Source organism: Pseudonaja textilis, chromosome 2 (assembly GCF_049901715.1).
Source record: "Pseudonaja textilis isolate UNSWEBS1 chromosome 2, rPseTex1.2, whole genome shotgun sequence".
NCBI lineage: Eukaryota > Metazoa > Chordata > Lepidosauria > Squamata > Elapidae > Pseudonaja > Pseudonaja textilis.
In genome coordinates, this window is record NC_141991.1 from 13,365,261 (window position 1) to 13,426,208 (window position 60,948).

At 43.9% G+C, this 60,948-nt stretch overlaps 3 protein-coding genes across 4 annotated transcripts in view; 1 reads left to right on the forward strand and 2 right to left on the reverse strand.

The window, feature by feature from the left end:
* NOTCH4 (notch receptor 4) overlaps window positions 1-14,812 on the forward strand; it is a 27,829-nt gene extending 13,017 nt beyond the window's left edge. Inside the window, exons 9-15 of the mRNA XM_087928497.1 lie at window positions 1,999-2,221; window positions 5,373-5,463; window positions 5,552-5,681; window positions 9,166-9,407; window positions 10,445-10,592; window positions 11,904-12,001; window positions 13,718-14,812. Of these exons, the coding sequence (XP_087784623.1) occupies window positions 1,999-2,221; window positions 5,373-5,463; window positions 5,552-5,681; window positions 9,166-9,407; window positions 10,445-10,592; window positions 11,904-12,001; window positions 13,718-14,065 (1,280 nt within the window). The 3' untranslated portion in view covers window positions 14,066-14,812. The remainder of the gene's footprint in view (window positions 1-1,998; window positions 2,222-5,372; window positions 5,464-5,551; window positions 5,682-9,165; window positions 9,408-10,444; window positions 10,593-11,903; window positions 12,002-13,717) is intronic.
* Window positions 14,813-15,935: 1,123 nt separating this feature from the next.
* LOC113450084 (vesicle-trafficking protein SEC22b-B-like) lies at window positions 15,936-24,781 on the reverse strand. Its single transcript, XM_026721228.2, has 5 exons — window positions 24,534-24,781; window positions 22,220-22,329; window positions 20,675-20,835; window positions 18,461-18,607; window positions 15,936-17,072 (listed from the first exon to the last, which is right to left on the reverse strand). The coding sequence occupies exons 1-5, from the start codon at window positions 24,606-24,608 to the stop codon at window positions 16,915-16,917; spliced, it is 651 nt and encodes a 216-aa protein (XP_026577013.1). The 5' UTR covers window positions 24,609-24,781; the 3' UTR covers window positions 15,936-16,914.
* A 7,316-nt stretch (window positions 24,782-32,097) lies between these two features.
* On the reverse strand, window positions 32,098-60,588 carry GPSM3 (G protein signaling modulator 3). 2 transcript variants are annotated; one of them, XM_087928551.1, is made up of 5 exons: window positions 60,400-60,588; window positions 52,410-52,566; window positions 47,180-47,327; window positions 41,191-41,366; window positions 32,098-34,435 (listed from the first exon to the last, which is right to left on the reverse strand). In XM_087928551.1, exons 2-5 carry the CDS (start codon window positions 52,506-52,508, stop codon window positions 34,256-34,258), a joined length of 603 nt encoding a protein of 200 aa, XP_087784677.1. In that variant the 5' UTR covers window positions 52,509-52,566; window positions 60,400-60,588; the 3' UTR covers window positions 32,098-34,255. The 2 variants fall into 2 exon arrangements, with proteins under 2 accessions (XP_087784677.1, XP_026577014.1); XM_026721229.2 differs by having other exon boundaries at window positions 52,410-52,574.
* Between the last annotated feature and the right edge of the window lie 360 nt (window positions 60,589-60,948).

Below are 60,948 nucleotides of genomic sequence, written 5' to 3' on the forward strand. Positions count from 1 at the left end.
ATGAAGGGAGAGAGAGAGAGGCAGAGAGACAGAGAGGGAGGGGGATAGAGAGAGACAGAGACAGAGAGGGAGAAAGGGGGAGAGAGAGACAGAGACAGAGAGTGAGGGGGAGAGAGAGACAGAGAGGGAGGGGGAGAGAGAGACAGAGATAGAGATGAAGGGAGAGAGAGAGAGACAGAGAGGGAGAAAGGAGAGAGAGACAGAGACAGAGAGTGAGGGGGAGAGAGAGAGACAGAGAGGGAGGGGGAGAGAGAGACAGAGAGGGAGGAGGAGAGAGAGACAGAGATGAAGGGGAAGAGAGAGAGACAGAGACAGAGAGGGAGAAAGGGGGAGAGAGAGACAGAGAGAGACAGAGACAGAGATGAAGGGGGAGAGAGAGAGGCAGAGAGACAGAGAGGGAGGGGGATAGAGAGAGACAGAGACAGAGAGGGAGAAAGGGGGAGAGAGAGACAGAGAGAGAGAGACAGAGACAAAGACAGAGACAGAAAGAGAAGGTGTGGCATCCTCCCCAACACACACGGTGTCTCCTGCGCATTCCTCTCGCACCCTTGTGTACAAGTAGTTCTCGACAGGAGCACAGTTTGAGCCCCAAATTTCTGTTGTTCAGCGAGACATCTGTTAAGTGAATTTTGCCCCATTTTGTGGCCCTTCTTGCCACAGTTGTTAACTGAATCACTGCAGTCGTTAAGTTAGTAACATAGCTGTTAAATGAATCTGACTTTGCTCATCAAGAGGTCGCCGAAGGGGAATCACATGACCCTTGTACATTGCAACCACCATAAATATGAGTCGGTTGCCAAGCATCAAGCCTTCCCTCCTTCTGAGGTGGATGAAACCCAGATTGTTGGGGCCAATAGGTTCTATAAACCGCTTAGAGAGGGCTGTAAAGCACCGTGAAGCAGTATACAAGTCTAAATGCTGAAGGCTATTGCTATCTGAATTTTGATCTCGTGGCCGTGGGGATACTACAGTGGGTTTGAACTCACGGTCTTCTGCCTTTCTAGCGTCTGGCGTCTTAACCACTAGACAAAAGGGTTAGCCACCACTTTGGCTGACCTGTTTTACGACTGTAATGTCTTACGACCATAACAGTTGTATTGTAATTGCAAGCTGAGGACTATCTGTCCGTGTTGTTTCACTGTGGGTGGAAATTCAACGAGGTTATTTCATAGGAAATTCTCAGCCCGTCCCTCAATCCCAAATTCTTGGCTTTAGAAGGAGAAGCTTTGATCATTGAACTAGTGTGAAACGGATGTAAGGTCTGTAGTGTAGATCAGCAGCCCCCAACCTTTGGGGCACCAGGGACCAGTTCTGTGGAGAGATGCTTTTCCCTGGACCGGAGGGGGCCTGGTCAGGGGGTGGCCTTCAAAAAATTTAGCAAGGGGTTCTCTGCCCAGTTGCTGGATGGGCGTGGCCATGGTGGGCATATGGCCTAGTCGGCCTCCTACACCATGGCGGTGTGTGTGTGGTTTTGCACTCTCCAGACTCCAGAGGGTTTCCTTGAGCCTCTGGGAGAGCAAAAATGGCCTCCCTGGGCTCCGGAGGCTCTCTGGAAGCCAGAAACAGGCCCATTTTCGGCCTTGCCCAACTTCCAGGAGGCCTGTTTTTTGCCCTCCCTGAGCCTCTGTGCACTTACCTGCACTTACCTGCATCCAAAACAGGCCATGGAGGGACTCCTGGGAGGGACAGGGTGGGGTGGGCGGGGCCAGCCAGGACTGGGATTTGGGTGTTCTCTGAAGTGCACAGAATCTTAGCCCGAGGACCTCTCAAACCCTACGAACCCCCAGCAGCCCACCCTTGCGCCTGGTTTTGTGTATGGCCTGCATCCTGCAAATGTGTCTTTGCTTGTTTGTGTGGCCCAGTTGCTGGCCTGCCACGGACCGGTGCTGGTCCACAGACTGGGGACTGGGGAGCCCTGATGTAGATGGGTTTAAAAATGGAGGCGACAGGGAAGAGAATGAGATGGATATTTGACCGTCTTCTTTTTCCCTCAACCAGATTCCCAGCCCTCCGTCTCCCATTTCTCTGGGCCCCTCATTTATTGCGTGGGTGTTGGGGCACTCGTGCTAGCTCTGGTGATCTTTATCGGGGTGTGGAGAATCCGTCGACCTCAACATCGGGAGCATGGCTCGCTTTGGCTCCCGCCAGGATTTGCACCCCGCCAAGGCAAGAAGCGTCGCTGTCGGAGAGATCCTGTGGGTGAAGATGCGATCAGACTGAAGTGAGTATTATTGAGAAGTGGATCAGGGTTTTTTGCTTTGAATGGAGCATAGGTAAGTCCTTAGGTTACAACAGCAATTGGGCCCAGAGTAGCCATTGCTAAGTTACACAGTCGTAAAGCATGACATCTCATGACTGCATCGATTAGGAAAAGAAACTCTGGCAGTCCCAGTTGCTGCCGTTAAGGTTGTTAAGCAAGGATATTATGTGACTGTGACTTCCAATTTCCTGTCAGCTTCCCCATTGACTTTGCTTGTTGGAAGCCAGCAGAGAATGTTGGAAATCGTAGTAATACGACCACAACTCATTGCAATGGTTGTAATTGCGAGCAGGATTCCAAGTGTCTTAATCAACAATCATATGACCAGGGGGATGCTACAATAGCTGGAATTCTGAGGACCCTTTGTTTGGCACCATCACAACTTTTAACAGTTGTGAATGAGTGGTCATAATACGAGATCCATGCAGATAATTAAAGTTTCCCTCCAAGTTTGGGTGAGTTTAGAGTTATGTAAAGGTAGTAGTGTCCATAAAGGTATGTGGGAATGATCTTAGAATAACAGACGAAGTAGCAATAGGAATAGCACTTAGACTTATATACCGCTTCACAGTGCTTTTAAGCAGTTTACAGAGTCAGCATATTGCTACCACAATCTGGGTCCTCATTTTACCGATCTTGGAAGGATGGTGGGCTGAGTCAACCTTGAGCCTGGTGAGATTCAAACTGCCAAATTGCAAGTAGCCAGCAGTCAGCAGAAGTAGCCTGCAGTACTGCATTCTAGCCACTGCGCCACCACAGCAGTGGTGCTTCCTAGGGCAGAGACCTCCAAACTTGGCAACTTTAAAACTTGTGGATCAACTCCCAGAATTCCTCAGCCAGAGGAATTCTGGGAGTTTTTGACGACAAGTCTTAAACGTTGCCAAGGTTGGACACCCCTGGCACAGAGAACAATCAAAGAAGACAGACAACAATCAAATCCTGACAATAGCATAGTCTGCAGCTGCATAGTGGGTGGAACAAGAGGTTCAGAAGAGATCCTCCTGAGCTTCTCAGGCTATAAATGAAACAGTAGGAGAATCATAACTTTCAGGCTTGCAAGATTCTATGAAGGAAGCTTTTACAATAAAGTATAAATTAGCTCATCTGATAGGTTTCCTGTTTGGCCTTACCTAGAAATGTAGCTATATTGTGAGGACAGCAGAGAAGATGATAGGAAGCGCTTTTCCTGTCATTCAGGAAACTGCTTATATAAGCGCTATGTGCTTAGAGCTCAAAGCATTGTTGTTAGAGACCCCGCACACCCACTTTACGGTCTGTTTCTGTTGGTCCCATCTGGGAGGAGGTTTCAAAGTATTTCTAGCAAGACTTCCAGATTCTGTAACAGCTTTGTTCCCTATGCCATCCGCCTGGTAAACTTGCAAGATTTGTTTATCTCGCCATGTACATCTATACATTCAAACTAGACCGTGTTGTTACTCCATGTCCTATAATATATGTGGATATATGCATAATTTTGTATTTATATTTATTTATTTATTTATTTAGTCATGTTTATGTAGTGTATATTAGAGGTGGAGACCCTTTGAGAGTTGAATACAATTTTTTTTTATGCAGATTAGTGTATATAATGACAAAGTTATTCTAAATTCTAAGTCTGTCTAATCCCGCGTGGATTTTTTAAAAAATTGCCACAGATCTGCAAATTTCTTTTTGATCTTCCATTCAAGTAATAACTTTTTTTTTTTTTTTTGCAAATCAAATATAAATACATTTACTTCCAATGTTTCTACTTAGCTGAGCAGCCTCCTAAATGGAGGGGGAAAAATGGTTTTTTTTTTCATTTAAAATTAGCCAAATTTGCAGTCTGACTCGCAAATCACAGCCATCCACATGGTTGGACTATTAAGTCCTATAGTAAGCTTGGTCAATATCATCAGGAAAGCATATTTCTGGGGAAGGCAGAACCCAAACCGTTTATATAATAGTGGCAAAACTAAAAATACAATTAATGACTTAATGTTTCTGGTATTTAAAGAAGAAAGTAATTTTTTTTCCTGGGAGGAAGGAAATAGACACCTCATTTCAAATATTTTTTTTAAAAAAACTCATGGGCTTGATGAAGTCTCTCATGCAAGCTTTGTTTACAAGTTTGTATATCTACTTTTTTTGATTCAGATCTGAGCAGCTTCCGCTTAAAAAGTCTCCAGTAACTGTCACAGAAAGGATTTCTAGCATTTGAAGCTGATGCCAGTCAAAGAGAATACTGATTCGGATGAACAAACTGGTTTGGCCCAGATTAAGGTGGCTTCAAATCTTCTAATCCAGGGATCTTCAAACTCGACTTGTGGACTTCAACTCCCAGAATTCCTCCTCCAGTCACGTTAGCTCAGGAATTCTGGGAGCTGAAGTCCACAAGTCTTAAATTAGCCAAGTTTAATATCCTTCTTCTAATCCAATGTCTCTCAACCTTGGCTACTTTAAGACATGTGGACTTCAACTCCCAGAATTCCCCAGCCAGCATGCTGAGTTGAAGAATGGTCCCATTCCATGGATGAAAGCTGACTGAAATATTAGAATTTTTCTTCCAACATTCCACATTGCATCTGCAGATCGCAACCAAATTTAGAGGTCTGTGGAAATCACAGGATGTGGAGAACATTTTTTTGCTTTTGGGGGGATCTATCCATCAGCTTCTGTTGCTCAATTGTCTCCAAGGAAAGCCCGAAACTCTTCCTCCATAACTGCTAAAGAGAAAGTAAGAAAAAGAATATATTCTAAGTCTAACTAAAATGGCTACCGATAGGTCAATTTCGGGCTTGACAGGCTGCCCTTCCTCATTTGAAAAGAAACCCCTGCAATGACATAAAATACACAAAGATTGAAATTAGGTTAAACACAGTCACACAATACACATCTTAACCTCCTCTGCCACCCACAGAATTTGGTTTCGGCTTGTGTGGATATTTTTCATGGAATTTCCCCACCAATTGATCAGCATGTACTTTCCAGCTATTTACCTAAGTCGCTTGTGAAATTGGATAGCCTTTCCAATAAATTAAATATTGTAATGCTCTGTTCTCTGAGAACCATGCTGGCCTTCATAAAACAACCATCTTTCTTCTCACTTTCTCCTGCTCTCCTTACGACATAGGCCAACAAAACTCAGTACTGAGTTTGCAGAAGATCATGATATCTTCTCCAGCCCCCATTTTGATGGGCCTTTGAACTCCAAAGATATACAGGTATTTATGCTGGATGAGGAGGTTGTGGGAAACGTCCATTCCACAGATATTTTTTGGGATTCTCTTTACAATCATCCCTTCTGTGCAGGAGGATCTCGATTCCGTCCCTATCTCAGATCAAGACCGCGTGAGACCGAAGACACAGATGTTGGGGAACGTCACAGTCCCAAGACTGGGGAAGGATACCAGGCCAAAAGCAGCCAGAAATCAAGAGCCAGGTACAAGAAGAAAGCCAATTAATAACGGAGAATATTTGTAGCTCGAGGTTGACACGAGAGGGCCTTGGTGCTCTCTGAGCTTGCTTGTTTTCTTGCAGACGTTTCATTGACCAAACTAGGGAACATCATCAGGGCTAGTAAGGAGTGGGGTTTGCTCTCAGTTTATATTCTAGTGTCTTGTCCTGTCAGTGTTGGTGGGAGTGCTGTTGGAGGCTCTTTGGGTTGGGCTGTTTGCTGTTAGCTTGTTTGCCAGTTCAGCAATCCAAGAAGTAAACAATACCGCAATCAAGGAGTTGAAGTTCCACAAATCTCAAGATTGTCAAGGTTGAGACATTGTCAAGGAGAGAAACAACCTGGAAGTAAGGAGAAACTTCCTAAGAGTGAGGTGAATTAACCAGTGAAATAGTTTGCTTCCAGAAGTTTTGGATGCTTAATCATCACTGGAGGTTTTTTTTTTAAAAAAGGACTGGACAACCACACGAGTCTGAAATGGTATGGGGCCCCCTCGCTTGAGCAGGAGGTTGGACTAGAAACCCCCAATGTCCCTTCCAGCTCTATTCTGATTGGTTGATTGGTTGATTGACACTGCTCTAACCCCTTTGTGATCCAACCTATTGGGTAAACCCAGGGAATTCAGGAACCAAAGGATGAATTGGGCAACCTGAGCGAATATGCCGCAGGCCAAATGTTGTGGCAGCTTTTGCTGATGACGATATAACAAGTCAGCATTTCAGCTATGATTTTATATATCTGACAAAGCCAGCTACATTTGTCATTGTCCTGCTTCCCCCTCCAAAAACCCAAATCGTTATTTATGTTTGAATTATTTTCTTTGTATTTACAATGCAGTATACCAAAGGGGATAAGATCTATAAAACAGGATCACTTTGTTCAATTAGATGAGATCAGATCATATTGTACTTGCTGAGGGGGTGTTGGGTTTGTTTCTTTGTGAGTGTTTAGGAGGGGTGGATCTCAAACTCCATTTTGTTGTTTTTTTTGTGGCTGCTGGCAAAGCTCAGGAAATTGGCAACCGCTGCATTGCATAGTTTCCAAGAACAAATTACGAAGCGTGTGTACTTCAAATAGCCAGACTAACAAATTATTTTGTTCACACCTAAGACTAAGTAATAATACGATTAGATTTTGACTTAGACCCACATGGGAAACAAACCATTGTGGTTTGTAATTTAGGAATAACACGGAAACACCTTGTTAAGGATACAGGTAGTCCTTGATTTACAGCCACAGAATATCTATTGCTGAACAAGGTGTTTGTTAAATCAATCACGGTCAATTTTGTGACATTTTTTGCCTGTTCTTGTTAAAGAAATCACTGAGGTTGTTAAGTGACTCAAGCAGCCATTAAACGAATCTGGTTTCTCCTCATTGATTTTGTTTGTTGGGGAGCCTGTTTTGCCCTATTTCTGCAGTGACTATATGTTGTTGGGGAAAAAAACATAAATTAATAACAAACCATGAACAAACTTGAAAAATGGAAATCCGCAAATCTGAAACAGGTTCATGAGGATCAAATTTTTTAAAAAATAAATGTATATTTATGTATAAAGCAAAATTATAAACACAAAAATTAAATGTATGTATTTAATTTTTGTGTTTATAATTTTGCTTTGAAAAGAAAAAATTAAGACCAAAACCAAGAAGTTACTGCAGAATAAATTGACAATTTTTCACACCTATGACTGTCGCCGCATCCCATGCTCACGTGATCCAAATTCAAACGCCTGGCAACTGGCTCATATTTATGACACAGTCGCAGCGTCCTGAGGTCACGGGAATATTTTTTGCAAACTGCTGACAAGCAAAGTCAATGGGGAAGCCAGATTCACTTAAACAACTGGGTTACTAACTTAACGACGGCGCTGATTCACTGAACAGCCGTGGCAAGAAATGTAAAATGGGGCAAAACTCAACTTAACTAACATTTTATTTTGGAATGAAAACTTTGGGCTCAAATATGGTTCATACGTCGAGAGACAATTCTTGGGAAAGGGAATGTATGAGAAAGAAAAGAATAACATAAGAGGTAGCAGAGGAAAAAGCAGATATCTATTGTTCCCTATAACAATAGAATCAAATTCCTGATTTGGTCTACTTCAAGGGATTGAGATCACATCAGATTAGATCAACAGAATAGAATAACAGAGTTGTAAGGGACCTTGGAGGTCTTCAGGTCCAACCCTCTGCTTAGGCAGGAAACCCTACACCATTACTGTTCTGACCCAACCGGGTTCCAAGAGAGCAAACACAGACAAAGGCAGCTGCCCCCACTTGTTAAGGTTTAATCACGAATTCTGTTCCTTCACAGATAAAAGGCTGCTTCCAACTAATTAGCTCCGACAAGAAAGAGCCTTGCCAAGTTGTTTGTCAAGGCTGCCAAAAGCCCAGAGATAAGAACTAATTTACAAGATTTTCCAAACATGAACTATGATGCCCACGAGGCTGAGCTTCAGAGCTTCTTTGCCTTCTGCAAAGAACGTTTTTTCAAACCTGGCTTTTATCCTCTTGAGGGAGGGGCCATTACCTTGCAGCCTTACTCCCGAGTCGCCTGTGCTGCTGTAACTGCTCTCTCCTACGATCAATCCTGTGTGCACATGCACTTGTCACAGGCTCCTCAGGAACCTCCTCATCGCTGCTGCCAGCCCCCACAATCTCTGAAGGCAGAAGTCCACTCCCTAATGGTCCTGGCCCCTCATCTGAGTCCTCGCTCTCCTCCACCGTCCATACCTGCTGCTGGCTAACCACAACAATTTCAGACAAATGGTTGTCCAATTTCTTCTTAAAAACTTCCAGTGTTGGAGCATCCACAACCTCTGGAGGCAAATTGTTCCAATGATTAATCGTTCTCACTGTCTGGAAATTTCTCCTTAGTTCCAAGGCTGCTTCTCTCCTCGATTAGTTTCCACCAGTTGCTTCTTATCCTGCCCTGAGGTGCTTTGTAGAATAGCTTGACTCCCTCTTCTTTGTGGCAGCCCCTCAGATATTGGAACACTGCTATTGTGTCTCCCCGTGTCTTTCCTTTCATCAGACTAGACATACCCAGTTCCAGCAACTGTTTTTTATATATTTTAGCCTCCAGTCCCCTAATCATCTTTGTTGCTCTTCTCTGCACTCTTTCTGGAGTCTCAACATCTTTTTTGCATCGTGGCGACCACGACTTGATGCAGCATTCCAAGTGTGGTCTTATCAAAGCGTTATAAAGCTTTGCTAACACTTTATGCGATCTTGATTCTATCCCTCTGTTAATGCAGCCTGGAACTGTGTGGGCTTTTTTGGCAGCTGCAGCACACAACTTTTTAAGCGATTGTCCACTAGGACTCCAAGATCCCCCTCACAGTTCTCACTACTGAGGGATCAGAATCAGAATGCTGTCCATCCCAAATCATTCAAAGATTGCCAACCGAGCGGAAATAGGCCAATCCTATCTTCATGTATGCTTCATGTATGCTTTTTATGCTTCCAGTTTGTGGTCTGACTCCACCAATGTCCTTGGCTTGTTCTTCCGGGTTGAAGGTGGAGAGTTCTTGGACAGACAAGCAAATGGAGAACTTCGGAGAAACCCCTCTCCACTTAGCAGCTCGATACTCTCGCGCAGATGCTGCCCGCAGACTCCTGACAGCTGAAGCCGATGTTAATGCCCGGGACCAATGGGGACGAACTCCCTTGCACAGTGCCATAGCAGCTGATGCTCTGGGGGTATTCCAGGTCAGAAAAAGAAAAATTAGGATGAATGTAATATGCAATAGAAAGAAACTTGGTCAGGCTTTCCAGAGTCTGTTGTTATATATACAGGCAGTCCTTGTATAGCCCTAGTTATATATACAGGTAGTCGTTAAATCAGTGATTTAACGACTGATTGAAGTTAGAGTAGAACCCCCAAAGTGGGGGGAACAAGGTCATAAGTACCCCCTAAAGGTAGCTCTGAAGGCTGGACTATTCCTCTCTTGAGCACATGACCACATCTCAGTTGCCTGGCAACTGTCTTGCTTTTACTCGACTGTGATTTACAATGTTTTTGTCAAAAACTGGCATTTACTTCCAGTTTTATGGCCAAAACACCTCACAGTGACCTACGGGTTCTGTCAAGACTGACTCGTACTTTCACCTACATTTTTGATCCACTCACAGTGTGACAGTAACGTGTGTGTGTGTGTGTCAGTGTGTGTAATGCAGGGCGGTCAAACTCGATTTCATTGAGGGCCACACTAGGGTTGTGTTTGATCTCCGGGGGGGCCAGATGTGCGTGACCGGGGTGGGCATAGTCACTTGTATCAGGGGGCACCTGTGGTGGCCTGGGTGGGGCTGGGGGATCCTCCTACAGCTCTCTGAGAGAGAAAATGGAGTCAGGGAGGGCAATGCATAAAGAAAATGGAGGCAGGGAGGGCAGTGCGCAGAGAAAATGGAGGCAGGGAGGGCAGTGCGCAGAGAAAATGGAGCCAGGGAGGACAGTGCGCAGAGAAAATGGAGGTTACAAAGTTGGGCATAATTCATTTAACAACCGTCTGACTTAACAGTGGAAATTCTGCCCTCCACCCCGCCAATTGAGGTCGTAAGTGAAGGACTACCTGTCAATTGATTTGCCACGTAGAATAAATGCCAAAGCAAATAATTTGCTGCAAAATTTCACTGAGAGATTAGTTTGCCGTGCGGCAAGGCCGTTTAGCATTAAAGTTCATCTCCCAAACTTTGTATGTTTGCTCTTTGCTCCTGCATCTCCCTGATGGCGAAATGGCCTCCATCAGATCCTTCTCCGTCAGAGACAGACAGACCTGGATGCTTTGGCAGATGATGGCACCACCCCTCTCATTCTCGCCACACGGCTCGGGGTCGAAAATATGGTGGAAGAACTGGTGGCCAACCATGCGGACATCCATGCCATAGATAAGAGAGGTGAGGTTCACAGGGGGCCTCCAAGATGCTGGCTGAGTTATAAGCCGAGGCAGCGTTAGTGACAAGTCCTCCAGGGAACTGTGGTGGAAAAGACCAAAGGATTGCAATTCTGACTGGAAAAGAGAAATAAACTTGGAAGAAGTACCAGAGAATGATCCGATTGAGGATCTGATCCAGGGGTCCCAAACCCTTGGGCTTCATGCCGGGGGTGGGATTCAAACATTTTAACAACCAGTTCTGTGGGCGTGGCTAAGTCGTTGGGTGGGCGTGGCTTCTATTTATTTTATTTTATTTTGCAGCACCCCTCCCCTTTATTTTTTTGCCTCCTGGGCCTCAGGTAAGCCTCCGGGGGGGGGCGTTTTGGCTCCCAGAAGGCTTCCCTGGGGCCCAGGAAGGCAAAAGATGGAGCGTAGGGAGGGGGGGCGCAGCTTCCCCCACTCACACACCCCTTTTTGCCTCCTGGTCGTCAGGGAAGCTTCCTGGGCGAAGCAGTAAGACAGCTAGGTGGGTCCCGGAACAGCTGATCATCAGAACAGCTGATCATCGGAACAGCTGATCATCAGAACAGCTGATCATCGGAATAGCTGATTGTTGGGAGAGGGGAAAAAGAAATACTTTAAGGATTGATTGGGCAGGGGAGAATGCAGTCAGCGATGTTGTGCATGCGCAATAAAAACTGACTGGGCAGGGAGAGGCGGGCAGAGAGGGGCGGGGCCAGCCAGGGGCACAATTAGCTGGGACTCAGGAGGCACAGAATAGATGGGGGTGGGGCCAGTCAGAGGTGGTATTGGCCGGTTCTCCAAACTACTCAAAATTTCCACTCCTGGTTCTCCAGAACTGGTCAGAATCTACTGAATGCCACCCTCTGCTTTGAAGGTCAACCTCTCTTGGGACACCAGGTTGAGAAAGGTCAGTCAAGGGGCCACGATTTCCCATACTGATACCCTACTTATTATACATTAGAATCCAGGACGGGATTCTAATTTTCCTCAGAATTCCCTAAAGTAATGGAAGGAAAAAATTCAGAGATGGTTTTTGCCCACCGTTATGGAATCAAGTCCAATGTCTATGGAGATTCTCAGCCATCCAGGTCATGGTTGTCCAAAAGGTGCTTTTTTCCAAGAGGCAACTGGACTTTCTGAAGAGTTGAAGAAGCTTCTTGGATGAGAAGCGAAATGTCTTCAAAAAAACCCCCCAGAAAGTCTACTTGCCTCTTGAAAAAAAAGCCCCTTTGGGTGAATCAAGTCCAGTTTCCCACCCACCCTAGATTCAAACTCTTTGCTTCATCCCTGGATTTCTCCTGTCTCCCAGGGAAGAGTGCTCTCCACTGGGCTGCAGCAGTCAACAACGTCCGGGCCTCCCTCATTCTGCTCAGGAACGGAGCTGACAAGGACCTTTTAGACAATCAGGTAATGGGCATTGGCTCACTATCTCACCTGTCTCACTTAGTAGCACGAATTTTGAGCTCCACTGTGGCGGTAAGTCGAGGACTACCTGCATTGACAACGTTTAGCGAAAACGCCATGCAATAAAATTGCTTGAGCTTGAGAGTCAGCAAGTGCATCGTAATTCAAATAATTCATTTATTCCTAACCTGGACTATTGAAGTTGCGTTTGGTCATCAAGGGTGTGAGACGAACAATGGTCCCAAATCATGCAGGCCTCTCTTACTCAGAAAAAGAATAGAATAGAATAGAAAATAATAGAATAGAGTAGAGTAGAGTAGAATAGAATAGAATAGAATAGAATAGAATAGAATAGAATAGAATAGAATAGAATAGAATAGAATAGAATAGGAGCTGGAAGGCACCTTGGAGGTCTTCTAGTCCAGCCCCCTGCTCAAGGAGGAGAACCTATACCAGGGGTGGGATTCTACTAGTTCGCACCTATTCGCTAGAACCAGTTGTTAACATTCTAAGCAGTTCGGCGAACCAGTTGCTAGAAGAAATTACTGGCCTAATCCTGTAAGGAAGGCAGGAAGGAAACATTCTGGTGTTGCTTACAGAAACTGCCTCTCCGTTAACCCTTATTACATTCTTGGCAGGACTAGACCTCCTGTCTCTGGAACTTCTCTGGAATTTTTTTTCCCCTCCTTTGCTGGTGCTTTGCTTGTATGGAGTGACCATACAAAGTTACAGTGGCACTGAAAAAAGTGACTTATGACCATTTTTCCCACTTACAACAGTTGCAGCATCCCCATAGTCATGAGAGGCCAGGCGAGGAAATGCATGTGAGTAATATTGAGTTGGTCATGCCCAGCCAATAACATGACCCCCCAAGCCATGTCCAGCCCATCACCTAAGCCACGTCCACAGAACCGGTAGTTAAAAATTTGAATCCCACCCCTGTCCTATACCATTTCAGACAAATGACTGTCTAGTCCAGTGATGGCGAACCTTTTCGGCCCAAACTAGAACACGTGTGCATGTGCGTGTGCTGGAATGCTAGAAAACCAAAGACCAGCTGGCCGATGCATGCATGCCTGTTTTGGGGGCATTTTGGGATGGTTTTTGGACCATTTTCAGGGCATTTTTGGGCCAAAAATGTCCTGAAAACGGCTCAAAAATGGCTTGGAAACCAGGCTGAAAATGCCCAGAAAACCAACTGAAAAGGACCCCCCAAAACAGCCTGAAAGCAGCACAAAAATGGTCTGAAAATGGCTCAAAAACAGCTTGTTTTTTGGCCAAGGTTTTGGCCATTTCCGGTGCTCTGGCCCCCGTGAAGACCAGATGGCCGGTGTGCCTGTGTGCGCCAGAAACCAGAAGAGCAGCTGGCAATAGCACGTGTGCCCACTGGGAGGGCTCTGCGTGCCACTTCTAGCACGCGTGCCATAGGTTCGCCATCACGGGTCCAGTCTCTTCTTAAAAACCTCCAGTGATGAAGCCTCTACAACTTCTGATGGCAAAGCTGTTCCATTGGTTAATTGTCCTAACCGTTAAGTTTCTCCTTAATTCCAGGTTGCTTTGCTGTTTGATTAGTTTCCAATCATTATTTCTTGTCTTGCCCTCTGGTGCTTTGGAGAACAATTTGACCCCCTCTTCTTTGTGGCAGACCCACAAATACTGAAAAACTGCTATCATGTCACCCCTAATTCTTCTTTGTCCCATTTCCCTCTCTGTCTGCAGGCCCAGACCCCTCTGTTCCTGGCTGCCCGTGAGGGAAGCTATCAAGTGGCCTGTCTTCTCCTACAACACGGTGCCAAGCCAAACCTACGGAACCATTCAGGTCGCCTCCCCAAAGACGTGGCCCTGGAGCGTTTGCACCACGACATCCTCTCTCTCCTGGAGAGATCCTGCCTTCCTCCTGGGACTGGCCAGCTTTCCCCACACAGGCCTCGCCCACAGCCTTCCTCCAAATTGCACAGGTGGCCATACCCGCCCAAGCCTTCCCAGCTAGCTCCAGTTCCAGAGAACGAGGGACCTTTTAAGGAGGCTACCCCACCAGAAGAGGCCATGGGGCAGGCAGTGGAGTGAATCCTCACCCCCTGCGTGAGGAGCCCTGTGGGTCAGCAATGACAGCTTTGGCCAAGGACGTAGCTTTCCCCAGCGAAATTTGCAGGACAGTGGCTGGGATTGGTGGAGTATCCAAGGGCAGTGTGGAGAAATGAAGACATTTCAGCAAGTGACCTCAAAAGATCTCCAGATGTTTCTGCTGTCACATGTGATGCAACATGGCTTGGATCTTAAGGTCATCTTTCAAAACCTGATGCCTATCATCCCACCTTGTTAGATCTTCCCCAGAACATCTTCCAGATGTGTTGTCCTGGCAAGTAGGATTTCAACCCATCTGGCAAGGAGAATGGGAAAGACCATCGTACAGCCATTGACTTGAAAGGAAGTCTCTTCAAACTCATTGAGACTTACTCGGCTGTCTTCCTACAGCTGTCTTCAGAGTTGGCCTCTCTGCAGGGAAGGATTGAATAACCTGGCAATTTAGGCTGCTGAGAATACTATAAGCTGAAGTCCAATATATATATATGGAGGTCATGAAAAGCAGGTGTGGGATGGGAACGGATAATCCTAAAATGGAAGGTTTCATCAAACCTTCCACCGTTTTCCTGATTTGTTAATTCCACCGTGTAGTGTTTTGCAATTCAGCTCACCTTCCACTGAGAACGTGTCAGGTGTACTTCTCTAAAGAATGGAATATTGTTACCGATTATACTCATTGTGCAAAAGCCCACAGATATGAAGTAAAGTTATAACTTCCTCCAAACTGAATTCAGTTCCTGGTGATTTCATTTGTATAAAGATTCCTTAGGTGGACACTTTCACCTTAGGTGGGAGTTTTTACCTGTTTTCATAGTAATAACTACACCATCTCCCAATTTACAAACCAGGATGCCAACGTCATTTTGCAAGCTATCAAGAGATAGCAATTGCATTTGAGATGTTGTATCTGGGATGCATCACTAGAGAAAGAAAAAGGCACTCCTAATCCTGCTATGTAGGGTTTTAGTCAGACTTCAAGCATCCAGTTCTGGAGGCCACACTTAACAAAAGACTCTGATAAGACTGAGTGAGTCCAGAGACAGGCAACAAAAATGGTGGAAGGTCTGAGGGACAAAATGGTAGAAGGTCTGAGAGAAGAAGACACGCCACATATCAGGAGAGCTTGGAGGAATTGAATATGTACAGCAGGGGTGTCCAACCTTGGCAATTTTAAGACTTGTGGACTTCAACTCCCAGAGTTCCTCAGCCAGCAAAGCTTTGCTGGCTGAGGAACTCTGGGAGTTGAAGTCCACAAGTCTTAAATTGCCAAGGTTGGACACCCCTGATATACAGCCTGGAGGACAAGAGGGAAAAGGGGGCAACACATAATGGAAATCTTTAAATATATTAAGGGTGCGAATAAAGTTCTAGAAGGCAGTATTTTCAATATTAAACAATAAATCAAGAACACGGGGGGCATGACCTCAAACTGACAGGAGGGAAGTTCAGTAGTAATGTTAGAAAGTATTATGTCACAGAAAGAGGACTGGAACTAACTTCCAGGGGAAGTAGTAGGCCAATCATCAGTAACTGAGTTTAAACATGCTTGGGACAAACCCATGTCTTATCATCCCCAAAAATACAATAAGATAAACTAAAATAAAAACAAGTAAAATGTTTTTTAAAAAATCAATCAAAAACAATAAGCTAAAAAGCTAAAAAGAAAAAAAACAAACTCAAAGTGTTACCCTGTGGTAAGTTGGGTGGCCATCTTACCACAGGGTACCTCTTTGATAAATTTAATACATAATATTTAATTTAATAAATAAAAATAATACATTGATAAAAGGGCAGACTCAATGGACCGTGTGACAACCCGGGGCATGACACAAGAATAACCAAGTCACAAAAATAGAAGAAAGTCCCTTTAATGCCTCCAACTTGGCCCCAGTGTCCAATTATTCTCTGCAGGATATCAAACTCTTAAAGAAAACAGTTTACGGAGGGAGTAACTGCAGTCCGCACCCAAAGTAAAGTTAATTCAAAATAAAAAATCCCACACAAACCACACTGAAGGAATTACTACGGCAGGCAAGGATGATTAATTGCAGACTTCTACCAGATAATGCAGTAACCACAGTTGGGAGGAAGCCAAAACACAGATAAGCTCCGACAAGAATGCACGCTTTGCTTCCAACCCATTTGCCATGTGTAGTTTGTCCTTTTAACCAGTCCTCCCAGCTGCAGCCCATTAAGGAGATCAGGGCCCCTTCCTCCCCCATAGACCATGCCATTCATGTTTCTCCCTTATCCACTCCTCCCTGCGTGCCCTAGGATGAAGAGGGGATGAGCCTGGGTCTTCCTCTGAATGTCCATCTGGCCTGTGCCCTTCCCCAGTTTCCTCTACAACCACCGGAGCCACACTCCCACTCTCTGTCAGCTGTTCCATCTCTCCCTCGGAGTCAGACTCCAACAGAGGCATGACAGACCGCTAGGTCTTTTTCTGCCGTCGGTTTTCTAGGTTTCAATGTTTCAGATACTGGGGAGGATTATGGGAGGAAAATTTTACATCTAGCTGTAGGGTCGTAAGGCTCAGCATGCTGACAGCAACACACACTGGGAGACTTGTAGTATGTTAAAAAAAATGCACACAAAGACTACAGATTTATTGTGGCAGGGGCTTATGAAAGACAGCTTTCCCCCCATTATAAATAGTTGTAGGTCCACTCAGCATCTTGCAGCTACTGTTCTAGGCCAACCAGGCAAATGGGAGTGATGCCAAAAAACAGGAACATCATCCCGAGGGGCGAACTTTTGGAATATTTCCATGTTTCTCCTCAAAGGAAAAGCCCAAGTCACCCAGGGTCTTGGAAACACAAGGACAGATTGGGTCACACCAGCCACCAGAAGCGGATGTAGAGCAGAAGCACCATGAAGATGAGGCCAGTGGCGGCAGCTTTGGCATAGGCAGAGCGGCTGTTGAGGAGCTTGGCATCATGGCGGTATTTCTTGGAGAGGGTGGACAAGTTGCTGGCTTTGGAGTCCAGAGCTGAAAAAAGAGAGAAAAGAAAGAAAAACACAATTGCCTCAGTTGTCCTCCTATTCATCCTTGCCAGGAAAAGATGCTGAGGGTTCCCTACTTCTGGGGGTTCGAGAAAGAGGAAGGGGGGCAAGGCTTAGAAAGGGAGCTGTTCGAGAAGCATCAGCCATTTTGAATGGCCTCCTCAGAACAAATTTGATGGCCTCTGTTTTATAGTAATTTTATTCAAAATGACAATTAAATGACAATTCAAAAGATAAAAACTAATACAGGCAGTCCTTGGCTTTAAACTGTCAGGATTCCGGCAGTTACCCCAATTAAATCATGAGTCTGGAGACAAACTTCCAAAACTTCAAAAGGATTTATTGGGAGTTAACATGCCCGGCACTGCCTGGGTGTAGCCAACTCTGAGGCACATCATTCATTGTCACCCTTGACCCTGGTTTTCCCCCCACCCCCTGGGTGTATCGTAATTCATATTCTCCAATGGGACACATCCATAGCCAAGAGTCATCAGTCATGTTCTCCAGTTAGAATTTTGCGCGGCAGAAACTTCAGTCAACTAGTTACTGTCTCTGAAAAACTATTTATGGAATGTACTTTTGGTTTCCAAACAAACCCCTTTCCCCCTTCCCTTTCTGTTGGCAACTCTAAAAATAGCCAGAGAAATATTTTATGAGTTGACAAGTTCATTTAGTGACCAAAGTTACAACGGCACTGAAGAAAGTGACGCATATTGCAGAATCCAGATGAAAAGATGTAATGATTATTATTGTAACTACTAAAAAATAAAGGTTTATTGGGAATTAAGATGAGGGAATAAAGGTATATTTTAACCACTGAGATGTTACAATCAAAGCACTAAAAGGGGGAAAACCTATGTTTGTTTCTTTTTCTTTTGTGTTAAAACTTGTATTAATCTAGAATTTATAGAAAGAATGTGTGATGGGAAGAAAATATGACAGATTAAAGAACTATTTAAATTAATAAGCTAATACAGACTATTAAAAGGAAGGAGAGACATTGGTAACTTTTTTTTTATTAGGCAAACATATATTGTTATTTTTTGTTTTGTTTTTTTAAAAAAATCAAAGGATTATATTTGAAATAATTGAAATGAAATGAAAGGATGTTTGGGTTGAGATTAATCTAAGAGACTAGGATTAAATTGCTTGTTTCTCTCCTTTCTGAAAGTTTGGAATGGAAAAGATAATAATAGAATTAAGTATGCATATATGAATCTATAACTATTGTCATATTTGTATGTAAAAGTGATGACCCGGAAATATGTTGCCCACTAAAAAGAGCTTTTTGTTTTTATATGAAAAAATGAATAAAATTTGTTTAAAAAAAAAAAGATGGCCAAGATACTCTTCCCGTGGTTCTCCCTCCTCTACCTGATAAGGTCTCCCCTCTTTGGAGGACTTCTTCAATGTTGGTCACCATGATCTTCTGAACGTCCTGGAGCTCCGTATTGATGCTACTTAGGTGGCGCTTTGACCAAGTGTCCAGGTAGGATTTCTTCAGCTTCTGGATGTAAATGTCTGATAAGGAAAAATAAGACAATTCATATCTTGGCGTTGCAAGTATTTTGTTCCATCTAGATCAGTCTTCTACAACCTGGTACCCCAAACTCTTCCGAACCCACCACGGCACATGAGATTCCTTATTCGGCCCTGATCCAACCTTACATTCCTGTCACCACAAAGAGCAATGGGTTCTCATTTCATTTGTTAGACTTTTAAGCTTCTAAAATCTGATAGTGTTAGCGATAGAAATGCCCTCAATAACAACAATATAAATTAAAAGAAGTAAAACTGTAAACCAGGGGTATCAAACTCGGTCAGTTTTGGCCCACTGCCCTGGAAACAGTGAAAGACCAGGCCGTGGTGCCTCTGCTAGCAAAAACAGATCTTGGGAAGGTTGTTTTCACTGGCAGAGGGTTGCAGGAGGCTGTTGCAACCAAAAACGGAGTTCGGGAGCCCGTTTTCGCTGGTAGAGTGCTTAAGACCTGTTTCTGGCAATAGATCCCATCATAAAGAGGTCTGCAGCGTGGCCTCTCTGGGCACCAGGGTATCTATCCCCATCCTAAAGGTCTGGCTGAGGAATTCTGGGAGTTGAAGTCCGCACATCTTAAAGTTACCAGTTTGAGAAATTCTTTTTTTTTAAATAAAAGTTTTTTATTTTTATCACAACAACAAAGACAAACATAAAACCTTCTTTCTGTTCCATAGTGTGTCAGTTGAGTACATATTCCTTCATGCACAAAATAATATCATGCATATTTAACTTGTATATATTTATAATTGTTCTTATCAATATTTTATATCACATTTGTCACTTATTCTATTATCCTTAACTTTTAAGTCCTTAACTTTCAATAATATATTTCAAGTTCATTTTCTTATTCTATCTAACTCATCTATTTATCAGTAACAATATGTTATACTATACTTATATAATTCAATTCTTTACTCTTCTATCCAACCATTCATAAAATAGATTCCAAATTTTATAATAGTCTTTTTCTTCTTGTTCTCTAATTGCCATTGTTAATCTACTCATTTCTGCACATTCCATTATTTTCTTAATTATTTCCTCTTCTGTCGGAATTTTTTCATTTCTCCAATTTTGTGCAAATATAGTTTGAGAAATTCTGATTCAACACAGTAAAATCACAGGAACTGAGGAGAGATAATCTTTTGGAGCAGTGGTGGCTAAACTTTTTGGGCTCCTGTGCCAAAAATTGCTTGTGTGCCAGCACCCAGAAGGCAATGCCCCACACCCCCTGTGCATGCGTGCAACCACCCCTGTGCACGCCACGTCTCTACACACGCGTGTGTGATCCCCCTGCACGCCATGCGTCTCTGTACATGCACATGAGATGCTCTGCGTGACCCATGCATCTCTGCAGATGACTTTTAAGGATGTGGGCAGACAACCTGATGCCCAGGGATGCTCTTCTGACCAAGACTTCCTGAAACATAATTAAGCACACGCTTAGTTAAAACAACTCATTTTATTTCAACGCTGGGAATTATGTTCATTCCCAGCCTGTAATGAGTCCCAAACAGTCCCTCGAGATAAGCACCCACCTTTCTCTCCTTTGAATTGCTGCCAACAATAAAGTGCCAAAGTAACTAGAAAAAACCAACTGAAGCAAAAACTCCACGCAGAGCTTCAAGGTTTAATCCAAACAGTGCGAACGACTTTGCTTCCTGCAAAGGTTTCTCTATCTTTGCACTTTCTTTATACTTTATGGGAGGGGCAATCACCTCCAAGCCTTACTCCCGAGTCGCCCCTTTTGTCTTAGCTGCTCTTGCCTCCTAGCAGCTCTGCGCACACACATACTGGGAACAGGCTCCCCTTGTTCCTCTGCCTCACTGCTGCTGTTCTGGAGGTTCCTGAGTCAGCAACCCACTCCCAGATGTTCCTGGCCCCATCTCTGCATCGAACGCAGGACCCTCGTCTGAGTCCTCCCCAGACTCCTGGACTGGTCCACTTTCTTCCCCACTGTCCAATTCCACTGCCGTCTGCACAAGCTGCTGTCATGATGCAGACCTCTTTACGATGGGATTCCTTGTCAGAAAGCGATTCACCTTTCCACCTACCAAACTCAATGAAGGCGTAAGGCCGGGACACCGATGAGATTTTCTTCCCATAAAGTTCCCAGAATTCCGTTTGCAGTTCCTCCAGAAAGGAGAAGGCCAATTTCTTGGAATAGTGAGCTTCGCAGAGCGTCAGGTAACAAATCCCCTGGCTGATCAGGTAACTGTAGAGAAAAATTAAGAGAAATTAAGAGGAAACGAGAAGAAAAAGGGGTGTGATTTGAGAACTAAATCTGCACGTAGGTTTAGAGATAATCAATCTTGCCCCAAAGTTGCTTTTCCAAAAGGCAACTGGACTTTTTTTTTGGGCGGGGGGGGTGTTTCCCCTTGAAAATGTTTCGCTTCTCATCCAACAAGCTTCTTCAGTTGTTTGAAGAAGTGAAGAAGCTTTTTTGGATGAGAAGCAAAACGTTTTCAAGGAAAAAAAGCAAGAAAGTCTATTTGACTTTTGGAAAAGCAACTTTGAGATACTTGGAAACAATAATTTACAAGAATTCATATAAGCTTCCCTGTGCATATGGTCTATGGCAGTGGTGGCTAACTTTTTTGGGCTCCTGTGCCAAAAATTATGTGCGCACTTGTGCACTCCTGTGCCAGCAACCATAAGGCAATGCGCCTGTGTCCCGCACATGTGCGTGCAACTCCCCCCGCTGCCGCCCCCTTATCTGCACTGTACCTCACAGCTGATTTTTGGCCGGTTTGAGGCCTTTTTCGGCCTCCAGAAGCTTGAGGGAAGCCTCTGCAGGCTTTTCAGAATGAATAATAGGCCCATTTCATCACTTCCGGTATTTCCGGAAATACTGAAAAAGGCCTCAAACCAGCTGAAAAATCAGCTGTGAGGCCCGCGCATACATAGTGAGGTAAGTTTGCCTGCGGCTCGCGTGCTGGCACAAATGGCTCTGTGGCATCACTGCTCTATGGCAGCATGGAATATGGCTTCCAAAGCTGACAGGTTTGCTGGAACGCTGACACTCCACACACCTGTAAATTATTTGTCAGTGCCTCAACATATCTCAGGGTGAATGCGTGTGTGTGTGTGTGTGTGTGTGTGTCACACCACTCGTGATAGATGTCCCATCCCTTTTGGACAAGCACCATTGTGTCACGTATCATTATGTCCACACACATGTCCAAAACATCTGGAGCTTTTCGTTTGAAGGTAGCAAACACCCATAGTGATGTCTGTATCCACACAACCCGTTTTGGATGCCAGGTAAGTGCAGGGCCTGTGTGGAGGCTTGGGGAGGGGGAAAAAGGGGTCTCCCGGAAGTTCCAGAAGGCTGGAAATGGGCCTGTTTCCGGCCTCCAGAGAGCCTCTGGAGCTCGGGAGAGCCAGTTTTCGCTGTCCCAGAGGCTTGAGGAAAGCCTTGGGAGCCTGGGGAAGATGAAAAAATGGCCTCCCGGAAGTTCCGGTAGGCCATGCCCACCCAGCAACCGGATAGAGAACCCATTGCTAAAACCTTTGAAGCCCACCCCTAGAGGGATGGCATCTAAATTTAATCCATCATCTTCTTCTCCACCTCACTTATGAATCGGAAAAAAACTTACTGAAAGGTCATCGTTCCAGCCTGCAGAGAACATCGGTTTGGCGAATGATCCCCAAGTTTTCGGAAAAGCTGTTTGGCTTGATTGTGATATTCTTGCAAGTTCCGATTTGACTTCAGGTAAAAAGGGTGGGGGGGGAGGAAGAAAAGGTTTGTCATTCAAAAAGCCAGAGTAGAGATTGTAACCCCTCCCAACGGGGCGGACAGAAGCCGGTCGGAGAATCCTACGGTAATCTCACCCAACCTAAGTGGTGGAGGGAAAACGACAAACTCTGCTTTTGCAGTGTAGCGATTCACTTAACTGGAGCAAGAAAGGGGGTAAGATGGTGGCAAACTTCAATGTCTCACTTAACAACAAAAAAATACAGGCTCAACTGTAGTCGTACGTTGAGGGTTATCTGCATTTAGACGCCCTGGTTGTAAGTCAGGGACATCCTCCTGCACTTAGCCAGGAAAAGCAAGGTCCTCTCTGCTTGGTCCCTAAGAGAAATCTAAGCCGCGAAAACATGCCAGGAATAAAATACCATTTGCTATTCTCCTGGTATTCCCGCAAACTCTGCCTAACGGTGGGCGAAGGGTAACCCCCAAATTGCCAGCAAGTAAAACAGCAAGGACGAGACGGGGAAGGAGAAGGAGAGGGGAGACAGATATCTAAATAAAACCAAGCGCATTGTTTTCCCAAGGCTCGTAAAGCCGCCTTTACTCGCTTCAGAATGAGCTTTAAAAACCAAATAAAACCGCCGGAGAAACCCATCCATTCTCTCCAATAAAAAACTGTCACCTGTCTTTCTTAACACAATGAGTCTTAAGCAAATTGCAGGTGCCCTCTAGAACAGTGGTCGCTAACCAGTGGGCCGGGGACCACTGGTGGTCCATGAGAAAATGTTGGTAATATGCAGAGAAATGTCACCCCCAAAGCAATTAATCCAGGCTGCGCGGGAACACAAGGCTACGCCACCTACATGGCCCACGGGAACACAAAGCTTGCGTCACTTGGATTGCGAACAACATGAGGTAGTGAGGGGAGGGGGGAAAGGGTGGAGAGAGGGAACTTGCCCCACTTGCTCCATGCACCTGACCTGGCCGCCGGCCTGGTTCTTTCTGCTTCTTTCTTTTTCTGCTCTTGGCTGCACGCAAGGAAAGCAGCAAAAGTCTTTCTCTCCCCCAAACTCCGCCAGAAATGAGTCTTTGGGACCCTGCAAGGCATCCTGTTTCAAGAGGCTGCACCGTCACAAGAAGTCTCACAAAGAGTCATTTCTGGCTGAGTTTGGGGGAGAGAAAGAAAGACTTCTGGTGCTTCTGCTGCTTTCCTTGCATGAAGCCAAAAGTCTCTCTCTCTCTCTCTCTCTCCCCGAGAACGGAGCTGGAGACGGTATCCTGCGATCTCAAATAAAGAATGATCGATCATTAAGAAAATGGAGTGGGGAATTCTCCTGCAGACTTTTTTGGGGGGGATTTTCCCAGAGTCTCTGCTGCTTTCTGCAGAGACCCTGGGAAAACGTCAGCAAGCTACCGTCAGTCAAAATTCATATTAGTGGTCCCTGAGACTTAAAATTATGAGTTTGGTAGTTCCTGAGGTCCCAAAGGCTGGTGACCCCTGATCTAGAAGAGGGCTCTCCAACCTTGGCAACTTTAAGACTTTAAGCTTTAAGCTGGCTGAGGAATTCTGGGAGTTGAAGTCCACAAATCTTAACGTTGCCAAGGTTGGAGACCTCTGCTCTACAACTTGAGGCAACTGAGCAATTGAGGGTTTTTTTATTGCTAGAGTCGTGGTGGGGGTGCAGGATTCTGATGGGCCCTTGGCCGTGGGCCCCATAGGGGACCCATCCTCATCTGTGTATGTTAACCCTTCAGCGCACCTTGTATCATATAAACACAGCAACGTATTTAAGGGGCGTCCATAAGCGCACCATCGTGCCTCCCGTCCCTGTCCTATTTGTCCCCATTTAATCGTACCTATTTTCTGTATTCTTACTCATGTTTATACTTATACCTCTTATTTTGTAAGCGACTGACAAATCAAATAAATAAATAAATAAAATAAATACATATTTATTTGCAGGAAGTGCCAATAATTTTTTTTAAAAAAAAGATATGTTTCGTTTCATCGACCATTGACCTTTGTATTCCTGTTGAGTACTTTTGCCGATTAACAGAGTCGGAAGGGACCTTGAGTTGGAAGGGGCCTTGTAGGTCATCTAGTCAACCCCGCCCTCCCGCCCCCAAACGTCCCAAGTACACTGCCGTGCCAGGGGAGCCCGTAAATACCGTTAAGATGTCCCTGCCCTCTCCTCACCCCTCTCCCCCCCTCCATTTACCTGCTCCGTTTCTTGCATGGAGGCCGCCAAAAGCAGCCCGTCTTGGACCCGGCTGATCATGGTCAGCAGAACCATGCCGGCGGGAGGAAAAAAAGGGGGGGCTAGAAATGAGGGTCTTCTTCAGCCCAGGGCGCGGCGGGGAGGTGGGGGGGTTGCAGTGTCCCGGATCCCCACCCCCGCCAGCTCCTCTTCCTCGCTTCAGTCCCTCGCAGAAGTCTTGCAGTCGGGACTTTAAGTCTCCCGCTGACGTGGCTGATCCGGCCCGGGCGGAGACGGGGGTGAGTGGGGAGGTTTGTTGGAGGAAAAAGACGATGGTGGGGGCGGAGCGAGCCAGGCGAGAAGTTTTACTTGTGCGAAGTTGTCCGGGTGTGTGTACTTGTGGATATTTGGGGGGGGGGGTGATGTCGGAAAAGCGGAGCAGCCTTTGGAGGAGCCTCGGGTGGACGCCGCGGTTCCCGAGACCCGGGAAAACACCGGGCTCTGAGAGGGTGGGTGGGCAGGAGCATCGGGTTTTTTTTCATCCCGCGCGGAAAAGTTTTGCTCGTGGGGTCTTGGTGGGGCGGAGGGGCCAGGGAGCCGCCATTTATTCGCCGCTTTCGCTCATTTAGAACTCGAGCCGGCTTCGCGGTAGAGCGAAACTTTCAAGTTGAAAATAAAAGAAAAGAAAAGAAGAGAAAAGAAAAGAAAAAGGAACCTTCCGTTTGTGACGTCACAGTCCCACTTGTAGAACTCTCTCCTTCGCGCGCCCCCGCCCAGGGCAGAGGGAGAGCCACGTTGTAATACGCACACACACCCACACACACCCTGGATTGTTTGGTAAATAAATGTACCAGCTGTGTTACAGCTTTCTTAGCTTTTCAAAAGAAGGCAAAGACCTCAGGTACATGAAACCACTGCAAGGAAATATTGGAGACTGATACAGACATAGGTGGAGCAAATGGTGGGAGAACATTAGAATGAGAATAGAATAGAATAGAATAGAATAGAATAGAATAGATGTCAGTGTGTGCTCCCTTCAAGATCCAAGAAAGAAATACTCAGACTCCATGGATTAGAGCAAAGTTATCCTTTTACTGGAAATCAAAGTGGAAGCTACAGATTGAATTCCGAATCTGAGAAATCGGCGGGCAGATCACATATACAAAGGAATGGAATTGTTCCCACACCTCAAAGTCCAAAAGACTCTTCCAATTAAAAGTTCGGAATATGATCATGTGGGCATCTTCAGGTGCTGATGAGGCCTCTATCCGTTGACCTTGACATATTTTGATAAAACTTCGCAGCTACGTAAAAGGGGATAGAAGCTAGCAAGGAAATGGAAAGTTAAAGACAAGAATTCATACACCCCCTCCCTTTGCTTACCCACAGTAAAGGAATGCAAAACACCTCCAGCTCTCTTCCCTCCAAGTCCCCCCTCCCCCCCTTGCTAATGACAGCCGAAAGAATTAAGCCTGGCAGCAGAGAAGATGCAGCAGATAGGACATGAGATAGATAGCAGATAGGATAGCCGAAGAGATCTTGAGGCTGACAATAGAAGAGAATAGAATAGCGAATTGAATAGGAAATAGAATAGAATAGAATAGAAAATAGAATAGAATAGAAAATAGAATAGAATAAAATAGAATGTAGAGAAGAGAAGAGAATGTAGAGGAGAATAGAACAGAACCAAACAGAACAGAACAGAACAGAACAGAACAGAACAGAATAGAATAGAATAGAATAGAATAGAATAGAATAGAATAGAATTCTTTATTGGCCAAGTGTTTTTGGACACACAAGTAATTTGTCTTGGTGCAAATGCTCTCAGTGTACATTAAAAAAAAAGATACTTTTGTCAAAAGTCAAGAATCATCAGGTACAACACTTAATGATAGTCATAGGGTACAATAAGCAATCAAATCATACTAGGAAACAGTCAATATAGATTGTAAGGATACAAGCAACAAAGATACAGTCATACAGTCACAGGTGGGAGGGGATGGGTGATAAGGAGTGATGAGAAGATTAATAGTAGTAGTAGTGCAGACTTTGTAATAGTTGGACAATGTTATGGAAATTAGTTGTTTAGCAGAGTGATGGCATTCGGGGAAAAACTGTTCTGGTGTCTAGTTGTTCTGGTGTGCAGCGCTCTATAGCGTCATTTTGAGGGTAAGAGTTGAAACAGTTTATGTCCGGGATGTGAGGGGTCTGTAAATATTTTCACAGCCCTCTGTTTTGACCTGCAGTATACAGGTCGATGGAAGGCAGGTTGGTAGTAATTGTTTTTTCTGCAGTCCTAACTACCTAATTACATACTCAATTTAAGCCGGAACGATTTCTTTTAAGGAATAATGACAGAAAGTTACATATATGTTATAAAGGTATACACATGTATTGACAGGGGCAAGAATACTGGACAAATGAAAATAAACCACCAGAAAGAGAAATAATAAGGAAAATAATGACTTGTGCGGAATCTGATAGACTAACTTTAGAACTCAAAAATAAGGGGGAATCAAAATATTATGATACTTGGAAGAAGTTTTATCAATGGCTACACAAAAGAGGGGAAGATCGGAACAAAAATAGCTAGGAGGAATAGATCTAGTAGAATGAAAATACTGTATCAATAATATGAATGTTAATGGTTTAGTAATATTTTTGTATGTATGGCCAAAACGGTTGCACTGAAACATAGTTGTAAACAATAAAATATATATATTTTTTAAAAGAAGGCAAAGACCAGCAAATTTTAACCTTTCTGATTGTGTATCAAGAATATTGTCAATAAATTAATGCTTGATACTGTGGGAAGCCCACCCACCCGCAGAAGAATGGAAATTTTGGGGGAAATATTCAAAAAGGCAGAATATCCTATTTCCCCAAAGGCAGGAACATGCTCTTAAAGGCAGAGAGTAGCCCACAGCAGATGCCAGCACTTAAGGAGATAAAGAGCTTATTGAAAGTGGAAGACAGCTATCTAGATGGCTTCACTCATAAGCAAAGCAAATACTGCAGGCAGACATCCATAGGATATTTCGAAACGCCCTTCAGCAAAGTTTGACAGCTAACAAAAGCAGAGGGATGGGATTAGAAAGGAGCCTGACTCAAGATCCAACACAGGACAAAAGGCATTAGCCGCAATAGGAATTGCCCAACACCCTTCAGAACACAAGCCCCTTCATTGCACACACACCCAGAACAGTCCAAACTTCAAACTCACAGAAACCTATTGTGATGACCTGGGGTGTAGCACAAAGACAACACAGTCAGATAATCAGCGGAGTCCCTTTATTAGCTCCAACTTTGCACCCAATGCCCAGGTTACCTTCTGGCTGAAGAAAAAATCTCCCAGGAACAGCCTTTGACTGCAGAGAATCAAGTCCAATACATGGTCAACACAAACTGTAAGTTTAAGTCCAATCAAGCCAAACCGAGGTAATTAGTTTGGCAGGGCAGGAGCAAGAATTCCAGGCGTGAAGGCACGGCAAAACTCACATGGGATTCAATTTTTTTTAACAACCGGTTCTGTGGGCGTGGCTTAATTGATGGGCGTGGCTTGGTGGTCATGTGACTGGGTGGACGTGGCTTGGTGGTCATGTTAGATGTAAATTTAACATCCAGTTTTCCCAAACAGGCCTGAACTGGCTGAATCCCATCCCTGGTCAGAAGTAACTTTTTTCAGTACCATTGTAATGTGTAACAGTCCGAAGTCCTACCTGTCCCAATCAACCATTTATAATTGGAAAACAGAAGATATTTAATTAGTATCCTAAACCAGCAGTCCCCAACACCCGGTCCGCGGCCCACTACCGAGCCGGGGCCTATTCACAACCGGGCAGCATGAGTGACATGCGTACGCAACTCAACTCATGTGAGCAGTGGGCCAGTGCACACAAACACACGCATGCAGCCAGGGGTGGGATTCAAATTTTTTAACCAGCAGTTCTGTGGGCGTGGCTTAGGTGGTGGGCATGGCTTGGGGGTCATGTTATTGGCTGGATGTGGCCAACTCAATATCACTCACATCGAGGCACCATCTCCTCACCTGGCCTCTCATGACTGTGGGGATGCTGCAACAGTCGTAAGTGTGAAAAACGGTCATAAGTCGCTTTTTTCAGTGCCATTGTAACTTTGAATGGTCACTCCACAGAAGCAAATTACCAGCAAAGGAAGGGAAAAAAACTCCAGAGAAGTACCTGAGACAGGAAGTCTAGTCCTGCCAAGAACGTAATAAGAATTAATGGAGAGGCAGTTTCTGTAAGCAACACCAGAATGTTTCCTTCCTGCCTTCCTTACAGGATTAGGCCAGTAATTTCTTCTAACAACTGGTTCTCCGAGCTGCTTAGAATGTTAACAACCGGTTCTAGCGAACAGGTGCAAACTGGTAGAATCCCACCCCTGATGACACCTATGAAAATCCACTCACTCAGCCATTTGTCCAGCTGAACCAGAACTGCACTCTGTCTTTGTGTGTGTGTGGTTCTGTTATAAATAAACTTTCTTTCCAATCGGCCTCGCTGTTGTTTCCAGCATCTTTCTCCCAGCTTGGACAGAACCAGATAGGTTTTCCTTCCAACCATTCCCTTTAACAACAGTTTAAGAACAGTCTAGACCAGGGGTATCAAACTCAAGGCCCCCGGGGACTGGATCCAGATCTTAATACCTTTTGGGTGGTCCATAGTAATTGCTAAGCAACCAGTCCTAAATTGAGGGCTACCTACACTGTGAGATGGGTGGTCTTGTAAAAAATTGAAATAATTGAGATTTAAGAGTTATATTATAATGAGCTACAGTGGCGCAATGGTTAGAGTGCAGTACTGCTGGCTACTTCTGCTGACTACCAGCTGCCTGCAATTTGGCAGTTTGTATCTCACCAGGTTCAAAGTTAATTAAGCCTTCCATCCTTCCGAGATGGTAAAATGAGGAGCCAGATTGTTGGGGGCAATAGGCTGCCTCTATAAACCGCTTAGAGAGGGCTGTAAAGGGCAAGTGAGGGAAGCTGAATGTCAACTAAAAAAACCTTACTTGGTCTTTTTAGTTGTCAACAGAAAGGGAGTGGGGGAAAGCAGTGCATTCCTTAAATGCTTCAGATAATTGCTTTGGCAACCAAAGCTTCTGGCATGCAAAATTATTACTAGAGAGCATAATTGATGACTCTTGGTTATGAATGTGTATCATTGGAGAATATACATCCAGTGGATGCGGGGAAAAACCAGGGTCAAGGGTGAAATGAATGATGTGTCAGAGTTGGCTGCAACCGAGTAATGCTGACATGTTAACTAACTCCTAATAAATCAATCTTTTTTACTCTGAAAGATGCAGCTAGAGACTTATGATTTGAATTAGGGTGCATGTTGGAGTCCTGACAGTAAAAGCATTGTGAAGTGGTATATAAGTCTAACTGACTTGCAACAAATACTGTTTTACAAGACAAGACTCCCTCCCAAAGGAGGCCTCCAAATGCAACTTTTAATGCGACAAAGGCTTTAAAGAATTCACTACAGGGAGCAGTTGCGTTACCTACATTGAATTGATTGAAAGTAGCATCCATTTTACCTATTTTTTGTTCCGTTAGCTTGCAAGGGTTGGCACGACCCTTAGAGAGCTGACGTCATTTGCAAAAAGCAACCGACCACTTCTCATTTTGGCCAAAGCTCCCTTAAGAGGCATTATTAGACAATACAGGTAGTCCTCAACTTACAACAGTTCATTTAGTGACCATTCAAACTTACAACGGCACTGAAAAAAGTGACTTATGGCCATTTTTCACACTTATAACCATTGCAGCATCCCCATGGTCATGTGATTTAACATTCAGATGCTTGACAACTGACTCACATTTATGACGGTTGTAGAGTCCCAAGGTCATGTAATCCCCTTTTGTGACCTTCCTATGAGCAAAGTCAATGGGTAAATCAGATTCACTTATTACCAATTTAACCACTGCAGTGATTCACTTAACAAATTGGGCAGAAAAGTCGTAAAATGTGGCAAAACTCACTTAACAAATTTCTCACTTACCAACATAAATTTTGGGCTCAGTTGTGGTCGTTATTTGAGAACTACCTGTCTTGGGGGTATAATTCGTATGTGTGTGTATTAAATCCTCTTTTATTTCCCCAAATTACATTTAAATCCAGTCAGTTCGTGTCTAAATTCTCAGATGAGAAGAATGAAAGTCACCCTCAGAAAACAAAATCATTTTGTGTTCTGCAACTCAATGAGGAGCAGATTGAGGGGTCAAATTCACTTCCCCATTTATTCTACTTTTCACTATGTTTTAATTGTTTTCCCCACTAATTTTTACCTCAGAAGAAAAAGTGGTTTGAGAGGTAACCCTCTCCTTACGACCAGTTGCTTAAGTGACTGATCGAAATTATGACAGATCATAATGGACATGAGTTCATTTAATGACCACTGGAAAAAGGTCATAAAATTGACTGCAATCATGTGCCTGGCTCCCTTAGTGACCAGCCTGATTTACAACTGTAATTTCAGAGTCAATTATGGCTTTAAATCAAGAGCTATTTATAGCCAGCAATAATCCACAAGCAATTCTAATATGTGGCAAGTATCTTCATTACACATCTGTAAAGGGCCGCTATAAGATAGAGTCAAAAACGGTAAAAATGGAAGCCACAATATGATTGAAACTGTGCCTGTTTTTAAATGTGTGTTAACTAGCTACATTCTGATAGAATGGATCTAAATTATTCCAAATGTTCTTGGATAAAGTCCACAGAGCTCTTTCATTCTTGTTTTACATCTCATTCATGCAAGCGGGTAAAGAAACTATGAAATAATTTAGAATTGTGATAAATCCATCACTTTGGTTTGTTATCTCTAAATTAATTCCATTAATAATCCCAGCTTGTTCTTAGAAAAGAGGAATCCAGGTTCAGATAGAATTCTAACCAAGCCATCCCTAGTTTATCTGGAACACTGAGAATAAATAGTTTGCTTACACCCATACATCACTCACTCTAAATAAACCAGGAATCAGGGCTTGTATCATTTTAACCAAACACAGGCACAACATCCATTATTATTTTCCTGTTAAATAGCCTGCGACACCTTAGCTGTCTGAAAGAAAAACAATAATGACATTGGTATTTTTCAGAGATATTTCTTGATCTGATCTCTCAATGTCTTCAACAATGGCAGAGCTTCTAATGTTCTTTTAAAATTCTTTAAAAATCCAAGGAGACCTTCAGAGAAATGTATCTGCCTTGAAAGTAGACCGTACCGAACTATACAGCAGTCAAATATTTACAGAGGAAATGTTTTATGACATTTCGTATCATGGCCTAAACTTTTTAATGATCATTTTTCTGTCATGAAATGTTTAATAAAATTTCCAAATTTCAAATCCACAGGAGTCATTTTGGATGCCTGTAAGTTAGCCCATTTGAGATACCTTGGTTAAAAAATGGTTGCTCTTCCTACAAGGTACCATTTCGCCCAGTTAAAAGTTATGGGATTTTTTAGTGGTTAGCGTCACCCACTTGTTCGGTCCTGATTCACTTTCCTGCTACATGCTCACCTGTGCTTGAACCCTCTCGTGCACAGAAACACAACACGGTAGCTTTGCAACAAAATTTATTACGACCGCATTAAAGCGCAATTGTGCATGAAGAATGAGAAGCAGTCAACAGCTGCAAATTTGGTTAGCTTTTATGTGCTAAATATGTTGGAGGTGGGGGTGGATTAGCTTAATTAGTGAGAAAATTCAGTTATGGTTCCACTTCCAGGCAAGTACAAATGTACACACACAAAGTGGAACTGAAGAGCCCCACCACAGAGCCTTTAGATCTAGTTAAATCGGGATAACATCACCTTGAATTTAGGGAATTATACTCTCAACATAGTGAGAATAAACATCAGACTATAGAACAAGTTTTGGCAACATAGCTTTTGTGGGTGCTGATTTATACATCATACCTCCTAAGGGTTGATCCCAACGGAGGATGTTTCAGACTTGGTGACTTTAAAATGTGTGGACTTCAACTGCCATGGCTGGCTGGGGAATTCTGGGAGTCGAAGTCTGCGCATCTTAAAGCTGCCAAGGTTGATCAGCCCTATTCTGATGCCTTCCCCTCAAATTTTATAAATTCCAAAACTTCCCTTGTGCATGAACACTGTATTACCGCAAACAGGAATACTATGTCACTTCGACCACTTGTTTGTATTTTCAATATTTGGAATGGGACGTACCTATCGTTTAATTATTAAACGAATTTACATGGCTGTCCCTTTGCAGCAGAGACTCCGTACCTAGACATTGTGTGAGAGATTCATATGGGTCCCAAAATCTGAAAAGTCCCATGACCAGGGAGAAAGAGGAGAAGAAGGTGCTCGCTCTCCAATCTGGGCTTGTGAGCTTCCCCAACATAAGCCAATAGGCCACTGTGCGACTCAGAATGCTGGTTTGCATGGGTTGACAGCCAGATCCAGCAGGGTTCTCTAGCAATTCTTAAATAAAACAGGATCCATAATATGTTTAGGAATTAGAAGACCATCAACCTGTCTCTTTTCTTCGCAGGCAAATGAAAGCAGCTACATTTATTTTGTCGTTTTCAAATAAGCTCTAGGTATAATTTACTAGACCTATTGAACTATTTCCCTAGGATGGCTTTGCATAGGACAATTGGAGGCATCCCGATTCAGAAACATTGCACTAAACATCAAATTATTTAGGAAAAGGGCTAACTTAAGAGCTTTTTCACTGCAGGGACGAATTAGCTGAGACATTAGGCCTAGTGCTTTTGGGGATAAACACGCTAAACTTAAATCCACAGTCTCGTAGCATCTTAAGACTCCCATATATTGCAAATAGAGATTTTCCCACTGCCCTTAATCAATGGTACATTCCTTTTCATGCCACCCCTAAACTGTTAAAAATCATGGCACCGCTGTGACTTTTCATTGGCCCTCTAAATGCACAAGTAGTCTTCGACTTGCAATTTAGACAGGGGCCGTTCAAAGTTGCAACGGTGCTGAAAAAAGCGATTTACAACCAGTTCTTGAACTTATGACCATTGCAGCATCCATGTGGTCATGTGATCAAAGTTTGGGTGCTTGGGAACTGATATGTTTACAACAGTTGTAGAGTCCTGGGGGTGTGCGTGCGTGTGTGTGTGCGTGTGTGTGTGACATGATTGCCTTCCCAACGGATGTCTGGCAAGCAAAGTCAATGGAGACAGTCAAATCTGCTGAACGACTGTGTGATTTGCTTCGTGATTGTGGCAAAAAGGTAAAACCAGGCATTATCACTTAATGACCATCTTGCTTAGCGGCAGAAATTTCAGCCCCAGTGGTGGTTGTGAGTCGAGGAGTACCTGTACTGCCCGTATTGGCTTTTGGCAGGGAGGAGGCAGAGAGGGAGGGCCGGAGTCTCCACTGAGCAATAGAAAGGATAGATGTCAACCCCGCTCCCTTCCAGCGTTGATGACGTTACCTAGTTTGGTAATGAAACCTCTGCGAGAAAAACACCAAGCTCAGAGAGCATCTACATGTCATAGCCAGTATTTTTTAAAAAAATTAGTCATTTGCAAAGCTGTGTTGTGCTGGAGCATGAGTTTTCCTCTTCCTTTTCTTGCAAAGCGTGATACCTTTCCTGCCCAAAGTCTTCCAACATGGTTTGATATTTTTCAGTCCTCACAGCTGAGATCAATCCAGTTCCCATTTCCGACTAGGTTAATCGTCTTTTGAACTCCCAAATGATGAAGGAAAGAGGAGTTTCATACTCCGTGTAGAAAGGAGGGCTGCCTTCCTAGCAAGGGTGGGGCGGCTAGGCCCGGAGGAAGGGCAGAGCGCTGGTCTTCCATCCGGGTCCCTTGAGCTGAAAGCAGTAAATCCAGTAGCCCTTGAATTCCCACCGGGATAGGAGGCTCCGTGCGTTGATCCTCAAGACGCTGGCTCTGTAGAAGAGGGAGAAGGTGTCAACTCATAAAATATTTCCATTGCCTTTTTAGAAACAGAGACGGGGCAGCGGTGCGGCAGCTTGCAACCAAAAGTGCATTCCATAAATGTTTTCAAAGATAGTAACTAGGTGATTGAAGTTTCTGCCGTGCAAAATTCTAACTGGAGAGTAGGATGGATGACTCTTGGCTATGGATGTGTCCCATTAGAGAATATGAATTACGATACACCCAGGGGAGTAGGGGAAATCCAGGGTCAAGGGTGACAATGATTGATGTGTCTCAGAGTCGGCTACATCCAGGCAATGCCAGAATTGTTAACTCCAAATAAATCCTTTTTGAAGTTTTGGAAGTTTGGCTCGAGACTCATGATTTAAATGGGGTTAAGTGCCAGAATCCTGACAGAAGGAGTTAGAGGCTACAAGCAGGGGTGGGATTGGACGGTTCGGCTGAACCCCTTGTTCCGAAAATCAGCTGGCAGCTAACTGGTTCACTGTGGCTATTGTGTGGCCCGCCTGCCCCGTGCTTTACCTACCTATCTCAGCTAATTAGCGCTGCACAGCGGATTGCAACTTCTCAGCTGAGTTACTTGAGTGTTGCGCATGCAAATCGCACGATCACTGAACCGGTTGCTTAAACCTGGAGAATCCCACCCCCGGCTACAAGTAGTCCTTGACTTAACTGACCACAATTGAGCTGAAACGTCCTGTCGCTAGGCGAGACATTTGTTAAGTGAGCTTTGCCCCATTTTGCGACCTTTCTTGCCCCAGTTGTTAAGTGAATCACTGCGGTTGTTCAGCGTGTACCGCGAATCTGGCTTCCCCCGTTGACTTTGCTTGTCAGAAGGTTGCAAAAGGTACTTTGATTTTGGGTTTTACCGATTATTAGACTGATAGATCTTGATAGAAATGGCTGGTTCCTATTATTATGTTAAGTTGGGATTTGATGTTAATGGCATATTTTACTGCAACAGAGATGGACGTCAGTGCTTCTTCTCCTTTAATCTTTCCTCATTTCTCTTCCTTCCTTTCCTCCCCACCCTCCACCGCTTTTCTATTTACTTTTGCATTTTATAATTCTTTTGCCCTCCTCAGGCTCTGGAGGCTCCCTGGAGGCTGGAAACAGGCCCAGAGCCTCCAAGAGGCCTATTTTTCACCCTCCCTCAGCCTCCGTGTAGGTCATGTACTTATTTGGGATCCAAAATGGGCCATGGGGGGGACTCCTGGGAGGGGAGGGGTGGGACGGGCTGGGCTATCCAGGGTTGGGATTTGCCCGTTCACCGAACCGGCCATAAAATTAACTATCAATTCGGTACTGGTTCGCCTGAACTGGGCCAAACTGGTAGCATAGCCCACCCCTGGTTAAACTCGTCCTCTAAGACAGGGGTCTCCAACCTCGATCACTTTAAGACTTGTGAGTTGGGGAATTCTGGGACATGCTGGGTGGGGAATTCTGGGAGTTGAAGTCCGCAAGTCTTAAAGTGACCAAGGTTGGAGATCTCTGCTCTAAGATAAAGTCCAGTGGAGAGCACCAAGCATGGGATCAAAGCTGTCCTCTTGATATATTTTTTTTGACCCCTCCATGAACTAGGCCACCCGCAGGCTTAATGTAGATAAAAATCTAAGAAGAATCTGCTTTAAATGAACGTCTGTGGAGACGTCTCAGTCATCCAGGTCATGGTTGTCCCAAAGGTGCTTTTTTTTCAAGAGGCAACTGGACTTTCTTTGTGTTTTTTTTTCTTTGAAGGCGTTTTGCTTCTCCTCCTCTGAGCTGAAGAAGCTTCTTGGATGAGAAGCGAAATGTCCTCAGAGAAAAACCAGAAAGCCCAGTTGTCTCTTAGGGAAAAAAAAAAGCACTTTGGGGAGTTTAAATGAAAGACAGCCCCAATGATCCTCCATCATCTTGTGGTATTTTTGTCATAGCCCTCACCGACTGCCCCTCAGCCGATGACAAAGAAGAGGGGGAAAGGCAAGAGTGAACGTGCATGTGTGTTTTTTACACACACGCACAGGCAAACACACAATGTCCCAAAAGAACAATTTGTGTAGTTTTAAGATTTTTAAAAGCGATGGATGTATGCATCTGAAAGAGATAAATCTCCAAGAAGCGGTAAATTGTTCGAACAGCCACATAGCTATCACCCACTTACATTTAGTTTATTCTCTTGTTTCATAAAATTCACTGCTACTAGATGAAAACAATGACCCTGAAATCGTTTCCAGCTCCGGCCCATTGAATCGTAAAACTAAACATTTGCAGAGCCTATGAATGCACCCAATAAAACCCACACCTGACTAGTTTTATTGGTCAGCCAGCGAATCCTCCCCAAAGAAGACATTTATGTGAGGTAACTTTAATTTATTTGCCCCCTTGTGTGTTGCTTCAGACATATATAGTTTATATTGGGTTTCTCAGACCGTGTGTAGGGAGCCCAGGAGTTGATTTCGGAGAAGGAATGTAGAGGCTTTTGTGGGAGGAAATCAACTTAACCAAAAACTGGAATCCAGAGAGGTGGGAGAATATTCCAGAGACGCATAAAAACCCATTGTGGTACAGGTAAGCTTCAACTTACAACCATTTGTTTAGCACTGAAAAAAGTGACTTTGACCAGTGGTGGGATTCAAAAAATTTTACTACCAGTTCTGTGGGCATGGCGTGGCTTGGTGGATGTGGCAGAGGAAAGATACTGCAAAATCTCCATTCCCTCCCCACCCCACTAACCCGCTTTCCAGCTCCGTTCTCCTTTGCAGGGCAACAAAAGGAGACCCAGCCGATCAGCTGGGACTCGGGAGGCAGAAAATAGATGGGGGCAGGGCCAGTCAGAGGTGATATTTGCCGGTTCTCCAAACTACTCAAAATTTCCTCTACCGGTTCTCCAGAACTCGTCAGAACCTGCTGAATACCACCTCTGATTTTGCCACATTTTTCACACGACCATTGCAGTATCTCCATGGTCACCTGGTCAAAATTTGGATGGCAATTTCTGACCGTTGCCGTGTCCAGGGATCACGTGATCAATTTTGGCGACTTTCTGACAAGCAAAGTTGATGGGGAAGCCGGATTCAGTTAGCAACCGTGTTGCTAAATTAACAACTGCGGCGATTCACTTAACAACGCTGGCAAGAAAGGTGGCCAAATTCACTGAACGAACTGTCTTGCTCAGCAACAGAAATTCTGGGCTGAATTGTGATCCTAAATCAAGGACTACCTGTATAAGAAGGAGGGAAGAGAAGACACAGGCAGTCTGATGTCTATGGAGATTCTCAGTCATCCAGGTCAATGTTGTCCCAAAGGTGCTTTTTTCAGGACTTTCTTGTTCTTCTTTGAAGATGTATCGTTTCTCATCCAAGAAGCTTCTTCAGCTCTTCTCGGAGCTTCTCAGAACTGAAGAAGCTTCTTGGATGAGAAGTGAAATGTCTTCAAAGAAAAATAAGGAAGTCCAGTTGCCTCTTGAAAAAAAAAGCACCTTTGGAATATGAGTAGACTTGCAACATTTTGTTATTATAGCCTATCAGAAGTCCTCAATTTTAAACCAATCGTTTAGCAAACATTCAAAGTTATAATGGACCCCCCCCTCCAAAAAAGTTACCACCAGGTTCCAAAGTTCTGATGTCTATCCTCCAGTCTTATGACTACACTTTGGGCACGTGGCAACAAGCCAGCATTTACGGCAGTTTGCAACACCCTGCAGTCCAATTTATGACATTTTTGCAGAAACCTTCAGGTTTTCAGCAAAAACCGCGGGCTCGCCAACAATGGGCTCACTGAATGACCACAAAAGTTTGGAAAATCAGGTTGGTCTTGTGTGGGTGACCCAATTTACGTCCATTGTGATTTATGACTGGAATGGGAAGGGTCCATTATGGTTGTAAGTTGAAACTACCTGTATCTCACGAAAGCATTATTCCAATTGTCCTACAGTGTTGGCTTTTCCTCTTGATTCTGCTTTTCTTTTTTTTAAACTAAAATTTTGTTGTGGCCTGAAAAAGTGTGAAAACCATAAGCTTTCGCCATATGGTAAAAACATCAGGTGAATGACAGCTAAAAACTGTGCGACCAAATAAATATGGATTAATAATAATGAAAATCTATGGAAAAAAGAAATTTTCTGTTATACCAATCATGATTTGAATCCTTGGAGAAATACCTAAAGGTTTAATATTGGAGGGAAAATTTGAATTTATCAGATACAAACACCCTAATTTTACAACAAAAATTACGTGGCCTGGAACTGCCTGAATCCTCAGCTCACACTTTAATAATTCTTAGGTCCTTGGTGGACTTCAATTGTTAAGTTTACTCACCTGCCACTGAGTATGAATCTCACTGTAGATTATCCCCACACAATAATAATACAGGTAGTCCTTGACTTATAGCAGATCATTTAGTGAAGCCTTTGAAGTTGTAACAGCACTGAAAAAAAGTGACTTATGACCATTTTTCACACTTGTGACCATTGCTGCATCCCCACAGTCACGTGATTTACATTCATATGCTTGACAACAGGTTCATATTTATGAGTACTGTAGTATCCTGGGAACATGTGATCATCTTTTGTGACCTTCTGACAAGCAAAGTCAATGGGGAAGCCAGATTCACTTAACAACCATGTTACTAATTTAACAACTGCAGTGGTTCACTTAACAAATGTGGCAAGAAAAGTCATAAAATGGGGCAAAACTCACTTAACAAATGTCTTGCTTAACAACAGGACCTTTAGGCTCAATTGTGGTCATACATCAAGGACTACCTGTACATAGAGAAGCACAGTTTGCTCTCACACTTCCTGCAACAGGTTAACAGATAACAGATAATCAGAGTTGGAAGGGACCTTGTAGGTCACCTAGTCCAACCCTGCCGCCCAAGCAGAAAACCCTACACCATTACTGAGATGACGGTCCAGTCTCTTCTTGAAAGCCCCCAGTGATGAAGCTCCCACAACTTCTGAAGGCAAAGCTGTTCCATTGGTTGATTGTTCTCACTGTCAGAAAATTTCTCCTTATTTCCAGGTTGAATCTCTCCTTGTTCAGTTTCCATCCATTATTCCTTCTGTGGCCTTTGGGTGCTTTAGAAAATAGCTTGACTCCTTCCTCTCTGTAGCAGCCCCTCAAATATTGGAAGACCGCTGGTCCTTCTCTTCACTAGAGTAGCCATGCTCAGTTCCTGTAACCATTATTCACATGCCTTAGCCTCCAGTCCCCTAATCATCCTGATTGCTCTTCTCTGTACTTTTTCTAGAGTCTCAACATCTTTTTATAGCGTGATGACCAAAACTGGATGCAGTACTCTAGGTGTGGTCTTACTAAGGCTTTATAGAGGGGTATTAGTATCTCACTTGATCTTGATTGTATCCCTCTGTTCATGCAATTTAGGATTGCATTAGCTTTTTTGGCAGCGGCTGCACACTGCTAGCTCATATTTATCTGGTTGTCCACTAAGACTCCAAGATCCCTTTCACAGTTACTGCTATTGAGCCTGGTTTCACCCAGTCTATATGTGTACTTTTGGTTTTTCTTGCCTAAGTGTAGGACTTTACTTTTCTCTACACTGAATTTCATTTTGTTAGATATGGCCCAGTGTTTTAGTCTGTCAAGATCCGTTTGGATCTTGAGCCTATCTTCTTGTGTGTTAGCTATTCCTGCCAGCTTAGAATCATTTGCAAATTTGGTAAATTCCCCTTCTAGTCCCTCATCTTAGTCGTTAAGGAAGATATTGAAGAGTACTGGGCCTAAGACGGAACCTTTTGGCACCCCACTGCTTACTTCCCTCCATGTACACTTAGACCCACTAAGGACTACTCGTTGAGTCGGTCTGCCAGCCAGTTGCAAATCCATCTAGTGGTGGTGCTATCTATCCCACTTTTTTTGTAGCTTACTAAGAAGTAGGTTGTGGTCTACTTTGTCGAATGCCTTGCTGAAATCTAACTATATTATGTCCACAGTATTTCACTGGTGTCAACAGTATTTCGCTGATTCATTGTCTCGTGCTGCAACAATATTTTTCTTTTCTAATTTCCACTGCAAGCCTCTCTAAATATATTCATGACATTTAAAAAAAAAAAAGGAACTGCAATAAAATGAAAATCTAAAGAATGTTTTAATGTTCTGAGTAAATCTACTCTTCATTTGGGCATTTGGATCAGTTTTTTTTTCCCCCTCAAAAATTCTTCAGTTTTTCTGCAAAACGTGAAGATTTACCCAATCTCCAGAAACTTTACTCCTGATGGAACCTGCTCATGCAAATTTTCTTTAACCAAACAATGGCATTTCCATCATAAATAGGCTAGGTGGGTGTGTGGTTGTGTAAGGGTGATCTAATTGTCATTGTTAACTGTTTTATATTGATTTTGCTTTTCCTTCCCAGCGTAGGTGTCACGTATTGTTACAGTCAGTTTATTTATCCTTTCATATGTTGCCCAGAGTTGCTGGTGAGGAGGAAGCCTTAGAAATAGATTAAATAAATAAATCCTAACCCTGGAATTATTATTCATTTATTTTATTATTTCTTTGCATAAATGACAGTAGCTATTTTCCCTTTGCACCACGGTAATTCCAAGGGAGAGGCTAACAAGGGGATTGCAACCATAAAACTCGGGTTTATAAAGCTGTAAAATCATCTCATTACAACTGAAATCCTTAATCCTAAATCAATTTGAGTCTTTGGGAGGAGGATGACCCTGGAAAGATAAAAGAGAGAGAGAGAGAGAGTCCTCCAGGAGGATCACAGAGGTTGGAGGATCAAGGGCACGTACATACCTGGTGAGCTAGGATAGTGTCATAGAGTTGGTCTTCCGATATCCCAGGATTCTCTTCGCTTGCAGATTCAGGCCCCACAAAATCCGCCCGCTGGTCATTGAGCCTCCGGGCCTGGATTGTGGCCACCATGTCAAAAAACTCTTCAGCCTGGAGGGAAGTCAGAGAAGAGAAAAAGACTGTGCAAAAGGAAGAAGAAGGAGAAGAGGAAGCGGAGGAAGGAGGAGAAGACGGAGGAGAAGGAGAAGAAGGAGGAGGAGGAGGAAGAGGAGGTGGAAGGGGTGGAAGAGGAGGAAGAGGAGGAGGAGGAGGAGGAGGAGGAGGAGGAGGAAGAGGAGGAGGAGGAGGAACAGGAGGAGGAGGAACAGGAGGAAGAGGAGGAGGAAGAGGAGGAGGAACAGGAGGAAGAGGAGGAAGATGAGGAAGAGAAGGCGGAAAAAACAAAAACAACAACATTGGATGAATTAATGCCCCACAATTATCAAGTTTCCCCCCTTTTCTGATTTTGCGCAATCCACTTGACCCATCAGTTCTCCAGAAGGTTGGATCTGCACATTATAACAAAGCAAAACAACAAGCCACGTTAAAACTTAACAAGATTTGTGTGTGGTAGGAAATGCTGCTGCTGCTGCTGCTGCTACTACTACTACTACTACTACTACAATTACTAATCCCTGTGTGTTGACCTGGATAAGCAATATTGTAAGAACTGAGACAAGGCATCCGATGACTCGCAGCGGGAACTGCCCCTGAGGGAACCCGGGATAGGGAATCGGAGCCACGCATTCCTGAACAGCCATGCACTGAGGAGGGCCCTTCTTCCCTCAAAGGCACCCAGACCAGACCAGTTGTGAGGCCTCCGCCTGCCTTTCTCTCCTCCAGCTCTCCTCCCTCCCATCCCTTGCAAGGAAGGGGTGTGGATCTCCAGCAACTCTCCCCAATTCTGTTTGTCCCTCTGCACAGCACAACCACCTGGAAAAAAAAAAAATCTATCCGAATTTGGAGCGAGTTGTAGCCTGCTTGGCTGGGCCTGCAAGAACGACAGTCGGGTGCGGCAAGGCCCACAGCCCTGGCCAGCTACGTACGAAGGTTTTGTCAGAAAGGCCGGAGATGGAGTTGACCCAGAGAGCTTGTGATTTTTCAGAAGTGGTTTGGCCATTTCCTCCTCCATGGGGGCTCGGAGAGAGACTGTCAGGTGCAAGCAAACCAGGAAGAGGAGTGGAGTTTGAGGCGCTAAAATTTTATTATTGTATGCTAGCACTACACAAAGAATTTGATCTACTAGCGGTCAAGGCAAACTGGCACTAGACCAGGATTTCAAACCTCCTTACAAAGAAGCCCCTTCAACAAAACTAGTTTCTGCAGAGTGTTTGTGTGTGTGTGTGTACATTTCCTTGAAAAATGGGAGTCCCTTCTGTTTCTGGGCTTCCTAAAAGTTGGACATTTTAAGGGAAACGACCTTTCTCAGCATGGTTTCCAGAAAGAAATATAGAAGAGCGAGTTAGACATTTCTGAGTTTTTAATATTTCCCTGTCTCCTAAAGGGACCATCATTGTGTCCTTGGAGGTTGTTGCAGGGCCCAGGTTGACATTTACAGTGAAGATTATTTACAATCAATAACAATTGGCATTAAAAATAAAACATTTGTTGTGTTCCTCTGTGGTAGTTGTGTGGTATGTGCTATGGTACCCAAATATCAGGAGGGGTTTTATTCAAAGAGATTAAAACTACCATTCATTTAGCAACCATTTGAGTTACAATGGCACTGAAAAATGTGATTTACAGCCAGTCCTCAAACTTTATTTATTTATTTTATTTGGTTTGTCAATTGCTTACAAGATAATAGGTACAAGTAAAAACATAGTTATGAATACATGAACACATATAAGAAAAATAAAAGAAACAATAGGACAGGGACGATAGGCACGTTGGTGTGCTTATACATGCCCCCTACAGACCTCTTAGGAAAGGGGTGAGGTCAATAGTAGACAGTCTCTAAGGTTAAAGTTTTTGGGGTTTGGGGAAGAAATCACAGAATCAGGTAGAGTATTCCTGACACTGACCACTCTGTTGCTGAAGTTGTATTTCCTGCAATCAAGTTTGGTGCGGTTAACCTTGAGTTTGTATCTATTGTGTGCTCTTGTGTTGTTATGGTTGAAGCTGAAGTATTCATTGACAGGTAGGACATCGCAATGTATGATTTTATACTTAGATGCGTTGACAAGAGCAGGCCTGATCTCATGGGGGTCTGTTATCCCCCCACCCGGGATTACCAGGAGCATAAAGTCACAAACAGATTGTACATAAAGTCACGAACAGACATGGGCCCCCTCATGGCTCCAAACACTACCCAGGAGCACCGCGCTCTGCACCAGTTGTAGCTTCTGCATAGTCTTCAAGTATAAGCCCCAGTAAAATGCATTGCAATCATCCAAGTGTGAGATGACCAGGGCTTCAGTGACAAATCTTCACTTTTTCTGCTTGCTTGATTAGCCACCAAATATACTACAGGTGTTGTTCAACTAAACCAGAGGTTGGCTCCAAACTGGGCAAGTGTAAGACTTGTGGACTTCAACTCCCAGAATTCCCGAGCTAACAGGACTGGAGGAGGAATTCTGGGAGTTGAAGTCCACGAGTCTGAAAGGGGTCAAGTTTGAAGACCCCTGATTTACTAAACTATCCTATTCCTATTCCTATTCCTATTCCTAATTCTATTCTATTCTATTCTATTCTATTCTATTCTATTCTATTCTATTCTATTCTATTCTATTCTATTCTATTCTATTCTATTCCATTCCATTCCATTCTATTCCTATCCTATCCTATTCCATCCCATCCTATTGTCAAACATCAGACTCTTGGCTTTTTATATTTTGAGGTACCAAACTGCCAGCCCTACTACGTAATCCAGTTCAAGAAATCAACTTCATAAAAAGACTAAGATTATTTTTTATGGAGATGGGTTAATAATAGGAAAGGTAAACATAAAGGTTCCCGTCGCACATGTGTGCTAGTCGTTTCCGGCTCTAGTGGACAGTGCTCATCTCTGTTACAAAGCCAAAGAGCCAGCACTTTTCCATGGTCATCTAGCCGGCATGACTAAACGCCGAAGGTGCATGGAACGCTGTTACCTTCCCACCAAAGTGGTCCCTATTTTTCTACTTGCATTTTTACATGCTTTCGAACTGCTAGGTTGGCAGAAGCTGGGACAAGTAACGGGAGCTCAGTCCGTAACGGGCGCTAGGGATTCGAACTGCCGACCTTTCCGATCGACAAGCTCAGCCTCTTAGCCACTTGCAAATCTGGTTCATTTTTTCCTCTCCATCTTATACACCTGTGAATCAGGAAGGTGTCTGCCTGAGTCGCTTCTGAATGTTTATCTCGTTGCTCTGGACTTTGAAAATGTTTTGGCCCCTTTTACCTAGGCCAGTGCTTCTCAACCTTTTCTTCACCTGTTTTAAATCCCTTTCGTGACCCACAGATTATGGCCATGTCTTAACTCAAAATTTAAATCACAACATTTCTACAAGCCTTCGCGGAGCCCGTGACATTATCCCGCCCCCTCTAGAAGTCCATGGACCACAGATTGAGAACCACGGACATGGGTAATTGTATTTACAAACTTCCATTAAGATCATCTTCCTTACACTCTACAGTGCTTCAATAGTGAGAGGTTTTTCCACAGATCGAAGGGGGCATGATTTTGGAGGCTGGCTACACCCTGCGGATTGGGCTTCGCTTGTTTGTGGCATCCCGGTTTTTGGTCTATCGCAACGCGGTGCTGATGCAAGGACCTGGGGCTGGGAATCCCTGATCTATATGACAAGTGGACTGCAACTCCCACAATTCCCAAACCAGCAAGGGTGAGGGGAAAATGAAAATTACAATCCCAGCTCCTGATAACAAAGATAATTAGGGGACTGGAGGCTGAAACATATAAAAAAACAGTTGCAGGAACTGGGTGTGTCTAGTTTAATGAAAAGAAGGACTAGGAGGGACATGATAGCCATGTTCCAATATCTCAGGGGCTGCCACAAAGGAGAGGGAGTCAAGCTATTCTCCAAAGCACCTGAGGGCAGGACAAGAAGCAATGGGTGGAAACTAACCAAGGAGAAAAGCAACTTAGAACTAAGGTGAAATTTCCTGATAGTTAGAACAATTAATCAGTGGAACAATTTACCTCAAGAAGTTGTGAATGCTCCAACACTGGAAGTTTTTAAAGAGATTGGATAACCATTTGTCTGAAATGGTGTAGGTTTCCTGCCTAAGCAGGGGGTTGGACTAGAAGACCTCCAAGGTCCCTTCCAACTCTGTTATTCTATGTCTGAGATACCTCTACCTCCAAAGCTGTTAAATGCAGTCCTCAGACACACACACAAAAACCCTCTTACTTTTGTAGAAAGTTAGCACCCACCCCTCTCCTAGAAGAATGAAATATTTTGAGAAATATTAAAAAGGCAGAATATTACACCTCCCTGGATGAGAAATGGAGAAACAGGCTCTTGGGAAACAACCTCCATCTTTCCTAATAGCCCTCAGCAGATGTCAGCTCTTAAGAGATAAAGAGATAGCTAGCTCTATTCATAAGCAAATACCCTCACCCAAGATCCAACAAAGGTAAGATTAGCCCTCAGCCCCAATAGGAATTGCCCAAAGCCCCTTCATTGCATCACCTCAGTTGTACCACCCCCAGCAGTTTAAACTTCAACCAAACTTAGCTCAGACAAACTTCTAGGGTTTGTACATAGCCCCATGGGAGTCTGACAACAGCCAATAGAATACATGTTCTTGCACAGGAACAGGACGCTGAAGTGCAAAGCCCAAGAGAAGGTATAAATACCCCCACACACATACACTCTCTCTCTCAACTCCATGTGGTCAGCTGCACCAGAACCACAAACGTGGGGTCCTGTTCATCAATAAATGGACCCTCTTTCCGATCAGACTCCAGCCTCCATTTTGTCTCCAGTGCCTTTCTCCTGGCTTGGATCTGAGCCTGATGGATAGTTCTTCCAACACTTGGTTGCGCATGAACACATTCTTTTGAGAAAAACAATTGTGCAAGAGCAATTGCTGGAACTAGTGTCAACGTTGCATCTTGTGGAAATGTTAATCGCTCTCCCTTCTAAACTAAATTGGTTTTTTCGTCCACATTTCGTACCAGGTGCTGGAAGTTTCTGTTGTGCAATTGAAGAGAGTTCCCCAAAGTTCTTCTTTTTAAAATAAAAATAAGTAAAACTGAGCTTATGTTATAATTAGGAAGTAAGAAAATAACGGCGGCTCGTTTTGTCAGGCAGTTGGCTTTCAGCTTTTGTCAGATACCAAATGCAAAAATGCGGCTGCCATCTTGACTTTTTTTATTCCTTCAGTGTTTCTAATATTTTCTACTACCTGTAGGTTTGGATTAAAAATTGAACTTTGCGGGAGGTCTTGTTCTTTGCCACAGAGGGGCAGTGCTGAGCAGACATCCAATTTTCTCAGCTAAACCATTGAAAACCACAATAGATTTTCTACTGTGGGAAGCGTGCTTGTTGTGTACTTGTACAACCTAAGTACACAACTTTTCTTCAGATGTGACACCGAGGGCCCAATTGGTGAGGAATGCCAAATATATCTGCCTTTTGAAACCCAGCACTATTTTATGACTCCAGTTGTTTTGTTTCATGATTTTTAAATTTAGCGTCAAACTTCTGTACTCATAAATAGCATAAACTGCTGAATTAAAAGGACAAGATGTCCTATTTTTTTTTCTCTGCTACAGAGGGGGGAAAAAAAAAGAAATAAAATAAATGAAAAACAGCCTGAATGGGATCTTCACTCTGTAATCTTGATTTCTGGATCCCCACGATTTTCTGAATTAGGGAAACAAACTGGATTTTAAACAAGACGGACAAAATTCGAACTTTTCTTTGTAGACTAAATGAACCTTTGTAAGTCAAGGACTACCTATATTAGGAAACGAGAGAGGATAAATATCCAGGTCTCTTCTTACCTTTCTGGTTTTTTTCCAGTAATCCCGAAGGAGTGGGAGGCAGCGATTTCCAGGGACGGACAAAGGCATGCTTCGGAGTTCGTTGCTTCGAGCGTAGAACTGGACTCTGGCTTGGCAGAGCGCTGAATTCAACTTGAGAAGTGAGGCTCTGGATTGTGGAAAGAAAGCGAAAGAAGCTCACACACCTTCAAGTTCCCAAGGGTGGGCTAGACTCAATTCAAGTGGAATGGGGTGCTTATCTGAATTGAGTCTAGCACAGTGGTCGCCAACCGGTGGGCCAGGAACCACTGGTGGTCCACGAGAAAACTTTGGTGGTCCACAGATAAATGTCCCCCCAAAGCAATTAATCCAGGCTGCGCGGGAACACAAGGCTGCACCGCCCACATGGCCTGCCTACCTGTTGGCCCCCACCCTTTGGCCGAGCACAAACCTTACCTTGAGTAGATCCACGCGAGCTGGAAACGGAAGTTAAGACCAACAGCGGGGGAGGGAAATCCGCCCCGGGGCGGATTGCTGACGTTGGTGGAAAAAGTCAGTCCCGTATTCCAGAGCTGCAGTAGTCACAGGACTGGCCCTTTGGTCATCCCAGAGCAGCTCCTCCAGTCCATGGCAGGCGGGTGGAGGAGCAGCTGCTCCGGGATGACCAAAGCGCCAGTCTTGTGGCTACTGCAGCTCTGGAATATTGGACCGACTTTCGCACCAACGTCAACAAGCCACCATCAGTCAAAATTCATATTAGTGGTCCGCGGGATTTAAAATTATGACTTTGGTGGTCCCTGAGGTCCAAAAGGTTGGCGATCCCAGTGTCTCTCATCCTTGGAAACTTGAAGATATGTGGACTTCATCTCTCAGAAGCTGGCTGGGGAATTCTGGGAGGTGAAATCCACACAACTTCAACTTTCCAAAGTTAAGGAACACTGCTTTAACAGGTTGCATTTTAATTAGAATATTGTTGTAATTTTTAATTGTTTTAAAATCTTACTGAAGGATTATAGGGAGTCCTTGACTTGCAACCATTGCTTTTAGAGCTGGGGTCTTCAAACGTGACCGCTTTAAGACTTGTGGACTTCAACTCCCAGAATTCCTCCTCCAGTCGTGATAGCTCAGGAATGCTGGGAGTTGAAGTCCACAAGTCTGAAACTTGCCAAGTTTGAAGTCCCTTGATTTAGAGTGACCGTTTTTACGTTACAACGACACTGAAAATAGTGACTTATGGTCATTTATTTCATACTTATACAACCACTGCGGCATCCCCATGGCCATATTATCAAAATCCAGACACCGGGTAACTGGTGTGTATTTATGACACTCAGTATCCCAAGGTCATTTGACCACCTTTTTATGACTTTCTGAGCAGAAAAGTCAACAAGGAAGCCAAGTTCACTTAATAACCGGGCCACTGATTTAACAACTGCAATGATTCACTTATCAACTGTGGCAAGAAACGTTGTTAAAAATGGGGCAAAAGTCACTTAAACTCTCTTGCTTAGGAGTGGAAATTTTGAGCTCAGTTGTGTTTGTACAGCCAATACCTGTAAAATATTGTTGTACATTCTAATTCAGGGGTCTTCAAACTTGACAGCTTTAAGACTTGTGGACTTCAACTCCCAGAATTCTTCCCCCAGTCATATTAGCTCAGGAATTCTAGGAGTTGAAGTCCACCAGTCTTAAACTTGCCAAGTTTGAAGAAGCTTGTTCTAATGGTTTTAGAATGTTACCGAAAGGCGTCACCTGTGTTCTGGCATGTCTTATTGCTTGGGAAACCCTAGTTTGGAAAGGCAGGCTGCACATTTCAAAAATCTAAAAATAAAAAAGGCATATAGGCCCTCGCCAAAGGATGGGTTGGTGGCAGAGGTGGTATATTCAGCAGGCTCTGACCGGTTCTTGGAGAACCAGTAGCGGAAATTTTGAGTAGTTTGGAGAACCGGCAAATGCCACCTCTGACTGGAGATTTTACAGTATCCTTCCCCTACCGCGCCCATCAAGCCACGCCCATAGAACCGGTAGTAAAAAAAAAATTGAATCCCACCACTGATTGGTGGTGTGCTATATTAGCATACTCCAAATCCTGACACCTGATTGGTCCACACAGACCTCAACCGGATTGGCTGACTGAACGGCCGTGATTGGTGCGCTAAGAATCTACCGCGATTGGCCGAGCCGATCGCGGGAGATTCAAAGCGCTGTCATTGGCCGCCGAGCCACGAGCAATCCCTATATGAAGGGTTGCCACGGCTCCAAGGTTTTTGTACTGAACTGTAACTAAATAAAGAGCTGAACGTTAGGAATGGTCTCGCGTCTCTTTGGGAACCGATACGCCCTGATCTAACAGGTGGTGCTGAGAAGATCCCAACTTTCCTTTTCTAAACATCTCAGAGGAAGAATGTGATTAAAAACTTAACGATTGTTACTGGATGCTCATCAAAGCATAAGACCACCATCCAATCAATGGCCCTTGGAGCAAGCCAGATTTCTGTCTAGCTCTGTAATAGGAAGAAGACAGGCAAAAATAGCTATGGAAGAAGACAACTGTGGGAGCCACCTTCAAATTTCTCCCGTAGTTTAGTCCTCTCTACAGGGAAATGCAAAAAAAAAATAAAAATTAAGCTCTCCTGTAGCTGGCACCTTGCAATGGTGTTTCATTGCAATTCCCGTCACCTCAACCAACAAACTCAGAATCTCGGAGAAGACATGGCTAGATGACTAACAAGAGATATTCCTCAGGAACCTACAAGCCCTCAAGGAACCAAACTAACTTTTCCAAAAAAAATTCTATCATCCTCACTTGCTGGAACTTCTGGGACTTCTCATAAAATCCCACCTGGAAGGTACCCAGTTTCCTTCCTCCTCTTGAAACAGATAACGGAGAAACTATCTGAGAATCACATCAGCAACAGTTCTCTCTGCTGTATCCTTATTAAAGGCACGAGGTATTTTTCGAGGCAATAAAAGCAGTGTAGAAAGTTAGCCCCCATTTTTCTCCTAGAAGAATGAAATCTTCTGGGAAAGATTAAAAAGGCAGAATATTTATACCTCCCTGGAGAAACGTGCTCTTGAAAGCAGCCTTCACCTTTCTTAATAGCCTTAGAAAGACCGGCCCATCCTATCCACAAGACAAAAGGCTGCGTCAGCTTATCTACAAAACAAAACACCCTCAGGACATAATAGGATTAGCCCTCTACCCATCTCACCACATGGCCCCTGGGAAGTCTGCATCTCCCAGTAAGGTTCAACCAAGCTTGGGACTCAAGACAACGTACAAATTTACCCCTGCATGGCCCCACGGGGGTCTGACAACCAATCAGAATACCTGCCCTTTCGACAAGAGCAGGAAGCAAGTTCAAAGCCCAAGAGAGGATATAAATCAGAGGTGGGTATTCAACAGGTTCTGACCAGTTCTGGAGAATTCCCGGGTAGCGGACATTTTGAGTAGTTCGGAGAACCGGCAAATCCCACCTCTGACTGGCCCCACCCCCATCTATTCTCTGCCTCCCAATTCCCAGCTGATAAGCTGGGTCTTCTTTGGTTGCCCTGCACAGGAGAAGGGAGCTGGAAAGCAGGTTAGTGGGGTGGGGAGGGAATGGGGATTTTGCACTTTCCTTCCCCTGCCACGCCCACCAAGCCACGCCCACGGAACCAGTAATAAAACAAATTGAATCCCACCACTGCTATAAACCTCTCTCTTTCTCTCTCTCTCTCTCCCTCTCCCCTGTCCCATGTGTTTGATTGCCCAGGACGTCAAACCACCTGGTCCTGTCCACCATTAAACCATCTTTCTAAACAGCTTCCATGTTTCCAGTGTCTTTCTGCCCACTTGGAACTGAACCCAGATGGACGTTTCTTCCGACAGCAGATTAAAAACTCTAACCTTAATCATTGCAGTAGGTGAGGCATCATTCCGAACCCCTGTGAGTGGAAAAATGTGATTAAACCGCCATACCAAACTGCTTAAGCCTGGAACACTTCCAATTCCTCAGAATCTTGCCTGGTTTTGTGCTTGAAACGGTTTGAAATGAACTCCTTTGCAGACTCCTAATTTCTAGGGCTGCGTGCGCTTCAAAATCCGTTTGGGAAAAGTGGTTAGAACACAGGTGTCAAACACGCCATGTTGATGTCACGTTACGTATCCCGACGTTTTTGCCTTTGCAGAACTAAGGTGGGCGTGGCCTGCCTGTGATGCATCTGGCCTGTGGGCCGCTAGTTTGACACCCCGGGTTTAGAACATTGTAGGAACGCAACACCTCTTTTCGACATCAGACTGAAAAAAAGACACAGATGCTTTAATGAGTTGCTGAGTCCCTTTAAAGCAGCTGCATCTTTTCCCAGGCTCCCCCAGGAGCATGCCGGCTGGGGAATTCTGGGAATTGAAGTCCACACATCTTAACATTGCCGAGATCAGCAAACACCTCTCCAGATGTTCTAGGGCTGCTGGCACCAGATGACTAGAAGAATTACAGGAATTTACATTCAGCCACATCTGGAAGGCAGGACACTGAAGAAGGCTGCTCTATGGTGTTTTGTTTTTTTTTTCTTAAGGGGCCAATTCATTCTCCTCTTTCTGCTTTTCCAACGGCATTCCATTTCTCTGCTTAGCTCATTCCCAATGTTCAAAAAAAGGTTGCCTCTTTGTGTGTTTTTAATTGGTACTTTTGCATTCTTGGAGTCGGTCCTATGCTACAGCTTCCCTTAAGGGATAGGGACCGATAATGTTTGCATAATGTTTGCGATAATGTATGCATAGGAGTGCAGAGAAGAGCAACCAAGATGATTAGGGGACTGGAGGCTAAAACATATGAAAAACGGTTGCTGGAACTGGGTGTGTCTAGTTCGAATGAAAAGAAAGACTAGGGGAGACATGATAGCAGTCTTCCAATATCTCAGGGGCTGCCACAAAGAAGAGGGAGCCAAGCTATTCTCCAAAGCACTTGAGGGCAGGACAAGAAGCAATGGGTGGAAACTAATCAAGGAGAGAAGCAACCTAGAACTAAGGAGAAATTTCCTGATAGTGAGGACAATTAATCAGTGGAATAACTTGCCTCTAGAAGTTGTGAATTTTCCAACACCGGAATTTTTTAAAAATAAGTTGGATAACCATTTGTCTGAAGTGGTGTAGGGTTTCCTGCCTTGGCAGGGGGTTGGACTAGAAGACCTCCAAGGTCCTTTCCAACTCTTGTTATTCTATTCTATTTATTATTATAAGGTGCCTTTGCTTGACAGATGAGCCCCTTACCCGTTTTCCTGCCGTTCCTGCTGTTTCCGCCGTTCCTGCTTCCGAAACATCACTCTTCGGTGTCTGTTCTTTTCCCATTGCATTCATTTCATGATCCATTTTTTTTTAGCTTGCTCCAAACGGATTTTCTGAAGATTCTGCTCTGTGGAAGGATTTTCTACTCCGCTAGAAGAAAAAGAAAACAGCTTCAGTCCTGTTGGAAGTTAGCACCCACCCCTCTCCTAGAAAATTGAAATATCCTAGGAAATATTTTAAAAAAGCAGAATATTCCCACTAAAAAGAATAGAAACTCAGAAGCAGAAACTCACCTCAGAAGCAGAAACTCAGCCCCCACCCCACCTTTGCCAATGGGCTACTACTCTGGCCTAGGCCACCCTATTTTACATAACAAAGATCTCCAGGTAGAGCTATAATAGGAATTTCCCAAAGCCCTCTCATTACATCATCATCCAGCAAGGCTCAACCAAGCCTGGGACTCAGGACAGCCTACAGAGTTGCCCCTGCATGGCCCAATGGGAGTCTGACAACCAATCAGAATACAAGCTCAAATTCAAATCCCAACAGAAGGTATAAACCCCAGGGCACTCTTAGCATATCAGCCCTTCCTTCTTTGGAGCTCCAAGCCATGAGGTCCTGTCCACCATTAAACCATCTTTCCAAAACAGCCTCCCTGTTTCTAGTGTCTTTTTCCCCACTTGGAACTGAACCCAGAAGGATATTTCTTCCAACAATCCTATTTGAGAATTTCAGACATAGGAGTTCGGAGGGAAAAGAGGGTTTTGAAAATCGACTCATTTGAGCTGTGGTGCCGGAGAAGGTTCCTGTGTATTCCTTGGACAGCAAAGGTGTCTAAGAAGCCAGTCCTTGAACAGGGAAGGGGGATATTTGTAGCTCAGGGAGGCTTTTAGTGCAGCTTGGCTCCAAGTAAATGGACAGCTATCATTTGTTAGGAAGCTACGTTTCATCTGGGTGCCTGGTTGGGGTGTGTTTGAGCTGGAGGTATCAGGGGGGATCTGTTTGTGCCCAGGTGTTTGCCTGGCTAGTGGTGTGGAGAATTTTTTGTTTGTGAGTGCAGGTTTCCAAATAACTGACAGTCTGGTGGAATCACCTCTTCTATTCATACTTTCAGGTCTTTTTTCAATCTCTATGGCTTCTCTGATAATTCTGTGGCTGGGGTTTTCTATAGTGGCTAGGGTTTTGGTGCCGTTGAAGTTGATGCTATGACCTGTGACTTTCATGTGTTGGATTAGTGAGGAAGTGTGTTCCAGCTTTTTGACTGCTAGCTTCCTAACAAATGATAGCTGTCCATTTACTCAGAGCCAAGCTGCACTAAAAGCCTCCAATACAGGAACACAATGTTGCCAGCCAACCAAGACAAAAAAAGCTACAAAACAGACAGAAGATATTAGAAACACCAATCAAGCAGAACACAGCAAACTCCAAGATCAATAAACACAGACCAAAACTCCCATCCAATCAGGATGAAGAAGAAACCATTCTGGCACAGCAGTAGGCTAGCCCCAAATTTAAAACTGAAACAACTGTAAAAGTCTGACTCATAGACGAACACAATACAGAAGCCTGATGATGGCAGATGAGATTCTGCCGAAACGTTGCTACAACTTTAAAAGCACAACTATAATGACGTGGGAAATTACCCGAACAAAGCTGAATACCATACATGTAAGTACCTGCGAAAACTTAAGAAAACATATATAAATATATATATGGAGAGAGAGCTTGAGAGAGCTCAGAGGTGGTATTCAGCAGGTTCTGACCAGTAGTTCTGACCAGTAGGAGAACCAGTAGTGGAAATTTTCAGTAGTTTGGAGAACTGGCAAACAGCACCTCTGACTGGAGATTTTACAGTAATCTTCCCTGCCACGCTCACAAAGCCACATCCACAGAACCGATAGTAAAATTTGAATCCTACCACTGATTAGATAGATAGATAATAGATAGATAGATAGATAGATAGATAGAGATAGAGAGGGAGGGAGGAAGGGATGGAACATAAAGGCAGGCTATAAAAACACAAATAAAAAATTAAGATAAAGTGTGAATAAATCAGAACTGGTTTTAATTCAGGCATATATTATCATCATCACTTAGGCATTTAAACATAAACATAAATTGTATTCTTTGTTTGGGGGGTGAGGGGAAAGAAATATACACAAAGAGATTGGCTCCTTGACTTGTAAATTTACCAGTGGAACAATCAGGAAGACAATTAATGGAAGGGAGAGGCAAGTCTACAAAGAAATGGAATTTGGGTTGCCAATTTACCAAGGGAAAAAGTCATTTCCTGCTCCTGGGACTTTAATAGTGATTCACTTGGGAGAAAGGCAGGAGCGGCCAAGATTTTTTTTTTTTTAAGGATGTGTTAAAAAAAAAAAAGTACTGTCTGTTAAAGCTGCCTATCTTAAGTTGCTACAGGTAGTCCTCCACTTACAACCATTTGTTTCGTGACCAAAGCTACAACTGCTCTGAAAGAAAGTGACATGTGACTGTTTTTCCATACCTGTACTGTAAAGCAGGGGTCCCCAACCACCGGGCTGCGGACCGGTACCGGTCCGTGGAACATTTCCTACTGGGCCGCCGGTTTGCTGGGTGCCACCATCTTGTTTGACAAGAAAGTGCTTCCAGGTGAGCTTTTCCGGTTAGAAAGCAGCGTTTGGGTCCTGAAGGAATCCTCGCGCCTTAGTTTCATCGAAGGGAGGGGCTTCAAACGAAACTAAGGCGCGAGGATTCTTTCAGCACCCAAGGCAAGGCGAGCCGAGCGACCGTCCTGAAGCCATCCAGATAGCTCAAGACTTGAAAAAGACTTTATAGGAAGTTAACAAAAGAACATACCCAGAGTCTTTTTTGTTTCAAAGGTTGAGGAGTTGAAGGTGTGCAAGGAAGAAAGAAGCGGGAGTTAAAGCTTCAGGATGTGTTTAGGGAGGGCTGGACTGGCCTTGGGAGTTGCTACAAGGCAAACTTGCCGTTATTAAATTGTCATGTCATGCTGATGCTGGTACCAAGGGCTTGCGGATCATTTTTGGATTTGTAAATCAGCTGGTACCGGGCGCGTAAAAAAGGAACAAACATTAAATAAGGGGAATTATTTGATGAAAAGGGTGACCTAACTGCTGTAAAGCATTCCAGACTATGGCTTCAAAGTAAGGGCCCACTCAGAATACTGCATCCAGTTTTAGTTACTCTATTATTCAAAAGATTTCAAGATGCTAGAAACTCATGGCCCGTGGGCCAGATGCATCATGTGGTGGCCCCACCCCTGCCCGGATGTAAAAATTTTACAGTGAAGGGAAAAGACAAAGAAAAAAAGGACTTGAAACGGGGGTTTTCCCATGGAATACACAGACTTTAGGAAAGAGTTGAATAGATGATGACGCTGGATTGTATTGACGGAAAAATGAGAAATTCCATGAAGAAGTTGTAAAAAAATTGAGTGCGAGTTGGACCCCATTTTTTTAGTTTTTTTTTTTTTTTTTTTTTTTTGTTTGTGGTTTTTTTTTTTTTTTTATTTTTTTTTTTATTTTTTAATATTTTAATATTTTTTTATTTTTTTTTTTTTTATTTTTTTTTTTTTTTTTTTTTTTTTTTTTTTTTTTTTTTTTTTTTTTTTTTTTATTTTTTTTTTTTTTTTTTTTTTTTTTTTTTTTATATATTTAAAAAAAATTTATGTTAAAAAATAATAAAAGGTTTTTTTTTTTTTTTTTTTTTTTTTTTTTTTTTTTTTTTTTTATAAAAAATATAAAAGAGTGCAAAAAGAGCAACAGAGATGATTAGGGGGTTGGAGGCTAAAACATAAAGAACAATTGCAGGAATTTGATATGTCTAGTCTAGTGAAGAGAAGGACCAGGGGAGACATGATAGCAGCATTCCAATATTTGAGGGGTTGCTACAGAGAGGAAGGGGTCAAGCTATTTTCTAAAGCACCTGAAGCATAGCACCGGAAAAGGAATAATGGACGGAAACTGAACAAGGAGAGATTCAATCAATGCAAGAAAGTCCACAGGCGGGTAGAAGGTGGCTGACCATCCATCAGATCCGTAAAAGGATGGATGGGAAGTGAACAAGGAGAGATTCAACCTGAAAATAAGGAGGAATTTTCTGACAGGGAGAGCAATCAAACCAATGAAACAGGTGTTGCCTTCAGAAGTTGTGGGAGCTTCATCACTGGAAGCTTTCAAGAAGAGACTGGGCTGCCATCTGTCATAAGTGGTGTAGTCAGGGTCTCCTGTTTGGGCGGGAGGGTGGGTTGGACTAGATGACCTACAAGGTCCCTTCCAACTCTGTTATTTGACAGCATAACAGTCTTCCAATATCCCAGGAGCTGCCACAAAGAAGAGGGAGTCAACCAGGGGTGGGATTCCACAGGTTCTCACCTATTCGCTAGAACCGGTTGTTAACTTTCTAAGCAGTTTGGAGAACCGGTTGTTGAAATTTCCTTTTGTTTTTTTCCATCTTTCTTACATTCTTGGCAGTATGCCTAGACTTACTGTCTCCAAAGGAGTTTTTTTTTCCTTTTGCTGGTACTTTCTTAAAGGGGAAGGATTGTTTTAAGCTTTTTACACTGCTGTTGGGAGGAAATACTCCCCTGTTTGAAGAAATAATTGAATAAGGAATCAGAGCTGCCAGAAAGAAACTTTTAATGACAAGGAACTAAGATGTGTGACATTCAGCAAGGCTTCTTGGCTAGCTAGTTTAAACAGGAGTTTACATACCCTTTTTGAGTTTTGGCCTAAAACTGGTGACCATTCAAAGTTACAATAGCACTGAAAAAAGTGACTTATGACCATTTTTCACACTTACAACCGTTGCAGCACCCCCACTGTCATGAGAGGCCAGGTGAGAAGAAGCGCCCCTTGATGTGAGCGATGTTGAGTTGGCCACGCCCACTCAGTCACATGACCAGCAAGCCACACCCACCAACTAAGCCATGCCTACAGAACCAGTTGTTAAAAAAATTGAATCTCACCCCTGGAGTCGAATTGCTTTTAGAAGTTATGGAGGTTTTTAAGAAGAGATTGGACAGCTATTTGTCAGGAATTGTAATAGGGTCCCCTGCTTGAGCACTGGGGTTGGACTAGAAGACCTCCAAGGTCCCTTCCCACTCTGTTATTCTGTTTGTCTAGCTGCCGCTTGGACTCCTACTACAGTTTTTCAGCCTGGTTCCTGTTGTGCCTCCTCTCTCTAGTTAAGAGCTAAAATACGTTCAACAGGGACTTTCAGTTTCATCTGTAAGTGTAGATTGTGTCACAACACTGTGTGTGTGTCTGTGTGTGTTTGCAATCAGATGTGTATGTGTACATATGTACGGCAAATGAAACAAAATATTTAAAAGTTATGTAATTACTTACCAAGCACATCTGAATTATATAAAGCAAACCAAAATATCTTTACAATCCCCAAGACACATCGCAGCTTTCGAGCACCCCTAATGTTTGGAAATTGAAAGTTTTAAAAATTGTACGCGTGATGTATGTGTGTATATGAGTATATGTGCAGTCATATAGTTTTTAAATTTATGACTGCGTTTCTTAATGATGATGTTTCCGGTCCCAATTAGCATTATTAAACAAGGTCTATAGTACCTGTATTCTGAGCACATTTCCACACAAGGTTCTCTGCAAACCGCCTACTTCCTTCTCTTTTGCCCTGTTTTCATACACAGATATTGCTGTGTGCAATACAGACAGAGGCAAGGATAGAAATACATCGTAAAAAAAGGGGAACAAGCAACAAAATGTTGCAGGATAAAATATCCGAAAACTCCGAAGACTAAACTTCTGGTCCCAGTGACCAACCCAGATTGGATCCTGCAGTATAAAACATTCCTGCAGATCAGTACTGTTCCAGAAAAATATCGCCTTCCACAAAAATTTTGTGCAATTCTCTTTTTCCCCTTGCTAGTTTAAGACTAGCTTTAATCGAACAAGATTTTAAAATGATTTTACTTTCAGTTAAATTCTCTTGCCTCCCCTTTTTAAAGATGGATAAATTAGTCCGGCAAAGTTTCAGTTCTTCTCCAAAACAGCTGTTGATCTACTTTGTCGCCTAACTAGGGTTGTTTTGCCCACATTTGGGTGTCACACTCAAATAATGAGTTCCTTGTTAAGACAGACTTCCTCAAAACTAATTCTGTCTGGCTCTGCTCAAACAGGAGTCCCTATACCATTCCAGACAAGTAGCTGGCCAGTCTGTTCTTAAAAACTTCCACAACTTCTGAAGGCAAACAGTTCCACTGGTTGATGGTTCTCACTGTTAGGAAATGTGACCTTGGTTCTAGGTTGCGTCTCTCCTTGTAAACCAAGCTCGGGGGGTGCGATTCAACCGGTGTAACAACCAATTCGGTGAGCACGCGCTTTTGGTCCCCGGAGCTACCGGTTCCCTCAAACCAGCCCAAACCGGTAGAATCTCACCCCTCACCAAGGTGTGTGTGGGATGACAACAAAGCCCCCCCAAAGCTCACATTCTCTTTAAAATACTCCAAACGACCACAAATATGGACAGTCCTGGCCAGAAATATTCGCATTTTTACTGCCTTATTTTTTTTTATGAAAGTGAAATGTTTCCTGAAGGCGATCAGAATCACTTTGATCTTAACAACAACTCCTTTGAGTGGGGGGGGGGGGGATTCGTAAGCGATCTCTCACCTGAGAGGGTATTTGGCATAAATTGCCAGGGTTTTGAACCCTAAAATCCAAAATTCTGCTTTTCCTTTTGCTTCATTCTCAATATACAGGATGGATCACAACTGCTCCGTCACATGCCATGACAATTGCACAGTTGTATATTTTACTGAGGGAGACATATTAATGGCTTGTTTGGCCTAGTTGCAATGATAACGATAATTAAGCCCCTCTTTTGACCAAATCTGGCTGGTATTTCAGCATTTCCTCTGTCCTAAACTTGATCAAATCAAGTCTTCCTCCCAGCTAGCATGTTACAATATTCTGGTATTTCTCCCCTCCCCCACACACACTCCTTTACATATTAAAGACACAAAACAGTCTAGATTTGAGGAAGCCACGATGTAGCAAAGATTTCCAGTTCCAGTTCCTACATCCAGTACCCTGTTTCCAGTTTGGCCCAGTTTCTCCTTCCTCATATTAGCAACCTGATTAATAAAGATCCATGGTTATCAACAGCCAAATCCCACAACATTCATCGTCCTCTTTGACTTTCTCTGTAACCGTTTGCAATAAAAGCCTCCAGTACATTATATGATTGATTAGGGCCAGGGGTCTTCAAACTTGACAGCCTTTAAGACTTGTGGACTTCAACTTCCAGAATTCCTCCTCCAGTCATGTTAGCTCAGGAATTCTGGGAGTTGAAGTCCACAAGTCTTAAATTGGCCAAGTTTAAGGACTAGGCCAAATTTCCCCAGTCTGATCCTATTGGGGCACATTTCCCAGAATTCCCAGTTACCACACTGCTTAGGAATGCTGGGGGCTGTAGTCCATGATAGGCCGAAATCCCTCTTTTGGACACTGTCTGGTTTTGTCTATTTATTATCTATTTACAGGACTTATATGGCTGCTTATCTCATACAAAGACTCTAGGTGGCTTGCCACAATCTTTAAAACGTGGTTAGTGGCACCAAGATTAAGAAGCACCCGCAAGGCACCAGATCAAACATCGTCACAGTCCAACCTCTCTCCTACCCAGGAAAAACCAGGTCTTCACAGCTTTGGAATGGCTTGGGTCTTGAGTTAGAATCATGGACCCCAAAGTATCTAGAAGATGGCAGGTTGGAGCTACATCTCTCTCAATCTTGACATGGCTTGCTGGGGAATTCTGGGAGTTGAAGTCCACCCATCTTCGAGCTGCCAAGTGAGAAACTCCTGGTTTAAGGTCCCAGGGCAGGAGGCCTATTGAGAACTTCTCAGCTGGATAGCCACCTCCTACGCAGAAGATTTCCTTGTCTCTAAACAGAACCAACTTCAACAAAGCAAGTTTTTCTGACATGCCCACCCCTCACCTTTCTGGTCCCCTTGCCTTCACACCGCTGGCAGTTTCCGGCAGCACCCTGTTCCTCATCCCCTTCGTCCTCGCTCTGGCTTGTCTGGAGTCTGGCCTTCCTCCATCTCAGCTCCTCCGGACGGTTGCTTTGACAGCGAGTTCTCCTACGGCTTGCTTCCGTTCCTTCTCACTCAGCCCTGCCTGGCTACGCCTCGATTTCTACACGGGAAACCACAGACTTCCTGTTCTGGCTTGTTGCTTGGCTTCAGGCAGCCATCGGATTGTCTCTTGTGCCCCCCCCCCCCGCACACACACACACACGCACGCACATACAACCCCCAACCCCCACCCCGCCAGAGCTGGCCAGAGCAGCAAAGGAAACAGACAGGTGTGGGGATGGTTTTCGTTCTTCGACTTGCTCAAACCTTCAGTTTCTACAACCACTTCCCCTGTCGCAGACACTTGGGGGAAGGTGGTTAGCGAGAGTCTGCATCTTTCCCATGGCACATCTACAGCACGCTGAGTCCCCTTGGGGCTTTGTTTTTTTCTTTTCTTCAGGCTTCCCCTT

Bases quoted from the DNA above. Each gene is read 5' to 3' on its own strand.
- GPSM3 (XM_087928551.1), bottom strand. From the start codon at position 52,508: ATGGATCATGAAATGAATGCAATGGGAAAAGAACAGACACCGAAGAGT. The intron at 41,367-47,179 runs GTAAGAAGAGAC...CCTTTTGCACAG, and splicing joins ACTGGAAAAAAACCAGAAAG to TCTTTTTCTCTTCTCTGACT. The intron at 34,436-41,190 runs GTATGTACGTGC...CCTCTTCTACAG, and splicing joins ACACTATCCTAGCTCACCAG to AGCCAGCGTCTTGAGGATCA.
- LOC113450084 (XM_026721228.2), bottom strand. From the start codon at position 24,608: ATGGTTCTGCTGACCATGATCAGCCGGGTCCAAGACGGGCTGCTTTTG. The intron at 22,330-24,533 runs GTAAATGGAGGG...TTTTACCTGAAG, and splicing joins CCATGCAAGAAACGGAGCAG to TCAAATCGGAACTTGCAAGA. The intron at 17,073-18,460 runs GTAGAGGAGGGA...CTCTTTTTTCAG, and splicing joins AAGAGGGGAGACCTTATCAG to CTCTGGACTCCAAAGCCAGC.